Genomic DNA, 71,101 nt, shown 5'->3' with positions numbered 1-71,101 from the left:
GCGCTCTCTGAAATGCTTCATTTCCCGGACCAGTCCAGCTAGGCATGCGGAATGCCAGGGTCTCCATGTGTGGTTGAAAAAAATGGTGCCAAGAAGAAAAGTTTAAGTTGATTAGACACTGGGGAACATTTTTGCTGGCCGGCTCCACCTGCATCAAAATGGAACCAGATGGCTGCCAAATGAATAAACAAGATACCAGAGGAATGTTTAAAGAGAGAGACATGGGAACTGCAGTGGTGCGTGCGCGTGTCCAGGAAAGGGGATGCTGCACATTACAAGCATATAGGCGATGGGGACAGGGAATTTACACAGGTAAGTTCTGCAGAAGGTGGAACCATATGGGGCTCCCAGCAAAGACAGGCACATTTCACCACCCAACAGAGAGGCCCACGGGAGGCTGCTCAGGAATTTGGAGTGTGCGGGCAGAGAGGCGTAGCTAGGTATTGTTTTAGTAGAGGGGTGTGTGTGTGTGTGTTCTTGTTCTGTTCGGCTGTAGAAAAGGAGAAGGAAGTCCACAGATGCCATGCTTGTAATACAGTAAGATAGAGAAGCAGCTAGAGCACCAACAGAATAGCTTTTATAGAAAAGGCATCCAGTAAAGTGGACAGTGCTGAGGAAAGATGGAGTGTCTGAGGATTGACCGACTATAGTGAATGCCCTACGCAGATCACCTAAAAAACAGGGATCTGAGCATGTTCTGGAATGATGAGTCCTTTTGAAATGAAAGGCCAACTATGCCAAGTGTCAGCCCACCATCCACTGCTGTTTATCAGATTGATGGACTGTGTCAGCAGGAAGATCCCAATAGGAAAAGGCGAGAAGCTGCTCTATGCAGATAATACAGCAATAAAGGCATCCTCAAAAGAAGGATGGTAGAAGAAATGGTAAACCAGTGGTTTAAGCAAGAGTGGGATGAAAATGAGCATGACTAAGACTGAGGTCAGTTGGGTCAGTAGAGGTGCGACAGCCATTAAACCAGACTGAGCAGTTCAAGGACCATGGCAGCGGGGTTATGGAAGTTGGCGAGTCTGAATGGGAGACCCAGTCTAGACTAGGGAGTGCTGGAAGAGTGTGGAATAACATTTCAGATGTTGTCTATGAGAAGATTATGCCACCAAGAATGAAAGCATAACTGTACAGAACAATTATGCATCCTCCAATGCAGTATGGTGCAGAAGCTTGAGTGGCAAAGAGATGGCAGGTTCAATACCTACAAATGTTTGAGATTAGATGCCTTCACACCAGACGAGGAGTTCATGAACACAATGAAAGCACTGTGGGGAAAGTCAATGTTCATGATGTGGCTGACAAAATCCAGAAAGTGCAATTTTGCTGGTAGGGACCTATACAGAGGATGAATGAAGGAGACCTGGTGAAGAGAGCATGGAAGGAGAAGGTAGCAGGAAAGAGACCCCAAGGAAAATTGAGGAAGCGATGGATGGATGGCATCAAAGAAGATGGCAAGCAGGTGGACCTTAGTGCCGCCTAGGACAAAAGAAGATGGTAGATGATGGTATTTCAACCAGACCCCAGTCAATGGGGTAATGGAAAGAAGTGTGTGCAGAAGTGACAGAAGCAGCAAGAAACCACAGAAACAGACACAAAGATGAAGCAGAAAAGCCAAGGACACAGCCAAGACAAGCACTAGGAACACGACCCTGAGCAAAGCTAGGAGACAGATTTTGGGCTTAGTGCTGCCTGGAAAGGTGCTGGGAATCGTAAGCAATAACATTGTCTCTCATTGTTTGATTTCTACTGTGTTCAGGGGAACAGGACTTTGTACATTCTTTGTAACTGTAACAGAGTTGGCTGCCTCCCACACACACCCTCAGGGCCAGGGGTAATTCTGCGACACCCTGCCTCAGTTTCCCTTGCTCCTGGGCTCCTCAAACTTCACACACAGGCTTCTTTCTGTGCAAACATCCCTCCTTAGGTTCTGGGTTTATTAATAGTTCAGTTACAAACAAAACTCAAAGTCTCAATATAAAGTCCACACCATCCACCTCAGTTCCCTGCTTTACGCCAGCCACTCCCAGCCCTACTTGGCTGGAGTCTTGTTGTCCTGGTCTCTTAAACTCCTCTGTAGTCATCTGCTCTCTACAACCTGCTGGAGTCTAATTCTCTGCAGCTCCCTCTGCCACAGCTACCCTCCAGCTCTTTATAGAGACCAGCTGCCCTCTCTCAGGCCCCATGGCAAGGCTGCTAATGAGGCACAGATGTGCTGGATCTGTTCCCTCTTAAAGGGACCCCATTCACCCTGTGATAATAAACAAATAAGACTGCATTAAAGAAATGCTTAATTCCATCATCAATTTCTCCTCCTAATTAGAGCAACCCACCAGACCCTAAATGTTTGCCTATTCACCCAGGCTGAAAGGGGGAACTCTCACTCTTGAAAAATACAGCAAACAGCCTAAGGTAAGTTTTCTATAAAATGTTTTCCGGCAGAATTCACATCCTTGGTGTGGCCAGCTCTGGTGATTTTACCACAAGGCTCATGATATTTGATCTTCTTAAACACCTACCTCCTGGAATTATGAGAGTCTCAGATTTAATTTAAGGGGGAAAAAAGTGAATTGTTAGCTTTCGTGGTTGTAGAAAAAAGCTGCAAAATGTGAACTCAAAAGGCTCCAAACCCAGGATATCCATAAAGGAACATAATATAAGTTTGGTTGTTTTTACTCTTGATTGAAAACAATCCCAACAAGCCCAACAAGCCCGATTCACAATTTATGAATGTTTGGAGCTGGCATTAGCTCTCCCTGTTCATAGACTGCTGACATACTACACCATTATAAAAAAACCTAATTAGAGCCGAGCAGCAGCTCTGCCACCGTAGGCAAGAATTGCTTTCTGTTTCAAGTTCTTCTAAGTGCTCTAATATCCACCTGTTATTTGGATTGCCTTGAAACTTCATGTTCCTCCAAACAATGTGGGGTAGGGTGAGTGTTCCCAATTTGGGGTGATTTGACTAACGGGTCCCTGAAATACGTCCCCCTCCAAAAAAGAGCTTTTCTTAAGATTGACAAATTCTTCCAATGTTTTTTTCCCCTAGACCTGGGATCAAACCACAGCTCGGATTGTGGCCCAAATGATCTCAGTCTCCCAGCATTTACTCCAGCCATTGTGCCATGCACACCTCCTATAGAGGAAGCAAAAGTGACAATGGTATTCGACAAAGAATTTCACTGTCCAGCTATCAGAGTAGCAGCCGTGTTAGTCTGTATTTGCAAAAAGAAAAGGAGGACTTGTGACACCTTAGAGACTAACAAATTTATTTGAGCTTAAGCTTTCGTGAGCTACAGCTCACTTCATCCGAAAGCTTATGCTCAAATAAATTTGTTAGTCTCTAAGGTGCCACAAGTGCTCTCCAGCTAGGCACTGACGCTCATGCATCAAATGGATTACACTGTGCATGTTATCTACCTAAACTTGATATCTTTTTTTGGATGAGATTACAAGTTTGGTTGATAAAGGGAATAGTGTTTGATCGCAATGGTCCCTTCTGGCTGGAGTCTACGAACCAGGATTTACATGGGTCCTGCCTCCAGCCCCCAGAGATGCTCTGTACCAACCCAGAATAACACATAAACATCTGCAGTCTTTATACAATGTACTCCACGGTATCTGTCACACACATGCACTTCTCATATCTCTTTTCACAGTCACAACACTGTGGTGCTCTTCAGCTTAGTCCCCAGATCTCATATGGCCATCAGATCACACTGCTGTCAAGGCGCTCCAGCTAATGCCACCACCATTCAATACACCTCCACCTCATAGCGACGGCAGCTGATGTGTTTGCTGATAATGCCATGGGGCTATTGCCAGCTCCAGGGGGGCAGAGTTAAAGTTGGGTTAGTGTGGACCTTACCTCTGCATTTCCTGGTTTCCAAAGGTTTGAGTTTTGCTAAACTGTTCTGGAAGGTGTAACAGGGTGAATTCGCCACCATAGCATCTGCTCATGCCACAGTGCAACTTGGAAACAGCTCTTCTGCTCTAGCACCGCCTGTTGTTCATCATTTGTGGTCTGCAGCTTTCATGGCCCAGCCCTCCGGACAGGTCACCTTCCAGTTCAGTCCCCTTCCAGAGGTAGCAAAAAAGGCCAAACAGAAAACCCAGAGTCTACTGGCCTCTGTGCCAAGCTCTCAGCCCCCATCTGGGACTGATCAGTCTCTATGTCTTTTAGCCCTGAAGCTTGTACCTCCGCTCTTGCTGGGGGGTCAGGAGAGGAACCCACGTCCACCCTCGCCTTTGGGTTCCAGCCCAGGGCCCCTATGTTAGGCAGCCAAGGACAGCACCGTGCAATAACCCCACCACTTCCCTAGGCTGCTCCTACCTTCTCCCTGGTTGTCAGCATCTCTCACAGGCTGCAGACTCCACTGCTCCTGCTCTGGAGCTGTCTCCTCACACAGCTTCTTCCCAGCCAGCTGCTGAGAAGCATCCTCAAGTCCACCCCCAGCCTCTTCAGGCAGTTATTAGCTCTGTCCTTAGATCAAAGCCCTTCCTGCTAGAGCTGGGTTCTCACTGAGGCCAAGTGCAGGCCCTCAGCCAGCTTCTCCTCCACCTGGCCCTTCCATCCGCCCTTTCCCCTTCAGGCTTGCGAGGTCCAGCACAGCACAGCACACCACCCCTCCCCTGCTGAATAAGGGAAGAGGCAGCATACATGTTGGTCCCCTTCCCAAAGCTCATCCCAATTGCCAGGGAGAGAGGGGTGCCATGTCCCACCTACTCTGCAAGGCTCCTGGTCCTGGGCCCTTAAAGAAACAGTAACAAGATTTCCTCGCAAACACAACTTATAACCCAGACCACTTTCCGTCTACCAATATCTCCTATTCCCAAGGTCCTTGGACTTATCAAACCTCTCATAGAAACACAAGGGTGGAAGAGACCTTGAGAAGTCATCAAGTCCAGCCCCCTGTAGTGAGGCAAGACCAAGTAAATCTAGACCATCCCTGACAGATGTTTGCTTCCCATGAGAAAGGAGTGGCTGCACCGCTGTCCTTAAGGGTAAGGGTAAAACACATTCCCCAGCAACCTTAACTCATGAGTCTACATAGATAGACAGGTGCTGATCCTTGTAAATTACACTTCCAGTTCATATTCTCTTTGGTTTTCTTGGTTGTACCAAGCAGCTGCCCAGAAAGCAGCTATTTTGTGTGTGATCATGAGCCACATGGCAGCGCATGATCCAAATGATAAATGAGGCTGTTTATAAAAAGCTTTTGAGGAATGTCCTTGTTGTGTTTTCTGCTGGCAGGCCCTGTGGTCTGAAGTCAACAAGCAGAAGGTGGTGACAGAGGAGCTGTCTGCTGGTCTCTGCTGACAGTGAAGGGAGCTGACTGAGTGAGCCAGCACCTCATTTGCATGTCAGCTGTGGATAGTTTGAGGACATTGGGGTGTAATCTGGCTCGGTTTTGCATTGGGAGCCAATATTTTAGAGATTACTTTATCAGGAACCACCTGGGCATGACCTGGTCACTGACTAGGTTCAAGGGTCACCCTAACAGGAACTAGGGTTTGCTGAGGTTGGGTAAGAATCATAGTTGAACTACATAAAGTCCTTTCCAACCCTGATAGGCTATGTGCTTCCAGGAGTATCAAGCCCCAACTTTTGCCCCAGATCCCTAAATGGCCCCCTCAAGGATTGAACTCAAGCCACTGAGCTATTCCTCCACTCTGGGAGAGACCTGGGAAAGCTACAAACCTAGTGATGAGAGAAATTGTGTGTGCCTAGCTTGCTGTTGTGATTATCTGTTTGTGAGGTAGGGAGTGAGGTGGGTTCCTTATGCCAGTGATTCTCTTATATTTGAAGAGGTGACATTCATAGGGGCCTTCTGTGGGCAGAGTCCAGCAGTAGTTCTGGTTACCTGGTCAGCAGGGGCCAGAAAAGCGATAGGTGAGAGCCGCCGTGCAGGACAACAGCAGACTAAGAGCAGTTGTGTGGACTATGGTAGAGCAGAGGAGTTTATGACAGCCATCATGCCAGCCTGAAGACTCTAGTAAGGCCTTCCTGTCCTAGCTGCTGCACTCATTATGGAAGGACAGGTGGGAGCGCCCTAGAGCTGCCTAAGGAATGGGGACTGTGATTTTTCCTGGCACTTCTGGAGCCACAGATTGTGAGTGAGGAATTTGGGGACTCATTAACTGGGGTGGGGACACAGAGCTGGAAAACCTGCATCAGCCACTCAGGGACTGTGATTCATGCTCCCTAAGGTAGCAGGTGGTAGAAAGTGTTAAATTGCAAAGTTTGTCCAAGTTCACCCTGTCCTGCCCTTTTCCTTCCTCCAGTAAAGTTCTTCTGTTTAAACCTCTGTTGAATGTGCATGCAAGTGGGCATAGATTTGCCTATCAAAAGTGCGCTGAGTGGATCTGGGTTCCTAGATTACTGGGTGGAGGCTAGAACCAAAATTAAGCAAGTTGTAGAGAATCCCCTAGATCAGGGGGTGGGCAAACCTTTTGGCCCGAGGGCCACAGCGGGGTGTGAAACTGTATGGAGGGCCAGATAGGGAAGGCTGTGCCTCCCCAAACAGCCTGGCCCCCTGCCCCCTATCCAACCCCTCCCACTTTCCACCCCCCTCAGAACTCCCCACCCCTCCAACCCACTCTGCTCCTTGTCCCCTAACTGCCCCCTGGGATCCCACCCCCCTATCCAACCGCCCCCTGTTTCCCATACCCTGACCGCCCCAGAACCTCCGCCCCATCCAACCACACCCTGCTCCCTGTCCCCTGACTGCCCCCCGGGACCCCCTGCCCCTTATCTGACCCCCTGGCTCCCTTACCATGCCACTCAAAGCAGCATGTCTGGCCACTGCGCCGCCCAGCCAGAGCCAGACACACTGCCCAGCGGGAGGAGCCGGGGGCTAGCCTCCCTGGGCCAGGAGCTCAGGGGCCGGGCAGGACGGTCCAGCCCGTGGGCTGTAGGTTGCCCACCTCTGCCCTAGATAGAAGGACCCGGCCCCTATTGTTGCCAATGCTGTTGGGAGCAGGTTACATGCTTACATCACTGCAGCTGCTAATGAACCAATTTCTGCCCAAATTGAGACAATCACAATTCTGGGACACCTGTGAAAAATGATTTTTCTGTGACATCACCAGGCGTTAACATGGCCACAAATAAACCCTGTGAAGGAAGACCAGAACTTGAACCCCTGCTTGCGCAATGAGTCAGGATAAGGGCCCTGCACATGGCATGAGCTGCTCCTGGGGGAATGTGAGGCCGTCATGGGTGCATGGGTTCAGTGCTCTGGAACTACTCGGAAAGAAGTAGAGACAGGCCCCTCTTGTAGTGTGACACCGCTGAGGGCACACTCTCACCAGGGCAAGTCTCCTCAGCTTCAGCACCTCCTGTGTCTGACCTCAGAGCATTCAGCACCCCTGCTCCCTGAAATGAGCTCCCTGCAGTGAGTCCACCTAGATGGGACCTGGGGAAACCTTATGCACCCCCACTTCACAGTCAGCAGTGACTCCCAGCCAGCGTGGAAAACAGAAGGGTTTATTAGACATCAGGAACACAGCAAAGAACAGTGCTTGTTAGCACAGAAGGGTAGAAAGATTCAGCCAAGTCCATCTTGGGGAAGCCCTGGGCTATCCCCCTGAGTCCCACACCAGGAGACTGACTCGCTTCCAGCAGCCAACCCTCAGTCATGCCCAGTTGCCCCTCCTCCGCCCTTTGATTCTTTCCAGGCAAACCAGTCACCTGGCCACCACCTCTGGCTTTGTTCTCGAACTCCTCCGCCTAGCTCTTGCAGAGGATGGGCCCTAGTCATCCCTTGCCAGGATACAGCTGTTGTCTGGGCCCAGCAGCTAGATGGCAGTCACACCTGCCTGCTAGGGGTCTCTGCAAATATCACACACCCTTGTCCCGCCACCTAGATACTTGTGCAATACGCAGGGGAAACAGGCACCCACACTCTTCATACAATACATTAAGAAAATTCCCACTTTGTCACAAAGGTCTATTGTGTTTTCTATCTGAGGATTGAGGCTGGGTCTGCCCCATCTACACTAGAAGCTAAACATGTCTGACCCCAGACGAGAGGAGACTGGCAACCGTTGTGAGCCGTGAGTCATTTCCCTAATGTGCACAGGGGGCAGATAGGCACCTGCATCTTGAACCGTGCTCTTATAGCCCTTCAAGGGTCAGCGAGATGTTCTGGTTTGGCAGATGCCCCTTGTTCAGGAACTCCAAGATTGCAGAGCATCCCATATTGCATTCACACACATCCCTCAGTGTCATGGGAATCTGCATAGTGATAGGCAGAGCCATCAAGGAATGCAAAGGTTAAAGCCAGACGCTCATCCTTAAGTCAGTCTCCCACCCCCCTACTGGGTTATCTGCCAGGCCGAAGCCTGCTCTGGAGGCAGTGCAGTGTAGGAGCTGACAACCCCCCGCCCCATAGGTATGCTCCCCTAGCACATCCCAAGGCATTTTGGGTGCCTACCATGATGAAGGCATGGGACCTTCTCCATCTCTGCTAGCAGCTCAAATATTTCCACCACCCATTCAGAGGGAGCCAGGGCAACAAAGGCACAGAGAGAAGCCCTATAGTGAGGCAGGCAGCTGCCCCATTTCTGGAGAAGAGAGCTTAAAAGCAGCCCTAGAGAGGGCTGCAGCTGGGAAAAGCCAGGCTGATTGGGGAAGCAGCCACAGCTGGGGCCAGCCCAAGCAGGGCCCAGGTGACCCTGCTTAAAGGGCTGTAGGCCAGGAGCTGTGGAAGTCTCTTTCCAGCTCTGAAGAGAGAAAGGCTAGCTGCCTGAGAGGAGGGTACCTGAACTGAAGCAGGGTTGGGGAGCTCCAGCCTGGTAACTCCCCAGGTTGAAGGCCTACAGAGGTACTGGGGCTGCAGAGATACAGCCTGGGAATAGGCAGAGGCAGCAGGTCCAATGATGAGTGGCTATTGTAGACTGCAGTCTGCCCCAGTGAGAGGGGGCTAGATGAGGATGGGCAGTAGCCATTGAGGCATGGTGGGTTTAGAGGGTTGGGGGTTCCCCTGGGAGGGGAAACCCAGAGCATAGGGGTACTGCTGGGGCAGAACTCTGAGGTAAAGGGCACCAGGGTCCAGGAGGGACACAGGGCCAGTGTCAGGTGAGACACTGGCCTGCAGAGGGCTCTCAATATGCTGGAAAATAGCTAATTCCCAGAAGGAGGTGCTGTGCTGATGAGTCTTTGCTCTGCTACAGCCCCCCCATTCTGTCTATCCTCCTCACCCTATAGCACAAGGGTTGGTGGACATTTGCCCCCAGGCTCCACTCTGGCAGAGGCCCTATGTTCCCATTTGCCCTGTGTGCTGAACCTTTTCCATATGCCACAGAGTCCCACATCCAGGTGATGAGGGGCCCAGTAGCTTCCATGGGGCAGCTCTGATGGGGCATAGGGTGAGGCCTCTGGGGCATGCTCTGTGAGCTGGGGATGGGGGGCAGATGGCAAGAAGCAGTCCCCATGACTGGCACAGATGGGCCTTCCACCCAGATGCAATGAGGAATGAGTGGGCACTGGGTAGCTGGGGCTGGTGCCCTCAGCAGCAGCTGCAATGCCAATCAGACCTGCCCCACCCCCTCTCTGGGAGAAGCCAGGATGGGCTGAGAGTGGGCGTGGGAAGAGCGGACCCAGCCGCAGACCGAGGGAAAGGGACAGTGGCTGGATGGAGAGAGGGTGAGATGTGGGAGGGAAATCCCCATCCCAACCCCTCCTGCTCTGGCTCAGGAAGGTGCCTCCTTACCCTCCTCCCCTGCCCCTACACCCACATGGAGGCGTGGGAGAGGTGAACTCTGAGGATGAACCTCTGAACTCTGGGGCTGCACTGGCTAAGGACAGCAACCGTGAGTAGGGTACAGAGAAGGGATGGGCACATCAAAGGGACTTTTGGGTTGCAGGACTGTTAATGAGCATGACAGGCAAATCATAGATTGCGCATCCAGTCCTATTATTTTCGCCCCACAATTCAGTTACCAAGAAACATCCACTGTGGGATATTGGTCTCTCCCTGCCATCCTCTCATACACACGCTTGTTAGCAGAGAGCAGGTGACTCAGACATGGCCAGTGATGTGTTTCACGGATCATTCCAGCCCCTCCCGAGCCTCATAGAATCATAGAGCTATAGAGGGAGAAGGGAACATGAGGGTCATCTAGTCTAACTCCCTGCCAAGGGATTTGGCCTGGAACAGCCAGATCCCAAGGAGTGGGAGTGAAAAATATCCAGAGATAGTGCCCATGAGGTTTGCTAGGGTCAGAGAGAGCCATGGAGAAAGGTTGATGGGTGCGGACCAGCTTGGACACAGAGAGAGAGAATCATAGAATATAAGGGTTGGAAGGGACCCCAGAAGGTCATCTAGTCCAACCCCCTGCTCGAAGCAGGACCAATTCCCAGTTAAATCATCCCAGCCAGGGCTTTGTCAAGCCTGACCTTAAAAACCTCTAAGGAAGGAGATTCTACCACCTCCCTAGGTAACGCATTCCAGTGTTTCACCACCCTCTTAGTGAAAAAGTTTTTCGTAATATCCAATCTAAACCTCCCCCACTGCAGCTTGAGACCATTACTCCTCGTTCTGTCATCTGATACCATTGAGAACAGTCTAGAGCCATCCTCTTTGGAACCCCCTTTCAGGTAGTTGAAAGCAGCTATCAAATCCCCCCTCATTCTTCTCTTCTGCAGGCTAAACAATCCCAGCTCCCTCAGCCTCTCCTCATAACTCATGTGTTCCAGACCCCTAATCATTTTTGTTGCCCTTCGCTGGACTCTCTCCAATTTATCCACATCCTTCTTGAAGTGTGGGGCCCAAAACTGGACACAGTACTCCAGATGAGGCCTCACCAATGTCGAATAGAGGGGAACGATCACGTCCCTCGATCTGCTCGCTATGCCCCTACTTATACATCCCAAAATGTATAAATGTCTTCCCTCCTGCACCTGCTGGGGAGAGCAGGGGACACAGTTCACAGTATCAGGAGGTCTGGTGATCACTGGGTGGTAACATCAGGCAGTAACAGGACTCTGCACATTGCTTCTGAGCTTCTAAATGTAAAGGAAATGGCTTGCCCAAGATTAGGCTTCCTGGGACAGATATCCTAGAAAGCTACATTTATCATTAAAGGTTCCTAATGTATTGAGGCTGTAACCCGGCTATGTTAACTAGCATGGAACTTAGTACCTTCATAATTACTCCATTTTCCTCTCATTTTTCCAGTTAATATATTTCTGTGATGTTTCAATCATGTGACATCATACAGACTCCTATATGGGTCATTGGTACAGCTGGAACCTTTAGTTCCACCACACTGACCTCTGCCCCTTGAGCTAATGCAATAACTGATAGCAGTAGTAGGTTATGCTCTATGTGGGCCAGCAGTAGAAGGGGATGAGACACGCACTTTGCCATTGGACTTCACAGCTGTTTGCTGGCGGCAGAGGAATGGCAAGACTCAGGAATGGTGGGTTCCATTCCAGGCTCTGCAGGGGAGTGTGCTCTTGTGGGCACAGACTCTCCTGCCTTTGTCTCCTCCCTCAGCAAGTTGTCCCAAGCTCCTTGCCCCATCCTCCTTGTTCAGCCAATCCCAGGCTCCATAGGCACCGACTCCAGGGGTGTTCTGGGGTTGGAGCACCCCTGAAAAAAAAATAGTAGGTGCTCAGCACCCGCCGGTCAGCTTCTCCCCCAGCACTTCCGCGGTGGAAAGAAGTTAAATAGTGGGAAAAGTGTGTGTAAGACAGGGTGCTCTCTGCTGCCCTTTCTTTTTTTTGGGGGGGAGGATTAAAAATGGGGGAAAAAGCAGGATATTTCCCACCAAAATTAAATTTGAGGCTGGAACTGCTGTGTTTCTAGGAAATTAGTGGCTTCCCCCCAACCCCACCCAAAAAGTCAATGTTTTCTCATTCAGATTTCACTGTACATATTGGTAAGGCCAGTGAATGCTGGCCTAAAAGCGGTGACACACCAAGGAAGTGAAGGCAATTCGAGACTCAGGACTTTTTCCTAAATGCACACTTCAATCCCACACAAACTTCCTCCTTCTAGTGAAATGCAGTTTGCAGGCTCGTCTTACAGTTCAGCCTCTAGATCAGGGTGCTGAACATATGGCCTGCAGGCCAGATCCACTCCCTCCCCCACCCATGGAACCGTTTCATCCAGCTCACAGACTTCCTGTGAATTGTCAGGCTTGTCTACATGACCCCGCACTACATGCTATGGGGGTGTTATTTGTAGAGCACACCAGTGTGTTGAGCTCTAACACCCTCGTGTATGTCCTGCTAGTGTGCATTGATGTAGTCCTATTTCAAATGCACACTAATAAACATTTAGTGCACCTGAGCAGGGTCCACCTGGAGGAGTTAGGGTGCAATACAGATCACTGCTGTAGTCCAGACTCCAGGGCCATGTAGACATGCCATTCATTTCTTTATGAGTATGATGGTGGCCAGCTCATCGTGGGACCCTGATGTCTACCTGAGGGTGGGTTCAAATCCTGGTGAGTAGCATTAGTTTGTACTTTAAGACCAACCAGGACTGCTGCACAACAATCCAGCAAAACCTCACAAACGGGTGTAGAACCACTTGGTCATACTGAAGAGTCATAAGTCTAGTGGAAGCTGGTATGTGTCCAGAAATAGCACTGAAGAGTGTTACCTGCTGGCTGGAGAGTAGATACCCCAAGTGGCAAATCAAAGAAAAGAAAGCTTCAGATAAGTCAAAGGGCAGATGCCTCTTTGCCAATGATAAACCAGCACACTCCCAGTTTACACTTTTTAAATAAAAAGAAAAGATCTACCTTTACCTTTCCTCATTTCTTTATTTAGCCAAGAAGAGACAAGTAGATCAAGAGTGTTGTGCATTTCAAGAGAAATTGCATTTCTTTGTGGGCATGAATGGAAAGCCCATATGCTTGATTTGTCAGCAACATGTAGCTGTGCTAAAAGAATACCATATTCGAAGACCCTGTGATGCAAACACTGGTAGAAAATGTAATAAGTACATAGGAAAGTTACCTGAAGATAAATAGTGTGAATTAGCACAGGCATTGAAAAAGCAGCAGTCACTGTTTACTAATGGTCATCACGTAAATGGTGCTGCTTTTAAGGGGTCATGTGACTGCCCATGAAATAGCTGTCATCAAGACCACTTTCTGGGAGAATTTTTGAGGAAGTGTATGCTAAAAGCTGCAGAAATAGTGCGCCCAGAGAAGCAGCAAGCGTTTGCAAATATCCACCTCTCAAGAAACACAATTGCTGAGAGAAGCAATGATTTAGCTGAGAATTTGAACAGTCAGCTCTGGGACAAGGCTTCACCGCCTCCTGGGACTGAACCTTGGAGCCTCCAGCATGGGTCTGGTGCTCTGACAGCTGTGGAACAGCCCCTGGAACATGATTCCAGGCCTTGACATGCCAGGAAAGACCAATTGTTGAAAGGGCTCTAGGCGATGCTCCAGGCGATGCTCCAGCCACGCACTGCACTAGAAGTGCCATGCATGAAGGAGAGGTCTACACTAGACAAATGTCACAGCAGTAGGTCTCACATGGGAGAGTTAAGGTTGTGGTGGTTGTTTGGGTGGAACTCTGTGGTGTGGAATTGCAAACTTCACTGTGTACATTCTAGGCTTGTTACCTCATTTTTTAATTCTAATGTGCTCAGAAGGTGAATTTAGAAGACGGGTGTCAAACTCATTTCATATGGCAGGCCTGGTCTCTGCCACTTGGCACAGACCACCTTCAGCACAAGTTATTAAAATAGAAATAGCTAAAGACAAACCATGTTGGCAATTACCTACATTTATTTTAGATTTTGACTGCTACCGTTGCTCCCAGATACCTGGCATCTCTTAGCTTGAACCACTGCATCATCATTTAAAGCATCTGTTTGGGCTGAGGCTATCTTGAGTATCGAGATCAGGTGCGTGTGACTTAGTTGAGAACGGCATTTAAATTTGTAGATGATGATGGAGAATACTTGTTCACACACGTACGTGCTCCCGAACATGGAAAGAAGTCTTGAAGCAAAGGACTTCCGTTTGGGATAATTAGATCCCAGATATCGATAAAACTCAGGCACACCAATAGCGTAAAGCTTGCCCTTCCACCGAGGGACACACACAAGTTCCATTTGAAGCTCCTCAGGTACATGATGCACAATGACTGGAAATAGTGTGCTGAAAATTGCACTCTCCTTCATGGTTCCTGAATCAGAGAATCATTCTTGTCTCAGTTCAGCAATTTTGCCCATGTACCTTTCTGTGGCCTCATCACATTGAGTCCCAACAGTGTCAGGTAGTGATTTCAAGGCAGGGAAAATGTGCTACATAATGCTGCTGAAGCATAATTTCAAAGGCGTGAATGGTAGCACCCCTGCATTCTTATGTTGAGTGGGTTAAGCTGCTGTGTAAAATTCGCCATGAAAACTATGCCTTGAAGCCGTTCATTGTCCTCTAATTCAGTGACGCTTTTCACTTCCTGATCCATGAAAAATTGGATTTCACCATGCAATTCAAAAAGTTACTTCAGCCCAGCGTACTGGCTTAGCCAATGACTTCAGTGTGATACAGCAGTCCATGATGACTGTCCCATTCTTTCAAAAGCTGGTGGGAGACCTGAAGCTCAAATAAAATTTTCAGTTCTAACAATCACATCCATCACATGATTCAATTTCAGCACTTTTACTACCCAGAGCTTCTTGATGTGAAATGCAGCGAAAAACTGTTGGTTATGATTGATTTGCAATTTGACCTTCAATTTTCTCACAACTCCAGCTTTCTTGCGCATCACTGAGGGTGCTCTGTCTGTGTCCGGACCCACAGCTCTTGTCCAGTCCTCATCCAGTTTGTTCAGAGCTTCCGCCAAGTTGCTGAAAAGGTCATTTGTTGTTAGTGGGTCTCTAACAGGAATCAATTCTGAGATAATACAATAGAATCCCACAGTAAAGCTGTTAAAGAAGAAAGATTTTTTTTTTCCCCGTGGATGATTTGGACAAATAAAAAGTTGTTTCTGAATACATTTTTCCATGGAAAGATTCAAGTTTTGAGTGAAAAATTAAAAACCAAAATATTTCAATTCTGAAATGTCACTATTGTTGCTTATGGGAGATGTAGTTCAAGTGCCTCTAATTCCCATTTTCCTCTATAGACTTAGCTCCCAGGTCAGACTACATCTGCCATGATGCACCACAGTTTTCCCTCTTGGTGAGAGGGGGCAGTTCATTACGGTAGTCACATGGACACAGTGCATAGTGGGAGATTTAGTTTAGCAGGATAGCCTGGCCCATAGAGAACGGGAGCATGAGGTAAAAACCAATTACAACTCCCACGAGGCACCACAGAGGATAAAAATATTGTTGTTTATGCTTAAAATATTTCCATCTGTGGTGTTTAGTTGTCTAACAAAAAAATAAAAAAATACAAGGAAATTGGACATTTTTTGCAAAAAATTTGATACAAAAACCTAATTTCTCAACAACAAATAATGTAGATTGGAAATTTTGGCCCTCCCCCACCTCCCATATTTCTCTACACCATAAACTCAGCTTTCTACAACATCTAACTCAAGCAATTTAATCTTGGGCAAGTCATTTCCTTTATGTTTATGAGAGCAGGAGCAATGTGCAAAGCCCTGTCGCTACCTGATGTTATCGAACCACTCAATACTCATAAGACCTCCTGACGCTGTGATCTCTGTGTCCCACCGTGCAGAGTGGGCCAGACATTTCTCTGCCTACACTTGGCAGGTGCTGGGTGTCAGATACTCCATAGGGACTGGCAGGGACATTCTCCATGTCTGGATAACAAATTATTACTTGGAAAACTTTCCCAAGAAGATCCAATTTGGAGAATTGCAGTTAGTGACTGTGAAGTGGATCTGGCCCAGCCCGGCTCCTGTAAACACTCAGTTCAGGCCCCAGGGAGGAAAGAAGGTAAGGAACTGCTGGATGGATTCAATGCTCTTTACCACCATTAATTAAACATGATTGTTCTCTCTCTCTCCGGCTATCCACTTCCCCCGGCCCCACCCCATCCCCAGTGCTCTTCCTTGTCTCTACATGGCCAACATCCTGTCCAGTTTCTGTTTCTCTGTCCTTGTCTGTCTGTCCAGCTCAGCCCCTGTGTTTAATTCTGTCTCTGTCACTTGCTGTCAGTCCAAGATGCTCCCCACCCATCAGCCTTTCTCCAGGTCTCTCTCTGTCCCTAGCATCCCCCATGGCCATTATCTCTCTCGATATTTCTGACTCCCACTCGTTGGGATCTGGCTTTTCCCGGCCAGGGGGCTGGGGAGGGGCTGGGATGACCGGTGAAACAGCGCTGGGGATGTCCGAGTCACTGACCCGCCTTTGTCTGTTCTCTGCTAACAGGTGTGTGTGAGAGGGGGAGAGGGAGAGACCGGCATCCTGCAGCAGAGGTTTCATGATGGCCGAGTTGAGCACAGTGTCCCTTCCCCCAACATTGTTTGGCCTAGATTATGAAGTGGAATATAACGAGACTGGATGCCTACTGGCTGATGCACCACCAGGAACCATCTACGGCATCACTGTGCTCATCTGCCTGTTCGGGCTGGTGGGGAACGGGATCGTGCTCTGGTTCCACAGCTTCCACATTAAGAGTGTCGAGGACTTGAACCCCAGACAGCACGGTTCGTTGTTTGACCAGAGAGAGACAGGCAACACCAGCAAGGTCTGAACTCAAAGCTCCTTATTGAAGAGTGCACACAACAATAGAGAGCAGCCCATCTCCAAAGAGAACCAGCCAGCCTCTAAGTAAAACTAATAGGTTTTTATAGACAGTTCCGTCGCGTCACAGATTTATTCATAAAGCAGCCCACCCCTCCCCTATGTTAGTTAAAATCCTCTTTCTGTATTATGCATGCACTTCTACCCCCTTATTGTAGATAACTTTTAGCAAATCGCAATGCTTCACTAATTTTCTTATCGGTATGGGTGTCAACCAGGAGACAAGGAGTTAAGAACAGACATAACACAAAAACAAGGAGTGGAAAACAGTGCCTCCTATCTCAACAAACTGTTCCCAGAACATTTGGTACAAAAACGTAGGAATGCAGGCCTCCCCTTTTTTCTTACTCCCTGCAACTTAAACAAGTATTCTTTCATTCTACTTATATTTTTTTAGGGACTTTTCCAGCAACCTTTATTGGCCTGACTTTGGTTCGGTTGGTATAACTGCTTCATATTTAATTTTTTTTTACCTAATAGTCCCCCCTTTGTCCCTAGAGTGCCATAGGGGAACTCTTGGGACATACTGGTCTCTGTGTGGAGTGACTTAGAAATATTTACTGGTTGGTAGGGCACAGCTTGGTACCCATTTAACAGCCACATCTTAACATAACATACAAAACTATTAGGCCACAAATAATTACAACGGCACTGCGAAGCTAGCCACCTATGTTTGGAACCCAATTGAACAAATTGCTCCACCATGAGTGGATTCGCTTTTTTTTATGTTTTTTTTGCAACTTGCATAAGGTAGTTTGCTCTTTCCCAGGTGGTGTTATAAACGTCCGGAACATACACACAGCATTCTTGCCCAATTAACGCACATGTTTCTTTTTGAGGCTAGCAAATATTTAATGCCAAGCGGTTTTGGAGAACCATCTGCCTTAGTTTTTTTTGATTGGTTGCCAAATTTACCAAGGCATTGGCAGTAGTATTTGCCATTATTTTTAACATTTTTTGAAGTCTTATGACTCCTTCCCCAATACGCCAGGTGGCACCTCCCCAGGTGAAGACAAATCCTGCACAAGCACCCGTCCAATCATTTAGGGCGCGCCAAGTAAGGGGGCGTGAGTCATTCGCATTTTTTTAGCCCTTTTTACATTTTTGATTTTTTGTTTTAGGGAGACGTGTGCGGTATACTACAGGTGGTTCTAACCAAGCCAAGTAGCAGGATCCTCTCCGTGAAGGAGGGAGGGCTAGGTATGTCTTGTTACCACACACCCAGTATACTCCAAAAAGGGAAGGAGTGACTTTGGACCAGGTATTATTAATAAGTTTGTACCATTCGGTCCAAGATGGGAGGAGGGAGAATTTAGCCATGGAGATCGTTAGAGGAACATAAACACATAGTATGAGTTGGCAGGTTATACCCAAGCGTACAATTTATAACCTAATGCTTAATTAACTTATGTCCTTTATATAAAATATTTTTTATGCAGATTGCACTTGTTACCCACGAATTTATACCACGCGGAGGTGCAAGAGGTTGCCCCATTCAGGAGAGAGATATTAGGACCTCTTTTACTTCCAAAATGAGTGCCATTAAAGTAGGCTGCACACTCACTATTACCCAAAGCTATTTTCCCTTCTTTTAATAGGCACCATTGACCAACTTGTTTTTAAACTATTAGATACTTGTTTTTAGAGATGCCGGTATCAGCCCAGGTAATATTTTAATTGCCTGAAGAATTTTTTTAGGACGGGGTCCAGGTCATATTCATTGCACTAAGGGGAATAGGAACCATGGGAAGACCTTTGTGGCTATCAGCTGGCATTAATGAACAACCAGCATGAGGTGTTTTGTAGGGCTGGCATACAAGATTTCATTTCATGGGCAAGACGAATAAATGTATTAGAGCTGTGTGATTCTATAGTTTTAACTTTTTGTACCACCAAAAAAGAAAAATAACAAACAAGTTAAAAACACAAGAACCCAGCTTAAAGAGCGGGGCCAATTTTTTTTAAGAGGACACTACCAACTTAAGGTTTTTCTTAGCTGCAGCCAGAGCTTCAGGTCACCCAAAGGAGTGGTAGTCCATTTGTCTTGAGCACAGATGTCGTCTGCTTCTGATTCACCCGGTTTACGGTGGGGTGAATGTGCATAGCTCCCTCGAAGTCCAACGCCATCTGCTTCTGGGGAACCTTTTTCCAGGTCAGGTTCCCTAGAGGTGCAATACAGGTTAGCTCCATCAGTGGACAAGGGAGAGGTTACTAGCACTTTACTTTGTCCTTTCCCCTGCTGTCCAAAAGGAGGAAAGGAAAAAACCCAGAAGAAGGGACAGGGTGATCAGTAGTCGAAGTGAAGTCATCTTGATGTGGAGGGGTCTTTTTGCAGTAAGAAGCATGGGTCCAGGCAGTCAGTCCTTGGCATTTTACAGCGGTGTTGGTAGTTAGCAGGACTTAATAAGGGCCTTTCCAGCATGGGGCCAGAGTAGTCTTTTGTTGATGGACCTTTCTGTAGACCCAGTCACCTGGTTTTAACAAATGGCAGGTTTGCTCAGGATTCTTGGAGCAGGACTTCTTTCACCTGTAAATGCAGAGACCTAACACATTTCATTAATGTCTGGCAGTGTTTTACAGATCTCACAGCTGCTTGGCACATTCAAGCCCCCCTCTTTCTTGGCTGTCAGCCAAATCCTAGCTGTGAGTAGTGTCCTTGGGCAGGCCAGCGTCTTATTTTTTGGACCGAGCCTACCAGCTGCAGCGATGAATTAGCTCGCCCTTTTGTTCTTTTTTTTTTTTTTTTTTTTTGGCTTTTATTAACCTGCCAAGGAAACTTTTTATTTACATACCTTTGTTTAAAAATGAACACATATACATTGCCCATTATACAGCACTTTAGTCTTATTGTTCAATGTATGCCACATACACCCTTTTAGGAAAATGACTTTATTACGGAGCTTTGGAGCAACAAGCCAGGACAAGCACACCCACTTTTGAGGAGTCCACTTGGTACAACCTCTGGTGTCCAAAGCTTTTTTTCTTTCCCAACCCTTTGGCTAGAAATTTGAGGTAGCCAGAAGGATCCCATGTATAATATGGGGAGTGGGTTAACCTTTCATGTCCTTGCTTCCAAAGACTGTTGGTGTGTGAATTTTAACAATTTTTTTTTTTAATTAAAAGATCTGGACAATGAAATTTTTTTTTTTACTTAAGCAAATGTATTAAACTTTAGTATATCACATTTTCCTGATATTATTCAAACACTTTGTATTCCAAGTTGAATAAAACAAGTACCTGTATTTTGATTTAACCCTTCTATTTAATTTTAAACTAAACTGTCCTATGAAAAATTAAACACAGCAATTCTGGCCACAAGACAAACACCACAAGACAGGACATAGAACACAGAACATAATTCCTATTGTGCCAGTAAATTCATGAGATGTTGAATTGCTTTTCAGCTGGCATTAGTTTTCTCTGATTTTTGAAAGACAAAAAGAACATAGATCTACCCCTTCTGGGCAGTCAGTCATTACTTAAAATATTTCCTTTTTATACAAATACCTTTGTTAAATGCAGGCAAAACAGAGGAATTACCCATATTTTCTTGTATTTGTTTTATAGGCAGCCCATCAGTTAGGTAATTTACATGAAAACAAATTTTTTTCGGCTTGCTTTTGGATTCACAGCTTAAAGATTCTTACTTTAAAAAGGGCACAATAAACTTTACCAGACTTTTGATTGCCTTTTACTTTTAACTCCTGTTTTTACAACACAACTCTAAAAAGGAAAACACCAACTATTGTAGCCCCTTACAGTCTAATAGGATCTTAATTAAGTAGCATTATATATTTACATTTCTTATACATTTGGGCGGTTAAATTTTAATAAAACCCCATATGTTCTTTTAGCTAATTTGACTAAATTTTTTATAGCCAAATGATTTCAATCACATAGTTTCTTTGCCTGGATTTATTTACAGACATTTCTTTTAAAAAAAGGCCCATTTTCCTTTCAGAATGGCTGCAAAGAAACCAAAAATTCTTTTTCTTTAGCATTTTTACAAATTTCAACTGATAATTCCCTCCAGCAACTACAGAGTTAACTTTTCACTTCAACTGTCTACATCCTCAACCTGGCTGTCTCCGACACCTGCTTCCTCCTCTGCTCGACTACTTATCTCATAGCTTATGTGGTGGAATATCCATTTTGTGTGAAGGTTGTTTTTATTTTCATAATGTTGCTATTTAGCATGCTGGCTCTGTCGACGTACAGCACCAGCCTGTACCTCCTGATGGCCATCAGCACTGAGAGGTGTCTCTCCGTCCTCTACCCCATCTGGCACTGATGCTGCCGGGCAAAACGCTTGTCTGCCCTTGTCTCTGCCCTGCTCTGGGCTCTCTCCATGCTGGTGTCCTGTCCAGTGGGTGTTTTTTGTATTGTTCTTTTAGATGAAAACTGTGTCAAATCCTTCCTACCCATCTTTGTTCTGAATGTCCTGATATTCACTCCCATCATGGTTCTGTCCAGTTTGACCCTGTTAATCAAGGTCCAATATAGCTCACAGCAACGTCAGCCAGGAAAGCTCTATGCTGTTATCCTGCTCGCCGTCCTCTTCTTCCTCCTCTTCACTGTCCCTCAGAGTGTTCAGATCTTCCTCTCTTATCGTAACACACACAATCCCAGTGAGATATTTCATGTGCTGGCCTCTGCAAGCAGCAGCACCATCCCATTTATTTACTTTCTAGTCGGGAGCTATGGGAAGTGGCGATTCTATGGCTCCATCAAGATCTCACTCCAGAGGGTTTCTGAAGAGAAGACAGATTCCAGAGAAGATGGAGAGACCACGAGTGCAGAGCCAGTGGAGGCGGTCACTTAAATCCATACAGCACCCAGCCTGGGAGACCCTGTTCTGAGGATGGAAATTTCTCTAGATCCCAGAATCAAAGAACTCAGAATGGGAAAGGACTTGGTAGGTCACTTGCTAATTCTTCCCCATGCCCACCCAGAGCAGAGTCCTTCCCTAGAGGAGAGCCCCAGGGTTCTGTGCAGTTGTAAAGAACAACAATGGGTCACATGGGGCCCAACCTGCTCCCAGTGGAATCAGTTTGGAAAGTCCTATTGACTTGAATGGGATCAGGGTCTATTATGGTCTGATCTGCTTTGTTCTAAAAATGCCTCTGACATGTAATTTCAGTTTTGGTGGCAAGTTTTCCGTGGTATCACCTGGTGAGTGTTATCTCTTCTGTAAAGAATTAGTGTTGGGAACATCTCGCAGCCTCCCCACTTTCCCTGTAAATATGCTGAGTAAAAATTCAATGGCCTGGAGAAATGGTGGGGGGGGGGGAATAATAGTAGCATGACTAGGACTGTCCCCATGTAACTCATTCCCCAGCCAGCTCCCTGCGCAGGCACACTCCCATGAAAGGCAGGGGATCGTTCCGTGCAGCTCTGGACTCCCGCTGATCCCAGCTGATATTTGAATAGTTCACCTTTATTCCAATGGAAATAATACAAACTAACAATCTACTAATCAAATTCAAACTCCTCTACTAATATTGCCAGGCACCAGCGCTCCAAAATGACCAGGCTAACTGTAAGGTATTGCTCTCTAACTCCTCTTTCTCTGTATTCACCCCAGCCTTGGTGATTTGGGGAATGTGAGACAATCTGGGGAATTGATTTACAGGGTATAAAGTTGTTGTGAGATGAACTCTCTGCATGTATCCGTATCTGGCTGCAAACATCATTTTGATTCTACAGCTGTTTTATTGCCTTGCTACTGCCTCTGTACCTCCATCTTGGACTAAATCCCAAGGGTTGGGGGCCCAGGGATACTCTTGTCTAACTTTGATGGTCGTCCGTTCAAACGGAATCCCCCTGGAAACGGAGATGGCTGATGCCCAGGGCACACCCATGTTTCAAGTATGACTTCCATGGGGAGGTCACTAAGCAATAGATCACCTGGTGAGGGACTCTGAGCACCAAGGTTTCACCTGGCAAAGGAGATGGGAGGTTGTAAAAGAGAGGGTTTGTCAGTGGCCATTTTAGAGACCGAGATGAGGGCACTGACTGCAGGAGAAAGAGAGAGTGCCTGGCTCAGAAGATGAGCCATGTGCAGGATTGGGGACCCAGGACTCCCTGAGGGACTCTGACCTTCACCCAAAGCATACACCAGCATGGTGAGGAAAGCGAGGCAGGGAAATGTGCCTAGATTTCTTATTGCTTTGTCTAGATATGTATATTTCTTGCACTAGCTACCATAAAGAGTGATTGGTTTGAAACCCTTTTGCAAAGCTCGTGTGTCTGTTTGTTTCACTATCACGACCCCCTGAAGAGGTGAACTGTAAACCCAGAGTGCTCAAAAGTTTGGCAATCTGGGAAAGGGTGTGTCTAAGCTACTGGGGAGTCTGGGGCGGGGTCAGCACTGGTGCTGGGGGTGAGGGCTGCTGGGCCATCTGGTCCCATTTCTGTGAAGGGCTAACAGAAAGAGAGCCCAGGCCCAGGAAATGTGCCAGACAGGCCAAGGGGAGGGAAATGCTGCAGCCTACTCAGACTGAGGGACGCTTGAGAGCACAAGGGGCCCGTGGGGTGGGACCCAAACCCAGCAGCCTGGTGAGCGTCCAGCCAGGGGAGCTTTGCTAGGGCTGGATGGGACAATGTGAATAAACACTGTGTCACAGTCACTTTGCTCAGCCTGTGGCTGCTCCTTGTCTCTTGCCTGAATGGGAGCCTTTTGCAAAGGCCCCAATGTCCAGAAGGACCAGACCAAATGAGTTTTTATTCCTGTGGGTGCTCGTGGCATTTCCAGAAAGGTTCTTCTCTTCCTCCCAAAAGAACTGAAAACAAAAATTTCAGCAGCATCAAAACGTTTGGACGTTTTCCAATGAAAGAGTTTTGACATTTCATTTTGAGGCGACATTTCCTGAGCGAAACATTGATTGGAATCGAAAGGCCATTTCAAAATGACATGGGAAAAGCTGCCTTTGATGTGACTGAATTGGCTTTTTGATGCACCACTTCAGCAAGAGATTCAAAAAAACCTTCAGTTTGGGTTAGAAACAAACTGATTTTCTTTTCCCTGGTTTCTCGGTTTGACCACACAGAGTGGCTACACGGACGCTCTTACAGCAGCGTAGCTGCAGCAGCATAGCTGTGCCGCTATAAGCTCTCCACTCGAGACATGGCCTAAGGATGTAGAGAAATTGTATGAGGTTCAACCACACTGTCTGAGGATCAGCAGGCACTTCTACTATTACAGGCTATGTCAGAATCATAGAATATCAGGGTTGGAAGGGACCTCAGGAGGTCAGCTATTCCAACCTCCTGCTCAAAGCAGGACCAGTCCCCAATTAAATCATCCCAGCCAGGGCTTTGTCAAGCCTGACCTTAAAAACCTCTAAGGAAGGAGATTCCACCACCTCCCTAGGTAACCCATTCCAGTGCTTCCCCACTCTCCTAGTGAAAAAGTTTTTTCCTAATATCCAACCTAAACCTCCCCCACTGCAACTTGAGACCATTACTCCTTGTTCTGTCATCTGCTACCACGGAGAACAGTCTAGATCCATCTTCTTTGGAACCCCCTTTCAGGTAGTTGAAAGCAGCTATCAAATCCCCCCTCATTCTTCTCTTCCGCAGACTAAACAATCCCAGTTCCCTCAGCCTCTCCTCATAAGTCATGTGTTCCAGACCCCTAATCATTTTTGTTGCCCTCCGCTGGACGCTTTCCAATTTTTCCACATCCTTCTTGTAGTGTGGGGCCCAAAACTGGACACAGTACTCCAGATGAGGCCTCACCATTGCTGACTTTCTGGGGATGGAGTGACATTCAGCTGCAATGGGACACATCTGGAGCTCGCTTGACACAGAGAGTGACAGCCTCACACTAATACCGTTTCCTGCTGCAAAACAAAATCAGCCCCTGAAAACGGCAGTACAAGGTTTGCCGGATTTTATAAACATTGTCACTCACACAAGTAGCTGCTGGTGCTCAAACCCAGGACTGTCTGTGTGTAAAGCAGATGTGATAACCATTGCACTGCATATCCATTTCAGCAAAAATGGGTCAGCCATTTCTGAGCACGAGATCAGGGGAAAATACATTCATTTGCTCATGTTAAAAGGGTTCCTAACTCTGTTTTGTCACAAGCCTCTAGCACCCTCTGTGGAGATAGAGGTGGTTAGGGACTTTTTAGAAAAGCTGGATGTGCACAAGTCCATGGGGCCGGACGAGTTGCATCCGAGAGTGCTGAAGGAACTGGCGGCTGTGATTGCAGAGCCATTGGCCATTATCTTTGAAAACTCGTGGCGAACCGGGGAAGTCCCGGATGACTGGAAAAAGGCTAATGTAGTGCCAATCTTTAAAAAAGGGAAGAAGGAGGATCCTGGGAACTACAGGCCAGTCAGCCTCACTTCAGTCCCTGGAAAAATCATGGAGCAGGTCCTCAAAGAATCAATCCTGAAGCACTTGCATGAGAGGAAAGTGATCAGGAACAGCCAGCATGGATTCACCAAGGGAAGGTCATGCCTGACTAATCTAATCGCCTTCTATGATGAGATTACTGGTTCTGTGGATGAAGGGAAAGCAGTGGATGTATTGTTTCTTGACTTTAGCAAAGCTTTTGACACGGTCTCCCACAGTATTCTTGTCAGCAAGTTAAGGAAGTATGGGCTGGATGAATGCACTACAAGGTGGGTAGAAAGCTGGCTAGATTGTCGGGCTCAACGGGTAGTGATCAATGGCTCCATGTCTAGTTGGCAGCCGGTATCAAGTGGAGTGCCCCAAGGGTCGGTCCTGGGGCCGGTTTTGTTCAATATCTTCATAAATGATCTGGAGGATGGTGTGGATTGCACTCTCAGCAAATTTGCAGATGATACTAAACTGGGAGGAGTGGTAGATACGCTGGAGGGGAGGGATAGGATACAGAAGGACCTAGACAAATTGGAGGATTGGGCCAAAAGAAATCTGATGAGGTTCAATAAGGATAAGTGCAGGGTCCTGCACTTAGGATGGAAGAACCCAATGCACAGCTACAGACTAGGGACCGAATGGCTAGGCAGCAGTTCTGCGGAAAAGGACCTAGGGGTGACAGTGGACGAGAAGCTGGATATGAGTCAGCAGTGTGCCCTTGTTGCCAAGAAGGCCAATGGCATTTTGGGATGTATAAGTAGGGGCATAGCGAGCAGATCGAGGGACGTGATCGTTCCCCTCTATTCGACATTGGTGAGGCCTCATCTGGAGTACTGTGTCCAGTTTTGGGCCCCACACTTCAAGAAGGATGTGGATAAATTGGAGAGAGTCCAGCGAAGGGCAACAAAAATGATTAGGGGTCTGGAACACATGAGTTATGAGGAGAGGCTGAGGGAGCTGGGATTGTTTAGCCTGCAGAAGAGAAGAATGAGGGGGGATTTGATAGCTGTTTTCAACTACCTGAAAGGGGGTTCCAAAGAGGATGGCTCTAGACTGTTCTCAATGGTATCAGATGACAGAACGAGGAGTAATGGTCTCAAGCTGCAGTGGGGGAGGTTTAGATTGGATATTAGGAAAAACTTTTTCACTATGAGGGTGGTGAAACACTGGAATGCGTTACCTAGGGAGGTGGTAGAATCTCCTTCCTTAGATGTTTTTAAGGTCAGGCTTGACAAAGCCCTGGCTGGGATGATTTAACTGGGAATTGGTCCTGCTTTGAGCAGGGGGTTGGACTAGATGACCTTCTGGGGTCCCTTCCAACCCTTATATTCTATGATTCTATGATTCTATGATTCATGCTTTAGAGAAGAGACTTGAAATGTTGCCAGAGGGTAGGAGGGGGGATTGCTCTGGTGTCAGGGATGTCCCGGACGACTGGAAAAAAGGCTAATGTAGTGCCCATCTTTAAAAAAGGGAAGAATGAGGATCCTGAGAACTACAGGCCAGTCAGCCTCACCTCAGTCCCTGGAAAAATAATGGACAGGTCCTCAAGGAATCAATTCTGAAGCACTTAGAGGATAGGAAAGTGATCAGGAACAGTCAGCATGGATTCACCAAGGGCAAGTCATGCCTGACTAATCTAATTGCCTTCTATGACAAGATAACTGGCTCTGTGGATGAGGGGAAAGCAGTGGACGTCTTGTTCCTTGACTTTAGCAAAGCTTTTGACACGGTCTCCCACAGTATTCTTGCCAGCAAGTTAAAGAAGTATGGATTGGATGAATGGACTACAAGATGGATAGAAAGTTGGCTAGATTGTCGGGGTCAACGGGTAGTGATCAATGGCTCCATGTCTAGTTGGCAGCCGGTATCAAGTGGAGTGCCCCAAGGGTCGGTCCTGGGACCGGTTTTGTTCAATATCTTCATAAATGATCTGGAGGATGGTGTGGATTGCACCCTCAGCAAGTTTGCAGATGACACTAAACTGGGAGGAGTGGTAGATACGCTGGAGGGTAGGGATAGGATACAGAGGGACCTAGACAAATTAGAGGATTGGACCAAAAGAAATCTGATGAGGTTCAACAAGGACAAGTGCAGAGTCCTGCACTTAGGACAGAAGAATCCCATGCACCGCTACAGACTAGGGACCGAATGGTTCGGCAGCAGTTCTGCAGAAAAGGACCTAGGGGGGTTACAGTGGACAAGAAGTTGGATATGAGTCAACAATGTGCCCTTGTTGCCAAGAAGGCCAATGGCATTTTGGGATGTATAAGTAGGGGCATTGCCAGCAGATCGAGGGACGCAATCGTTTCCCTCTGTTCGACATTGGTGAGACCTCATCTGGAGTACTGTGTCCAGTTTTGGGCCCCACACTACAAGAAGGATATGGTAAAATTGGAAAAAGTCCAGCGGAGGGCAACAAAAATGATTAGGGGACTGGAACACATGAGTTATGAGGAGAGGCTGAGGGAACTGGGATTGTTTAGTCTGCGGAAGAGCAGAATGAGGGGGGATTTGATAGCTGCTTTCAACTACCTGAAAGGGGGTTCCAAAGAGGATGGCTCTAGACTTTTCTCAGTGGTAGCAGATGACAGAACAAGGAGTAATGGTCTCAAGTTGCAGAGGGGGAGATTTAGATTGGATATTAGGAAAAACTTTTTCATTCGGAGGGTGGTGAAACACTGGAATGCGTTACCTAGGGTGGTGGTGGCATCTCCTTCCCTAGAAGTTTTTAAGGTCAGGCTTGACAAAGCCCTGGCTGGGATGATTTAGTCAGGGATTGGTCCTGTTTTGAGCAGGGGGTTGGACTAGATGACCTCCTGAGGTCCCTTCCAACCCTGATATTCTATGATTCTATGAAAAACTCTCCAAGAACAGAGAGGCAGTTCACACCTTATAGAGCATGTATCGGACAAACCCAGCCCAGCCTCAAAAGAACAAAGGATGCTGGTCTAGGCAACAACAAAAGGATCTGTTAGACCCTTGAGGGAGTCACCTCTTTCCTTTGGTCAGTTTGGAACTGCAATGAGGTAATGCTCACCTGACTTTGAAGGGAGGATAGGGGGCAAAACCAAGAGGGAAGAAAGGACATGATAAAAGGGAGACACATCTGTCATGCTCTCTCTCCCACCTACATCTACAGACACCACCAAGTGACTGAAGTACTGATCAAAGGGGAGAGCCTGGCTGAAGAGCAAGCTTAAGCTGCTTAAGGTTGTTTCTGTGCTTTATGATTGGCTATGTGAATAACAAGTTATAATCAAAACCGCAAGCCAGGGCATATATGGAAACGGTTAAGAGGAACACTATTCACCTTGCAGGTGCATAACCGCAATATGACGTTAACATAAGATTGGACAATGTATTAAATGTTCCAAACCGCAAAGGACAAAATGAAATGATGGGTTACAGGTTTGTTTAAAGTCTTGCAAAGCTTTATTGTTAAGTAAGTTAAAGTTATTATGATGGAACGCAATATTTGATAATGATTGGATGGTATGCAGCTAAGCACAAAATGTTGAATGAGATAAACCAGGAGTCTATAAAGACCTAGAGATTGCAAACCATCTCAGGCCAGGGTGAGCTGGTGGGTGCCTGATTGGTAAGCGATTGCCTTTTTGTTTGTGGCCATTATTTCTAGACGTCTAATCTTTGATTAAACCAGTTGAGCTTGCCTATTTGATGTCTCATCGATCAATCAATCAAACCAAACCCATATATTACACTCTCCAATCTGCTAGGCAGGCTAGGGGTCAGCCTGATCCTGGGGCAGCTGGCCTGTGGGGTCTCATTTCTATGAAGGGGTAACAGACCGACAGGCTGGGCCCAGGAATGTGTCAGAAAGACCAAAACTAAGAGACGCGTGGGCACCTTGAGGGATCCAACATGCGTCACTTTAGTGCTGAGTTGTGTAGGTTGTAGGACACAGGGGTCTTCTTGCCATGGAGTTGTCAACAATGAGGTGAGAGGTGAGAACAATCTTGTGTTTAATGATGGGTGAGTGAGAGTATAATGTTAGATGGAAACCTGTGAGTAGGGATGAGGGGGATTGTAAAAGGATGTGAAGGGGTTTTAAAATGTAGCAAACATTGGGTTGTCCCTCAGGAGCAGGCTCAGGGTTTGAGTATATGGAACAGGTGTGGGTAGCTTCTGTTCAGTACAGCTCCCCTAAACACAAAGTCTTCCCTAGCAAAGAGAAGGCCTTAGACTCTGTGCTACAATTGTCATGTGCCCCGTTCCCTAAGTGATGTGTACTATCTGCAAGGCAGAGTGCAAGAACAGGTGTTCTAGGCATATTAGGTCATCGCTTACAGAGGGCAGAGTTCAAGTTGCTTTGATGTGTACCTTACCGCTGAATTTTCTGGGTTGTCAAAGTTGGAGTTTGAAATACCTTAACACTGTGTTTCCTGGTTTTCAGAAGTTGAGTTTTGTGGAACTCAATATTCTTCTAGGGCACAAAATACCTCTGGGCAACCTTAACTCTGCATTAACAAAGTTTTTTGTCAGTGAATTTCCTCGTTCTTTTAACAGGAAGAGAAATGTTTGGTGTAGGAGTTAATGGTAATTTAGGTGGTTGTGGTTCTTACCTGGGTTTGCAGTTGATACTCTGCTTTGACTAGGTAATAACAACAAAAAGACTTCACTCTGGTAAAGTGCTTTTCACTAATAGATGTCAAAGAACTTCATGTCATCCCCTTTATACAGATTGGAAACTGAAGCCCAGAAAGGGGAAGTGACTTACATAAGGGCACTAAGTAGGGCAGTGGCAAAGTCAGGATTACTCCCAGTCCAACAGTCTATCCTAGGCCCCACAGTTGCTATGTGGTGCCTCAGTGCTCCTTCCCACTCCTGTACATTTTGCTATAGTAGAATGGGGCTAATGGTCATGCTTTGAAATGTTTGCAAAGTGTAGCTGCTGAGAGGGCCTGTGAGAGCAGTCTCAGGCATCGTCTATGTCCCAAAATCTTGACAGTTCTATTACACATGACAGTAACTTGAAGCACATAAGAGAAATCTGGGGTGTCTCATTCCTTCTCCACACTCCTCCCCCATCATTCCCCGCAACATGTCCCAACACACACCCCAACATTTCCAGCTCCATCCCATTAAGCCATTAGCTGACACTATAGAAGCCACTAGAGAGAAGTTGCTTCTTGCTGCACTGCGTTGGTGGATACACAGGCAGCAGTTTGGGCCTGGGCTGCACTCTGAGCTGGGCCCCTCACCCGCACTACCACCCCTGCTTCAGCCAGCCTTGCCCAGCCATGCCTCAGACCCTCCCAAAGAGCCCAGCTCCAAACCAGCCTGCCCACCCACCCCAGAGAGAAGTGAGATGCACTTTAATCATTTCCTGGTTTTCAGGTGTTTAAATGTGTTACCTTCATCCCGCCCCCTCCAATCCTGGCTCACATGGGGGGGGGCAGGAGAAGAAGAGGGTCAGAGTACAAAAGAATAGTACAAGCACGTAGGGACAAAATCAGAAAGGTTAAGGCACAAAATGAGTTATCCCTGGCAAGGGACATAAAAGACAGTAGGGAGAGTTTTTATAAATATATTAGGAGCAAGAAAAAGATAAAGGAGAGTGTAAGTCCACTACTTAGTGAGAGAGGAGAGCTAATAACAGATGAAGGCTGAGATATTTTGCTTTGGTCTTCACTAAAAAGGTTAATGGTTACCAGATACTTAATAGAATTAACATTAATTACAAGGGGGAAGGAACACAAGCCAGAATAGGGAAAGAACAGGTTATTTATATTTAGATAACTTAGATTCATTCAGACAGAAGGAGCTAATTAAATTCATCCTAGGGTACTTAAGAAACTAGCTGAAGCAACTGTTAGCAATTATCTTCAAGAACTCAAGGAGCATGGGGGAGGTCCAAGAGGACTGGAGAAGGGAATAAAAAGGACCTAGGGAATTATAGACCAGTCAGCCTAACTTCAGTGCCTGGAAAGATACTGGAACAAATTATTAAACAATCAATTTTAAGCACTTGGAGGATAGTAGGGTAATAAGGAATAGCCAACATGGATTTGTCAAGAACAAATCATGCCAAACTAACCTAATTTCCTTCTTTGATGGGATTACTGGCCTAGTGGATAGGGGTGAGCTATAGATGTGAGAGATCTTGTTTTTAGTAAGGTTTCAACACAGTCCTGCACGATATTCTCATAAGCAAACTAGGGAAATGTGGTCTAGACAAATTGCTGAAAAGCGGGTGCACAACTGGTTGAAAGACTATACTCAAAGAGTAGTTATCAATGGTTTGCTGTCAGATTAGGAAGACATAGTGGAGGTCCCATGTCTAGTGTCCTGAGACCAATAATATTCAATATTTTCATTAATGACTTGGGTAATTGAGTGATGGGTATGCTAGTAAAATTTGCAAAGGATACCAAGGTGGGAAGGGTTAGAAGCACTTTGGAGAACAGGTTTAGAATTCAAAATGACCTTGACAAATTGGAGAATTGGTCTGAAATTAGCAAGATGAAATTCAATAAAGACAAGTGTAAAGCAGGGCCGGATTAATTCTCCTGTGGGTCCGAGGCTATTAGATTTTGTGGGGCCCCTGTATACAAGTCTTTTTCCTGGGAGGGAGTTTGGTGCAGGAGGGGGCTCCCATTGGTTCCCAGCCAATGGGAGCTGCAGGGACAGTGCTGGGGGCTGCCTTCCCCCACCCCCGACAGAGGCCGCAGAGACGTGCTAGCAGCCGGCTGCTTCCGGGAGCAGCATAGGGCCAAGGCATGCAGGCAGCCTACCTGAGTGCCCTTCTGCACCGTGGGACTTTTAGCAGCCCAGAGTTGGAGATCGCTGTCTGTGATTTATTTTTGTGGGGCCCCCCTTGAGCTGGGGCTTTGGGCTGCAGCCCCTAAATCCCCTGCCTTAATCTGGCCCTGGTGTAAAGTACTGCACTTAGAAGGAAATATCAAATGCACCACTACAAAATGAGGAATAACCGACTAGGTGTAGTGCTGCTGAAAAGGACCTGGAAGTTATAGTGGATTGAAAGTGAGCTAACAATGTGATGCAGTTGTGAAAAAGGCTAATATCATTCTGGGGTGTATTAACAGAAGTGTTGTACATAAGAAATGGGAGGTAATTGTCCCACTTGGTACGGTTGAGATCTCAGCTGGAGTATTGTGTCCAATTTTGGGTGCCACATCTTAGGAAGGATATGGACAAATAGAAGAGAACCCAGAGGAGAGCAACAAAAATGATCAAAGGATTAGAAAACCTGACCTAGAGGAAAGGATACAAAAAATGGGCATATTTAGTTATAATAAAAGAAGACTGAAGGGGATCCTGATAAATCTTCAAATACACTGAGGGCTGTTCTAAAGAGGATGGGGATCAATTGTTCTCCATGTCCACTGGAGGTAGGACAAGAAGTAATAAGTTTAATCTGCTGCCCAGAACCTAGCACATACATAGAGGGGAGAAATACAGGGCTGATAGCCCCTCCCCACCCCTAACTCCCCCACTTCCTCTACCCCCACCTCATGTCACCCCTCATATTGTCCAACCACTTCTGTCTTCTGCTCCCCCCAGCCCCCACTACTCCCCTGTACCTCAGCCCCCCAACTCCTCTTCCCTCCCCTACCACCCATTAACATTTATCTCCCCATAATCCCCCATCCCTCACTCCAGACCCAAACCCCTCACTCCTATTCCTGCCTCCTCTGCCACCCCTAATCACCCCTCCCTTCCCAGTAAGCATTCACATGTGTAATTTATTTTCTTTTCAAAAACAGCTTGAGTGCCTTCTGAATCATTTCCTTTCCTCAGATTACATTTCTCCAAAATAATCACATAAAAAAACCTTGACAGAGACAGATTTTAGCCAAATGTTTACAATCCAGTGTCAGGTTTCTGCCCTGGGTGGGTTTCAAACACCAAAGTTGCTAGAATCTGTGAACTTTCAGAATTGCTATTTTTATGTTTTTCAGGGTGGGTAGGGAGTTGTATCTCAGGAACCCCTTAGTCAAATTACCCCAAATTTGGATCGCTGAACCTACTCCACACCCCTATGAGGCACAGCAAATTTCAAGACAACCCATGTAAGTACGGGGATTTTCAAGCACTTAGGAGAATCATCCGTTAAACAGGAAAAGCTTTCCAATCTTAATCATAGCAGAGCTGGTGCTCCACTGTAATATTGCATGAAATAAATCATCATCAGTTGCTTTGCTGTCCCCAAATCCGCAGCACAGGGGAATGCTGAAAGGAGGAGTTTTAGGAAGGAGAGAGGAAAGGGGCTCTGCACATCCATCTGCAGTATAGGCAGCTCCAAAAGATGTGAGGGGGCCCATTGATCTCAGTGTGATGGTTTACGCAGAAGGACAGCGCCAAGGGGGAGATGATACAGCCTGAGACAATAGCTCCATTCATCTCAGTGGGTGTTCTCAGCCCCCCCCCCCCCCGTGCTCCCCCCAGTTAGTGCTTGGGAGCCTGTGCTAGGCACCAAGCCTGCCCATTCTCAATTCCTCACCCCCAATCTCAGCACTGTGTACTCGGTGCATGCTCCTAGCATGCCTGTACTCAGCTCTCCCCCAAGAGGGCAGGGCTTCCTCAGCTGCTGGCTTGCATGGGGGGGCTAGGGAGCAGGGGCTCAGACCCTTTCAGAGTAATAGGGCCCCCAAGATCTTGGCTCCACATGGGGGGCATGGCAGAAGAGAAGGCAGAGACACCCACAGAGGGGGAGCCCTCCCAGATCCCAGCTCACAAGCACTCAGTCCAGGGGATTAAAAGAGAACTTTATTGGGAGTTGCGGGGGGAGAAGCAGGAAAACTAGAATAAACTTGGGAAAGCAAGTGATTAATTACCAGTTCCTATTAGATAAGATTTCCACCCCACCCCTTTGGTGTCTTACTCGTCCACATCTCAGTCCTCCTCTGGCAGATGTGAGTGGCTTCCCTCCCCAGCTCTCTGTGTTGCAGTTTGTTGTCCAGAAATGGAGGAATCCAACAATTCCGTCAGGTCAGTGTTTCCCGTGGTGCTACTGGGAGCTGATGAGATTTGTGAAATAATTGTGGGTTTTATGATAAAAGCATGAAACTTGCCAGAGTCTTAGGGCATGACCTAATCAAGATTCTCAGATCTGGGGGCATCACCAGCTCATGCCACATTGGCTCTGGCAGTCATATGCAATTCTAAGATGCATTTTTTCTACTGATGTTTTTTCTGATACTGATTGTTTATGGTATTAAACCACCCAGTGGGTTTTCATTTTTGTACATTTAGATTCCTATTGTCTTAGGTGTCCTAAAAACTAAAGCAATGAATTATTATGGCTTGAGACAGGGGTAGTCGATAGGTGGACCACAGGCCAAATCTAGACCTCCAGACTCTTTTAAATGGATCCCAAATATTTTTATTTATTATTATTATCATTATTGTTATTATTTTGTCTGGAGTCCAGACCTTGACTATACATTGAACAAGAAATTTGGACCTTGACAAAAAGGAATTGACTACCCCTGACTTGAGATCATACAAATATATTAAGAATGTACATGCTTAGTAGCATGCCACTAGGGAGTATTCATTAAAAAGTGAATGCTATAGAAAAGTAACTAACTCAATCCGTTAAAAAGGTTCTGTCCATGACCAGAAAGTTACATTTCTATTTGCTAAGAATGATATTTCAGATTGATCTAGACATAAAAGATGTTGCTGAGTCACAAAAAGATTGAATTAAAAAACAAGGAAGTTATTCACAGGCCTCAGTGTATTGAAACATCGCATTCCCTGCCATTTTTCAAGGAGGAGAGCTGTACTTGGGCCTTGGAGACCTCCCTTGCCGGAGGTCTGTGGAACAAGGAGTTTGTTTTGGTTGGTGGGCTCCGTTAATGGCTTGGTTCTGACTTGGTTTGTCTGTTACAAATGTGGTGTGCTGCTGCTGCCCAATCTTCTCAGCCTCCCTAACAGAGACAGTCGCAGAAGGATTGGGAACGGGTTTTGGTGTCCAGTTTAGCTAAGTCTGCACTCTCTCCTGAGAAGGGGTTGCCCGTGTCTTCTATGATGTCAACAAGTGCCTTGGCATGTGGCGACAAAGAAGACTTAATATGTTTCGCCTGTTCACAGTGCTTTGTGTTAGACGCTTTTCAGTTGGCTCATCTCTCTAGTGAGGCTTCAAATCCTCCTCTCAGCCTGGCCACCTCTTGGCCCACTGTCATCGAGGCCAAGGGGCCTCTGGACTTTGTGTCGACCAAGAGCTCCACCATCCCCTTTGATTATGGCATTATTTTGCTCATGAGCTTGGCCGAGTGCTATTGTAGAGCAAACATGTGGCTTGTGAACTGTGAAGGTCGCCTTTAGGAAGGCTCTAGCTGTGTCTGTATGAAGGGTAACCATATCTTGGAGGTGAACAGGCACCCAACAAGTATAATTACTGTGATCTAATGCAAAGAACCAAGGTGGCAGCTTTCCAAGGTGTTCAATGTATGGAGCAAAGTTTGCCTGGTGGATTGACAGCACATAGGTCAATACAAGAAGCTCCTGATTAAGTGTGGCATGCCAGAAGTGGAATACTGGATTTTCTAGTTTTTGCTTGTCACACCATTTACCCTACCCCATGGGGGCCTCATCTTCCCTGAGATGTTGGGTAGACTACGTGTGTGCATTCTGCAGCAAGATGTACAGACCGCTGGCGGTTACTTCATGGGTGCGCCTAGTATGTGTGACATGAGACACTTTCAAGAAGTCAGCTGTTCCTGGGGAGTCCACTTTGGCTGCCATCTCTCCACTATCTTCTAGCCAATCACCAGTCTCCAATGAGCTTTAGACTTGTCATATTCAGTTCTAGCTTAATGACAAATTTGTCCTCTCCATCCCCAAGGGGCCAGGTCCGCTGTATCTGTTCGGTTATGGTGAAAAGGGGCTGATCCACAGAGAGTGTATTTTCTCTGCAGTTCTTCAGGGTGACCCACAGCTTTCTCGGTTCTTTTTTGTTAGTTTGTTTGTTTATGTGTAGTCCTGTTAAACTTGATGTAGCAGGGCTGGAGCCAATGTCCATTGTTCTTGTTTAAAGTCTTTGCAATTCCATCACCATCATCTAATCTGCAAATGCCTGTGGCTTCTGGAGGCAGACGGGACAAGGGGTAATGAGAAATGGGTGGGGGGTCCTGGGAGGCAGAGGGGTCCAGAGGTGATACAGAGGTGGGGGGGAGCCTGGAGAAGCAGTGGGGGTCAAGGGAGATGGGAGACTGGTTGGAGAAGCAGTGGCGGTCAGGGGGGCTGGGTGGGGGAGCTGGGGGAGGTGGGGGGGACAAGGGGGATGGGGAACCAGCAGGGGTCGGGGGGACAGGGGAGGCAGAGGGGGTCTGGGCAATAGGGGGATGAGTGGGGACCAGGGAAGGCAGCGAGGCCAGGGATGCCAAAATACAAGTTCACCCAGGGCACCATTTGCCATAAGGCTGGTCCTAATCTAGCTACTGCCTCTCAGAGAGGTGGATTACTACAGCGATAGAAGAACCCCTCCTGTGGCCATAGTGAGCATCTACATTAGAGCACAGCAGCGTTTTAAGGGTTGATGTAGCCAGAAAGTTCTGGTCGTTCCACTGGAGCACAAACCCAGGACCTTCTGCAGGTAAAGCAGCTGTGACAAACATTACATTAAAAAGAAGAGGAGGACTTGTGGCACCTTAGAGACTAACACATTTATTTGAGCATAAGCTTTCGTGAGCTACAGCTCACTTCATCGGATGCATGCAGTGGAAAATACAGTGGGGAGATTTTATATACACAGAGAACATGAAACAGTGGGTGTTACCATACACACTGTAATGAGAGTGATCAGGTAAGGTGAGCTATTACCAGCAGGAGAGAAAAAAACCTTTTATAGTGATAATCAAGGTGGGCCATTTCCAGCAGTTGACAAGAACGTCTGAGGAATGGGGGGGAGGGGGGGCAATAAACATGGGGAAATAGTTTTACTTTGTGCAATGACACATCCATTCCCAGTCTCTATTCAAGCCTAAGTTAATGGTGTCCAATTTGCAAATTAATTCCAATTCAGCAGTCTCTCATTGGAGTCTGTTTCTGAAGTTTTTTTGTTGAAGAATTGCAACTTTTAGGTCTGTAATCGAGTGACCAGAGAGATTGAAGTGTTCTCCAACTGGTTTTTGAATGTTATAATTCTTGACATCTGATTTGTGTCCATTTATTCTTTTACGTAGAGACTGTCCAGTTTGGTCAATGTACATGGCAGAGGGGCATTGCTGGCACATGATGGCATATATCACATTTCCCCATATTTATTTCCTCCCCCTTTTCCCCCCCACTGTTCCTCACACATTCTTGTCAACTGTTGGAAATGGCCCACCTTGATTATCACTACAAAAGGTTTTTTTTCTCTCCTGCTGGTAATAGCTCACCTTACCTGATCACTCTCATTACAGTGTGTATGGTAACACCCATTGTTTCATGTTCTCTGTGTATATAAAATCTCCCCACTGTATTTTCCACTGCATGCATCCGATGAAGTGAGCTGTAGCTCAGGAAAGCTTATGCTCAAATAAATTTGTTAGTCTCTAAGGTTCCACAAGTACTCCTTTTCTTTTTGTGGCTACAGACTAACACGGCTGCTACTCTGAAACCAAACATTACATTGTGGCATCTCACAAGAAGACCCCGAGCATCTGGTTCTATGGTAAAGAAGAGAGGAGTTCCTCTCCCCGACCAGGAGAAGTGACACATGAGAAATGGCCTCCCACAAAATCTAGCAAAAAACCTCCACATTAAAATCAACAGAGCTACATCTACAGACTCCAACCTTCCTCTAGGAATACCACCATTTCACAGCAGCCCAGGGAGGTAACTAGGTAACTAAAGCTAGAGGCACTCAATAATCTCTCATTTCATCAATGGTCTTAATTAGAGCCAAGCAAATGATTGATGTTTCGGTTCAGGGTCCAAACCAAAAAATCAAGAACAAAAATGTGGTTTGATTTGAAGCTAAATTGATTTTTTTCATCTTGTTTCAGATGGTTTGGGGTGTTTTTCCATGCCTTTTTGAGGTATTTTTTAATTAGCTAAATTTCTAAACAAACTACCCTTCCGAAATGAGATGATCAAAATAAACCGTTTGACTTTAAAAAATTGCTCTTCCCTGCCCCCTTTTGTTTTTTGGCCAAAACTATTCATTGAATTCAACCCAAATTTGCAAGTAGTTTCAGTGGCCTATACAATATATTTTTGGTGAATTTACTATTCACCAAAATTTTTTTAAAAACACCCAGCTCTAGTCTTAATTGCAAAATTCTGGATCGTTCTCTGATTATTTCCCCTGCTTCTCTCCCCTTCCGCGCCCCCCCCATTTTGTCATGATGACTCAGGGACCTTCAAATCTTCTGTCTGATGCTATGTCTACCCAGGAACAAGTAGGGAAGTTAAGGAGAGCTAACTAAAGGTATGATAGTGCACATAGGTTATAGCAGGGGTTCTCAAACTGAGGGTCAGGACCCCTCAGGGGGTCAAGAGGTTATTACATGGGGGGTTGCGAGCTGTCAGCCTCCACCCCAAGCCCTGCTTCACCTCCAGCATTTATAATGGTGTTAAATATAAAAAAGTGTTTTTAATTTATAAGGGGGGGGTCACACTCAGAGGCTTGCTATATGAAAGGGGTCACTAGTACAAAAGGTTGAGAACCACTGGATTATAGTGTGTTCTGGAGCAAAGTAGCCTTTGTTCTATGTAATTTAATCCTCTGTTGGCCAGAAGCTGGGAATGGGCAACAGGGGTGGATCACTTGATGATTACCTGTTCTCTTCGTTCCCTCTGAAGCACCTGGCCTTGACCACTGTCAGCAGACAGGATACTGGGCTGGATGAACCATTGGTCTGACCCAGGATGGCCATTCTTATGTTCTTTTTGCCTCCACGCTCTGTGATCATAGAATCATAGATGTGTAACCCATCACTCCTTCCATGCCTTGTTTGTGCTGATAGACAAGCTGGGGCTTGAGTCCCTCAAACTTCAAAAGCCCAGTAATTACGCAAATTATGCTGGATAATGGCAGTGCCCCAGATGTGGTGTGGAGTCAGCCTCTGGTAGGTGTCTGTGTACAGTACTAGCAGGGAGCACTTCTGCACCACCTAGAATGGCTGAGTCATTAAGGTGTGGGACTTAAACTCCTGTGGATGTGTGCCCCATGTGGGTTTGAGTCCCACTTTTAGTACAGCTGTTCTTTTATCCCTCTCAAGAGCAGGGTCTCCTCTATTTAACAACAAGGATGCAAGTTTCAGGGAGGGCAGGTCACTTCTCAGGTCTTTCTCTGCCTACTAATCACCTGGGCAGATCTTTGGAATGATTGATTAGAACCATTTTCCTATTCCCCAGTTCTTAAGGTAATGGCTAAGCAATTAATGTTATGTTAAAACTCCATAGTAAGGCAGGTGAAGGTGGCTGATTGACCAGATCTTTTTAGGGGTGGAGCTAACATGCTGTACAGTCTGCTCCATGGATCTAGCAGTCATTTCAGTCTGACAGTTCAGACTAGCCAATGGTGCTTCCAGGCTGAGGTCTGGGTACTTCATTCTGGGTATTTCATTCTGTGTGTGTGATTTCTTGCCTGAAATAATTACACCAATACAATCTCTGGGAGTAAACTATGCTGGTACAAGCAGCACTTAATCTGTGCCAGGGTTGAGCCTGGCACCTCTAGTCTTGGCAGTTCATAGCCCGGGCACCTCTGGGCTTCCTGTATCAGTTAAGAATGTAAAAAAACCTGCTTGAGCCCCAGCACCCCATTCATTACAAATTAAGCACTGGATAAAAGGCACCTTTATACTGATATAATTGCATCCCTACCTCTATAGCTATCCTGGGATACTATCCTTTTTTTCCAGACAAGCCCTTAAGGAGCATCAGTTTAGCTCTGGAATGTGACTTTAGGGGTGAGAGATTGTAATGCGAGCTGGAATTCAAAGCTCATCTCCGATTCATGGGGGATTTTGCAAAGGGGCATTTCTCGTTAAGCTGTTGTTGGAACATCAGTGACTGAAATTCTCTTAATTCCAAAGAGACATAAATGAAAAAAATCATGGATCTCACTCTGATTATTTTGTGCTGTTTATTTTCTTCTTTGCCCTGGTCTAGATTTAAAATTTAGATCGATCTATCTACGTTGTTCAGAGGTGTGAAAAATTCATACTCCTGTGTACCGCAGGTAAGCCAAACTAACCCCAGTGTAGATGCAGCCACGTCAGTGGAGGAATTCTTCCAGCAACCTAGCTACCACTGCTCAGGGAGGTGGGTTACCTACATCAATGGAAAAGCCCCTTCTGTTGATGTAGGAAGAGTCTATACTACATTTGCAGAGCTACCGATATAATGCCCATAGTGTAGACATGGTCTTGGTCTTGCTGGGTTGCGGAGGCAGCATCTGCAGCTGATGAGTATGGTGTGACCGTAATCAAGGAGAAATATAAAGGTAGAAGTCAGGTGTACCTCTGAGGCATTTTTCAGTTGATTGAAACAGGTGAGTTAGAAAAGTGTTAGAATAAAGATCTTAAGGGGCCCCTTGTTCAAGTTCTGCTCTTGGTAGCTGTCTGGGGCTGATTTCCTTTTTAAAAATAAAGAGAAAATAGTCAGTGGCACCAAACATTGTCATTGCTGACAACTCTTGCTGTGTTCTCTCAAGCCTTATGATCTTAGGGGTTTCCTTAAAGCCCAAGCTCCTGAAGCCCTGTGATTATGGGAGAATCACTTTAAAAAAAATACGGAAGCAGAAAGTCGCCAGCCCCCCGGGTGCAGAGAAAAGCTTGGAAATGTGACCGAAGTGAGCCCAAAAGGCTCAGAAAACAGAAGGCGAAAAAATAAAAAATAACACCATTTTAAAAATGCTCATTGATTTCAAACACTTGGCAACCCCACACTGGGCTTTTCACAGCTACAGCTTGAGCTAGAGAGCCAGGTTTTATAGGTGGGGCTGTAACAGGACCCCATCCTGTTTATCAGGCACAGAGGGGGCTATATGATGCACGCTAACAGTGGGTTATACCCAGTCACTGACTACACGGCTCTGCCATGGAGAGGAGGCTCCCAGCTAGGGAATGGTGGGAGAGGCTGACCCACAGGGAATGTTGGAAGTGGATGTTAATTTGGGTATTTCTCTCTGAAATATTCCTGTTTGTGAATCCCCTTTTTGTGAGGGACTCACCTCTCTCCTCTAGACCCAGCCAGTCAGGTTTCTTTTCATGAGGTTCCACAGAAGCACCTAATGGCAGCTGGTTCTGTAGCCTGATGGCTATTGTGCCTGCTTTACAGACAGCTGGGCTGTAGTTTGCACCTCACTAGAACCACCAGCTCCTTATGAAAGCCCAGAAATGTAGGACTCTCCAACATCTTCCAGTGCTGTGCTGAGACAGGCCCAAGTAAACCTAGACCACTGGTGACATGTGAGAGAAAGGGGAGTAGGAGGGTTAACCTTCCCCTCCTCCTTTTTGGGAAGAAGAACAAGAGAAAGTGGTAGGGTTACTCTCCAAAAGTAAATTTTGAGTTTAAAAATGCGAAAACATTTTTCCTAAGAAAACAAAAAATCTTTTCTTTTTTTTTTTTTTTGGTCATTAGGATTTGTGTTTGTTTTATTTATGGTCAGAAGACTTCCCAGATTTCAGCCCGCTCTAGTCCAAGCTAAGCAGCCTCCACCTCCATGTACATCTGGTCTGATCCAATATGACAATTCCTGTGGTTCCTATGTCCCATTTGGTTCTTTCACCTCCTTCTGAGGAAAGGTGTCTGTGAATGTTGTTACAGAACAGAAATTCCCTTTCCCCCGGGGCTGCTTTCGCTCTCTCCCCATTGTGACCAGGTGCCTGGGATGGGCTACACTGAGAATGCCACACACAGGGCAGACTGCAAGAAACAGGGCAGACAGTCCCCCAAAATGGTGATTTATTCTATAATTAGTTCACCAAACCAGTAACAAAGGAACTTCTGCAGTACCACCCTGGTTAACAAGAAGCCAAACAGAGTCCCCTTTACGCATTCCAGTCCCTGACTCCCAGCCAGACAAATAGGTGTAATATAGTGAGAGGTACTGAAAACCCAATTCACCATATGTGAGGTTCTACCAGTCCCAAGGGATCAAGCACTTACCCCCATATCAATATATATCTCAGATCTTACCCAAATATCATGCTGTCAGCCAATCCTAAGTAAGCTAACTAAAGAATTATTAATAGAAGAAAAGAATAGAGTTATAAATTGTTATAAGATCGTATACATACAAATGATTGCAAAGTCCTTAGATCAGGTTTGTAGCATTAATGGAGTAGACTGCTGGTTTCCAAAAGTTACTCTGGTAACTTCTGTGACGTTCTGTACCTTGGGGGAGCACCCTGTAACCCGCATATTCCTCATTTATATATGATTGTGATCTTACATATAAAACATGCCTTGTAAGGTATCAGGGGAAAGGTTATGATCTGCTGAAAGTCATTTCTCTATCCATATATGTGTATCATTAATGCATATGAAGTTATGAGAATTGTGTTGTATGGTGGTCACTACAACATGCTGTAAATTGAGGAATCAGCCAGATATTAGCTCCCCAGAGGCAACAGCAAGGAAAGTAACCAAAGCCCAGGTGGGGTGTGAAAAAACCCATCAACAGCAATTGTCCAACAAGGGAGCTACAATTCAATGACTCACCTGCGTGAGGCCACACTAGGGGGATTGCTCAACCTTGCCTGGAGACTCAGCAATACCCACCAGACATGCCTGGACTTGTGTTTTCCAAGCACATGGACTGAGGGTATAAAAACAAACATAGGAGGCCATGCTTGGCCTTTCTCCTTCACCCAACTATGCTGCAAGCAATAGGACACTCTGAAGACTCCAACTAAGGGGACTGGCCCAGATTTCAAGGGTGAAATCTGTATACTATGGACTGCAGTATAAAGTGGGGTGAGAAAAATTGCTTAATCTAGATGTTGCCCAGTCTAATAGGGTTAAGAGTTTAGACTGCGTGGTTGTATTTTCTTTTCTTTTGGTAACTAACTCTGACTTTTTGCCTATCACTTATAATCACTTAAAATCTATCTTTTGTAGTCAATAAACTTCCTTTACTGGTTATATTTGCCAGGGAGTTTGTATGAAGTGTGTGGCAAATCTGCTCAGGTTTTGCAAAGGCTGGTGCATATCCACTTTCCATTGATGAAGTGGTGAACCAATTAATAAATTTGCACTGCCCACCTTGAGCAGTGCAAGACGGTATATTCCTGAGGTGCAGTGCTGGGAGCTGGGGGTATTTCGCTGGTGCCTTTCCCTGTGTGATTCATGAGTGGATCTGTGAGCATTCATGCAATTAGCTGGGTGTGGAGTCTCCGCTTGCGGTTGTGCTGAGTGATAACAGCACCTGGAGGGGTTTGCTGCTGCTCACTAGAAAGGCATTGTGAGAGACAGCCCAGGCTGGAGAGAGTTCAGGGGGATCAGTGGTCCCACAGTCCCAGACTGCACTCTGGGGAATGTGTCACAACTTCCAAAAGATTGGAAGGTCCTTAGTCCATTTTTCAAAATACTCCTTTTATTTGTAAATCCACAGTCCAGAAAATTGAAGCAGGAATGAGGCAAAATGGGGATGTCTCAGGAGTCTTTTATATCCTCTGCCATTTGCATGGAAATTTAGTGTCCCAAACAAAGCCCGCAGCCCCTCTATATGGAAAGTTACTGACAAAGATACAGTCCAAGGTCGCATGTCTATATCACATGCCATTACGTGTTTTGCTGAATCACAGGGCGTGACCATTGCCTCCAGGACTGGATTTAGGGGCAGACAACCCAAGTGACCACCTGCATTCGGAGTGCTGTTTTTGGTGTTAACAAGTTAGCAACAAAAGAGAAAATAGAATGTATGAAGTAAAATGTTTCAGATATTTCATTTGTGGATTCATTTTTCACTAACCTCCTAGAACGTTCTGAACCTTTGTAGAATATCATGGAACCTTCCAGACTTTCTGAGAACTACATTTTCCTCAAACCTCTTAGAATGTTGTAAGCCATGCCCTTGCGGGTATTTTAGGGATGGGGTATCGCCAGTCAATCAATGAGATATAAGAACGAAGTGAAGTGAGAGCCCAGTGGCTATATTGTGAACCTTGTTTTATTGTGTACTTATGGAAGTGTACTTGTGTTTTAAGACTTGAAGAGTGTAAGTAGCAACTAACAAAGCATATATTTATTGAGACGCCAAAGATATCTATGAAACCCCTATCTGTGCAACAATATAAAAGAAATACTGTTATTTCTTTTGCCATGTTTAACATGTAATGTTTGATGACTTTCTAAGACTGCAGAACATTAGGGTGACCAGATGTCCCAATTTTATAGGGACAGTTCCGATATTTGGGGCTTTTTCTTATATAGGCACTTATTACCTCCCACCCCGTCCCGATTTTTCACACTTGCTATCTAGTCACCCTAGCGGAACATAGACTTTTGCTCTCCCTAATACTATCTGTTCTCCCCCAGTAGAAAATAAAAGATGACCCCCGAAGAAGCCTTCAGGAGCTCAGTATAGGAAGTATATTCCAGTTATTCTTAGATACATTTCAGTTATTCTTAACGTTAAAAAGTTTCTATAAGCTTATGGTCTCTCTGAACAGACCACTTCAGAGGGCAACATGATACAAGAGGGAAAGATAGCACCATGACACTTGTGAGAGGGAGGGGAGCTGGGAGACCTAAAGGTCAATACTTCATTTATGTCCTGATGTCTTCAAATCCAGTCTGGAGTCTGTCTGGAAGATGCTTTAGCCAAACATAAGTTAGTGGGCTCAACACAGAGGTAACTGAGTGACATACTCTGCCCTGTATTATATAAGAGGTCAGCCTAGAATCTGATCTAATGGTACCTTCTGGCCTTGAACTCTAAATCTATGGACTTCACTTGATTGAAACCAGCTTGGAGAGTATTAAATCATCTGTGAACATTTGAAACTTGGCAGCCTCTTTTCCTTGCAGTTTGAGGGCTGCAGGTATTGCTCAGGATGGATGGGGATGGAAACAGCTGTGTTTCTAAAGTGTCCAGGGCTTGCTTTTTGAGAACAAACCCAGGCCTTGGACTCTGCATCCTCAAATTAAATGCCTGAGACTCTACCCAATAAGCTACCCACAGTGCAGTTTATTGGATTGCATTGTACATACTGTGGAATGTAGGTCAATGCACTTCAGCCTAGAAAACAGCAACACACCAAAGAAGAGAAGGAGATTCCCAGGGATCTTCTTCTGTGGAGCATTTCTCTACTGAAGTTTTTCTGAGTCTGACTGCATATGGTATTAAACCACCTGCTAGGTTTTCATCATTGTAAACTGAAAACTTATATTCCTATTGCCTTAGGTATCCTAAAAACTAAAGCAATTATAGTGGATTGAGATCATACAAAAACATTAAGCATTAACATGCCCTAGCATATCACTGGGGAGCATTTTAATTTTATAGAAAAATAACACAAGTTTACAAGTTTCTGTTGGTGACCCAAACATTACATTTCTCTTTGCTAATAACATTTTTTCAGATTGATCTATGCATAACAGGATATTGCTGTGGCTTAAAAAGATACTGTCTATAATTGCAAAGTGCCCACTATTCTCCAGGCAATACAGCAGAATCTCATGCAGTTTCTCTGCACCCATAGATACACGTGTGTACAGTCTTCTATTGCTGAGCACTCACTACTGCCAACCCCAAGAGTTCAGTGTTCTCTTGTAAGCCCCATGACCTGAAGCTCTACAGAATGGGACACTCACTACTGACTCCTGTTGGTGAACAAGGAGAAGAACAGCCCAGATCTGCATAGGAATTCCAGATGGGCAGGGGCTCCATGAGGGACCGAATTCTCTGCTGCCATCTGTTGAGCATGGGGAAATGACTGGGTGTTCCATGTCTCATTTGCATTTCAGTTCTGTGACTGTTTGGAGCATTTGGTTAAAATATAGTTAAGTTTTGAGTTTGGGGGCAATAAAATGACACTGACCCTGTTGGGCAATGAAAGGACAAGAAAACTGCAATAAATGTGCTGGGGTGAGGGGTCACCATGACTGAAATAAGTTCTGGAACAGCTGAGTGGGGTCACCATGACTGCAAAAAGTTCTGGAACAGTCGAGCCTGGAGATGGCTTTGAAATGAGACAGGTTTTTTAATCTGTTGCCAGAATGTGTTTGTGAGAAAAAAATAAATCTGTTATGAGTTCTTTATGCCACTTATTCTTCTCTGGAGACCCAGCACACAGGTAGTTTCAAGTAGGTGATTGGGCTTGAGGTACTCTGTAGAGCTGAGTTGATGTGGTTGTGAGGCACTATATAGCACTGAGTTAAAACAGCTTTGAGGAAGTAAATGGAGCTAAATTGGGGCAGATTTGAGGCTGTGGATTGAGCAGAAGCTGCAGTAAACAGCAGCCTTCCTGAAGGACTCAGCTATGGTTTCTCCACCCAACAATCACAGCTCTAATCACCTGAGGTGGTAGAGCTTGTACAGCAGCCAATACAACATTTCCCTTGAGGCTGGAGACAGAGCTGTCAGAATTCTTGGACTCCACCCGTCATGCACAATAAACTGTGAGTGAGCGAGCCAGGAAAGAGGGAATTAATTAAATAAGTTCATGGAGGAGATAGGTCCATCAATGGCTATTAGACAAGATGGCTACACCTCTGACCGCCAGAGGCTGGGACTGGATGACAGGGGATAGGTCACTCAATAATTGCCCTGTTCTGTTCATTCCCTCTGAAGCATCTGGCACTGGCCACTATCAGAAGACTGGATACTGGGCTAGAAGGACCCTGGGTCTGACCCAGTATGGCCGTTCTTATGTGGTAGCTAGAATGAATCAGCCACTCACAACTGGAAGAGAAAGACTGAGGTTGGGACTATTGTTAAGACACCCTTGATTGGGAAGAAGTCTTAGCTCATAAATATTAATTGATGAATTGCTGGCTTTCCCAAGTTTATTCTGTTTTTTCCTTTCCCCACGGTAAAGGTCTTTGTTTTAAACCTCAGAACTCAGTGCTTGTTCATCATAGAATCATAGAACTGGAAGGGACCTTGAGAGGTCATCTAGTCCAGTCCCCTGCACTCAAGGCAGGACTAAATATTATCTAGACCATTCCTGACAGATGTTTGTCCAACCTGCTCTTAAAAATCCCCAATGATGGAGATAACACAAACTCCCGAGGCAATTTATTCCAGTGCTTAACCACTTTGACAGTGAGGAAGTTTTTCCTAATGTCCAACCTAAACCTCCCTTGCTGCAATTTAAGCCCATTGCTTCTTGTCCTATCCTCAGAGGTTAAGAAGAACAATTTTTCTCCCTCCTCCTTGTAACAACCTTTTCTGTACTTGAAAACTGCTATCATGTCCTCTCTCAGTCTTCTCTTCTCCAGACTAAACAAACCTAATTTTTTCAATCTTCCCTCATAGGTCATGTTTTCTAGACCTTTAATCATTTCTGTTGCTCTTCTCCGGACTTTCTCCAGTTTGTCCACATCTTTCTTGAAATGTGGCACCCAGAACTGGACACAATGTTCCAGTTGAGGCCTAATCAGTGCAGAGTAGAGAGGAAGAATTACTTCTTGTGTCTTGCTTACAATACTCCTGTTAATGCATCCAAGAATTATGTTTGCTTTTTTTTGCAACAGCGTTACATTGTTGACTCATATTTAGCTTGTGATCCACTGTGACTCCAGATCCCTTTTTGCAGTACTCCTTCCTAAGCAGTCATTTCCCATTTTGTATGTGTGCAGCTGATTGTTCCTTCCCAAGTGGAGTACTTAGCATTTGTCCTTATTGAATTTCATCCTATTTACTTCAGACCATTTCTCCAGTTTGTCCAGATCATTTTGAATTTTAATCCTATCCTCCAAAGCACTTGCAACCCCTCCCATCTTGGTATCATCCACAAACTTTATAAGTGTACCCCCATGTCATTATCTAAATCATTGATGAAGATATTGAACAGAACCGGACCCAGAACTGATCCCTGCAGGACCCCACTTGTTATGCCCTTCCAGCATGACTGTGAACCACTGATAACTACTCTCTGGGAACAATTTTCCAACCAGATATGCACCCACCTTGTAGTAGCTCCATTTAGGTTGTATTTCCCTAGTTTGTTTATGAGAAGGTCATGCAAGACAGCATCAAAAGCCTTACTAAAGTCAAGATATACCACATCTACTGCTTCCCCCTTATCCACAAGGCTTGTTGCCCTTTTAAACTTCATGGGGAAGTGTTGCCCATTGGGTGTTCCCAGGGTGGTATATATAGTTTCCCAGATTTCTAGGTGGGGAGGTGGAGACAATGTTGCTGGAGTTTTTGGTAGGAACCCCTAGAAAATTGAGCCTGTCCCTTTTTCCTGCTGCCAACATCTGCCAGAAGGATTATATGTTACAATGAGTGCTATTGAAAAAGCTGAACCAGACTAAATGAGTTAGGAAGGCACTAAATTGGGAATTTACTTTTGTGTTGGTTGATTGATGATTGAAAATCAAGAGAATTCATCTTTATCCACTAAATGAAAAACTGTGGGAAGGAAAATAGTTTTATTTATGGTGTTAAACAGTGGGTGCTTGAGAGGCAAGAAAATGTTTTTTACCAGAAGTGGGGTTCGAACCCACGCAGACACATGTCCATTGGATCTTAAGTCCAACGCCTTAACCACTCGGCCATTCTGGTGATTCCCATATATCACCTGTTGCTAAAGTGAGCTTTGATCCCCAGAGCATAGCTTTACCTACTGCTGGTTTCCATGGCTCTTTAACAGCTCCAGGGGGGAAGCTGTGAGGTTGAGGATTCTCTCATCTCTCCCTTTTGTTTCCTAAGAGTGGTTGCTTCATACAGTTTCTCACATGGCTCACTAGTGAAACTGTGCTTAACAGATGCCTTTGGGCTTCCAGCTTACTATGAAAGAAGCAGGTGTTCTTGCAACACCTGCCTTGGAACCTAGTATAAGGTGAATCGTAGCCACAGCTGACACTTGTCCCAGCATCTTCAACTTTTTCCTGATGCTTGATGTACTTCTTGTCCAGCCTTGCCAAATTCAGTTTCTGGGTGCACTTCTTAAAGCATGGTAGGTGCCACCAAGCATTGTGTTTGACTAGGTCCTCCATGGTGGTAGTCCCCAAAGATTCAGCTACTAGGTGATACTCTGTCTCCCCACTAATGTGTAAAAATCATCAAGACCAAAGTAAAATCAAGGATTTATGTAATAAATTACTTTGGGATTGTAATTAATTATGTTATGTAACTCTGTTCATACTGCTTGCTGATGGACTCTGGTAATTTCTGGCTGGATGCTGACATCACAACCCTTCTGGCATAATAAACAAAGCGTATAATTAATACCACTGAACTGCTTCTTTTTTGCCAATGACGGCAATCAACTTGAAGCCTTCCTTCCATTTATAGTCATCTGTAATATAAAAAAAAATTAATTAGGTGTCAGCATTAACTAATAATGCAGTACTGTCAGTCAAGGGCCATCCTTTAACTTTCTGAGGGCTGCATAGTTGACATGCCTGTGTTAACGTATCTTTTTTTTTTAATTGATTTTTAACCATTTTCTCAAATACATATCTGTATAAGGAAGGAGTTCTGCGGAAAGGGATCTGGGGGTCACAGTGGATCACAAGCTAAATATGAGTCAACAGTGTAACACTGCTGCAAAAAAAGCAAACATCTTTCTGGGATGTATGAGCAGGAATGTTGTAAGCAAGACACGAGAAATAATTCTTCCGCTTTACTCCACGCTGATTAGGCCTCAACTGGAGCATTGTGTCCAGTTCTGGGTGCCACATTTCAGGAAAGATGTGGACAAACTGGAGAAAGTCCGGAGAAGAGCAACAGAAATGATTAAAGGTCTAGAAAACATGACCTATGAGGGAAGATTGAAAAAATTAGGTTTGTTTAGTCTGGAGAAGAGAAGACTAAGAGAGGACATGATAGCAGTTTTCAAGTACAGAAAAGGTTGTTACAAGGAGGAGGGAGAAAAATTGTTCTTCTTAACCTCTGAGGATAGGACAAGAAGCAATGGGCTTAAATTGCAGCAAGGGAGGTTTAGGTCTGACATTAGGAAAAACTTCCTCACTGTCAAAGTGGTTAAGCACTGGAATAAATTGCCTCGGGAGTTTGTGTTATTTCCATCATTGGGGATTTTTAAGAGCAGGTTGGACAAATATCTGTCAGGGATGGTCGATAATACTTAGTCCTGCCTTGAGTGCAGGGGACTGGACTAGATGACCTCTCAAGGTCCCTTCCAGTCCTGTGATTCTATAATTGTTCTAGGTTTGTCATCTTTGGTACCATTGTGTTTGCAGGAGAAAGGGCTTTCAAATTATACCCAGCTCGACCCATTTCTACCAACACTGTGTCATCAACATCTTTCCTCTTCCTGTGAACTTCTGAAATTAGAATGTTTAAAAAAATGTTGGACATTTTTTGTTTGGAAATGGAGGGGAAACTCCCCTCTTTCACCCTTTTAAAAACCCAACAACAACTTTTCACCCGAAAAATGTGAAAAAGGAGGGTATGGATGAGAGGGTTTAACCCTCCACATCCCCCTTTTTTTGAGGCAGGGAATGAAAAATAAGAGAAAGTGCCTGGGGGTTCCCACTGACATGAAATTTTGAGTTGAAAAATGAAAAATGTTCTGAAAAACAAGTGAAACAAAAAACCTTCACTCTTATTTTTAATCAAGATTTTTTTTTTCTTTTTGTGAGATTTATTTCCTAGGTTTAGAATCATAGAATATCAGGGTTGGAAGGGACCTCAGGAGGTCATTTAGTCCAACCCCCTGCTCAAAGCAGGACCAATCCCCAACTAAATCATCCCAGCCAGGGCTTTGTCAAGCCTGACCTTAAAAATATCTAAGGAAGAAGATTCCACCACTTCCTAGGTAACGCATTCCAGTGTTTCACCACACTCCAAGTAAAAAAGTTTTTCCTAATATCCAACCTAAACCTCCCCCGCTGCAACTTGAGACCATTACTCCTTGTTCTGTGATCAGCTACCACTGAGAACAATCTAGAGCCATCCTCTTTGGAACCCCCTTTCAGGTAGTTGAAAGCAGCTATCAAATCCCCCCTCATTCTTCTCTTCCGCAGACTAAACAATCCCAGTTCCCTCAGCTTCTCCTCATAAGTCATGTGTTCCAGTCCCCTAATCATTTTTGTTGCCCTCTGCTGGACTCTTTCCAATTTTTCCACATCCTTCTTGTAGCGTGGGGCCCAAAACTGGACACAGTACTCCAGATGAGGCCTCACCAATGTCGAATAGAGGGGAATGATTACGTTCCTCGATCTGCTGGCAATGCCCCTACTTATACAGCCCAAAATGCCATTGGCCTTCTTGGCAACAAAGGCACACTGTTGACTCATATCCAACTTCTCATCTAATGTAACCTCTAGGTCCTTTTCTGCAGAACTGCTGCCTAGCCATTCGGTCCCTAGTCTGTAGCGGTGCATGGGATTCTTCCGTCCTAAGTGCAGGACTATGCACTTGGCCTTGTTGAACCTCATCAGATTTCTTTTGGTCCAATCCTCTAATTTGTCTAGGGCCCACTGTATCCTATCCTACCCTCCAGCGTATCTACCTCTCCTCCCGGTTTAGTGTCATCAGCAAACTTGCTGAGGGTGCAATCCACACCATCCTCCAGATCATTTATGAAGATATTGAACAAAACCGGCCCCAGGACCGACCCTTAGGGCACTCCACTTGATACCGGCTGCCAGCTAGACATGGAGCCATTAATCACTACCCGTTGAGCCTCACAGTCTAGCCAGGTTTCTATCCACCTTATAGTCCATTCATCCAGCCCATACTTCTTTAACTTGCTGGCAAGAATACTGTGGGAGACCGTGTCAAAAGCTTTGCTAAAGTCAAGGAACAACACGTCCACCGCTTTTCTCTCATCCACAGAGCCAGTTATCTTGTCATAGAAGGCAATTAGATTAGTCAGGCATGACTTGCCCTTGGTGAATCCATGCTGACTGTTCCTGATCACTTTCCTCTCCTCTAAGTGCTTCAGAATTGATTCCTGGAGTACCTGCTCCATGATTTTTCCAGGGACTGAGGTGAGGCTGACTGGCCTGTAGTTCCCAGGATCCTCCTTCTTCCCTTTTTTAAAGATGGGCACTACATTAGCCTTTTTCCAGTCGTCCGGGACCTCCGCCGATCACCATAAGTTTTCAAAGATAATGGCCAATGGCTCTGCAATCACATCCGCCAACTCCTTTAGCACTTTCGGACGCAGCGCATCCAGACCCATGGACTTGTGCTCGTCCAGCTTTTCTAAATAGTCCCGAAACACTTCTTTCTCCACAGAGGGCTGGTCACCTCCTCCCCATGCTGTGCTGCCCAGTGCAGTAGTCTGGGAGCTGACCTTGTTCATGAAGACAGAGGCAAAAAAAGCATTGAGTACATTAGCTTTTTCCACATCTTCTGTCACTAGGTTGCCTCCCTCATTCAGTAAGGGGCCCACACTTTCCTTGACTTCCTTCTTGTTGCTAAACATCTCTTGCTAGCTGCAACTCCAGGTGTGATTTCACTCCTGCATGTCCGAGCAATATTTTTATACTCTTCCCTGGTCATTTGTCCAATCTTCCACTTCTTGTAAGCTTCTTTTTTGTGTTTAAGATCAGCAAGGATTTCACTGTTAAGCCAAGCTGGTCGCCTGCCATATTTACTATTCTTTCTACACATCGGGATGAGGTCCCGGTAACCTCAATAAGGATTCTTTAAAATACAGCCAACTCTCCTGGACTCCTTTCCCCCTCATGTTATTCTCCCAGGGGATCCTGCCCATCAGTTCCCTGAGGGAATCAAAGTCTGCTTTTCTGAAGTCCAGGGTCCGTATTCTGCTGCTCTCCTTTCTTCCCCGTGTCAGGATCCTGAACTCGACCATCTCATGGTCACTGCCTCCCAGGTTCCCATCCACTTTTGCTTCCCCTACTAATTCTTCCCGGTTTGTGAGCAGCAGGTCAAGAAGACTTCTGCCCCGAGTTGGTTTCCTCCAGCTCTAGGCCAGGCTGGGAAGCCCCACACCACCATGCTTGTTCTGATCTATGGCAATTCCTATTTCCATGTGGTTCTTTCATCTCCCCCTGAGGAAAAGTGGGTGTGAATGTTGGTCCAGGAGAGAACTCCCTTCCCCTCCTTCCCCCGTGCTGCTTTCACCTCATCCCGATCCTGACTGGGGACCCTCCAAAACTAGAGCAGAGACAGTCTGCAAGGTACTGTCCCCTCAGGATCAGGAATAGGCCCCACTGCAGAAGAGGTCGGTCTACCTAGAGGTAAATTTGATGAGTGGGAGAGCCAGCAGCATGAGCCTTGGTAGAGGGAGAGGAGCTAGGAGACCTGCAGGTCAGTGCTTCCTATATCTCCTTGATGTCTTCCCATCCCACCTGGATGCCCTTCTAAGATCAGCATTAGTCAAACACAAGTAATTGGCTTCAATACAGAGCTGAGTGAGTCAGTTTTTCTGCCCTGTGGATATCAATCTAGTAATGTTGATTTAATGGCCCTGTCCGGTCTTAAAATCTGTAAATTTCACACTTGATTGAGACTAGCTTAGAGGGACTAAGGGTTGTACTGGTGTAATTATTTCATGAAAGGAATCAACACCCCTCATTGAAATAGTTATGCCAGTACAAAATCTGAACATAGCCCAGACTTCAGCCTGGAAGCACCATTGGCTAGGCTGAGCTAGCAGACTGGAATGACTGCTAGGTCCATAGAGCAGACTTTAAAAACATCAGAATGGCCATACCAGGCCAGACCACAATGGTCTGCCTAGCCCAGTAGCCTGTCTTCTGACAGTGGCTAATGCCAGGTGCTTCAAACAGAATGAACAGAACAGGGAAATAATCAAAGTGATCTGTCATCCAGTCCCAACATTTGGCAGCCAGAGGCTTAGGGACACCCAGAGCATGAGGTCACATCCCTGACCATCCTGGCTAATAGCTATTGACAGACCTATCCTCCATGAACTTATCTAGTTCTTTTTTTAACCCAGTTATACCTTTGGCCATTACAACATCCCCTGGCAACGAGTTCCACAGGTTTGACTGTGTTGTGTGAGCACTTCCCTTTGTTTGTTTTAAACCTGCTGCCTACTTAATAGCACATTCGCCCCACCCCCTATCAGCTCCCTCCACCTGCCTCACAGTACAGTTTTAATGCAACTCACCATTAATGTAGCCCATTTTTAGGCCAGCTCCTGTCCCACCTCCCCGCCCATGCTCTTTGTGCGGGACCCATCCCCTCACACCTTTCATGTCCTATTTGTGCTGATAGACAAGCTAGGGCTTGAGTTCCTTGAACTTCAAAAGCCATGTAATTACCCAGTTAATCCCAAGGGCTGCTGGATAATGGCAATGTCTTGAATGTGGTGTGGTCAGGCTTTAGTAATAATCTCTATGGTGCAATGGAAATTTCATTATGTATTCACCAGAATGGCCGAGTGGTTAAGGCGTTGGACTTAAGATCCAATGGACATGTGTCTGCGTGGGTTCGAACCCCACTTCTGGTAGTAATGTTCTTTTCTCCCTTTCAAAGCCCAGTGTAGCCTCTATTTGACCATATCCTGCAAATAAAGACCCACAGCTGTCCTGAGCCAGGGGCTAAGGAGCTGTTTAATTACTGTACATAGTCCTTCAGGCTTGGGCTAGAGCCCAGGATCTAGGACCCAGCAAGGTGGGAGGGTCCCAGAGTTTGGGCTTCAGCCTGAGCCTACACAGCAAGTAAACAGCCCCTTAGGCCAGCTGTGAGTTTTTAATTGCAGCGTAGATATACCCATGGATGCAGGACTGTCTGTGCCTGCCAGTCCCCTGAGCGAATCTTTGGAATGATTCATTGAAACCATTTTCCTGTTCCCCAGTTCTTAATGTAATAGATTAGCCAATGATCCACCTCATTTTCAGTCTTCATCTGAACAGCACAGAGGTGAGTGATTAACTTCGGCCCCTCATTGACTCACTGGGTCTGGCTTAGCTTTTCTCTATCTCTTCCCTCAGACTAGCTCCCGGCAGTGAATTCCAGGTGCTGGCTGGGAAAGCTGAGATTTGAGTTACTTGGATGAAAGATGAAACCAGCCGCTGCAAATCCCACCTTGTCTCCTGTCAGCCCCTTCCACCTGCCCCACCGTGGACATTTAACACCACTAACCCCTGTAGCCCATTCACAGCCCAGCTTCTGGATTCCCTTGCTCTCTGTGAGGGACCCATCCTATCCCATTTTCCCTCTCCTATCCATGCTGACAGCCAAGCTATGGCCTGAGTCCCTCTAATGTCAAAGAAGCCCTGGAATTACTCAGTTAATGCCTGGGGATGTGTATTTTCCCTAAGTGAAGGGTTAAAGCAGCATGTTCTAGGTGGCTCTGTGGCAGACTGGATAGCATGTTGGCCTTCTAGGGCAGCACAGTGATTCAAAGGTTGTAGGCTTGAGTTAAGTCTTGTTCTAAATTAATTGATTCCTGTAGCTATCCCTTAGAAAATACAATCCATTAGGGAAATATGTCCAATACTTTCCCAACTTTGCTTCCCATCGGGGCTCCAGTTCATCTCTCCTGGTATTGCTGATGTCCCATGATGTGTTCTCGATAGATATCCCTCGACCACCTGATGGAGTCCAACACCATGAGTTGCCGCATCAGCTCAGCGTTGCGTTGATTAATTGCGCATTCTCACAACACTCATTTGTTACTGGGGTCCCATGCGCCCCAATGATCAGCATGGGCAAATGACTTACAAGGAGAGGCTGAGGAACTTGTCTTATTTAGTCTGCAGAAGAGAAGAGTGAGGGGGGATTTGATAGCAGTCTACAGTTACCTGAAGGGGGGTTCCAAAGAGAATGGAACTCGGCTGTTCTCGGTGGTGGCAGATGGCAGAACAAGGAGCAATGGTCTCAAGTTGCAGTGGGGGAGGTCTAGGTTGGACATTAGGAAACACTATTTCACTAGGAGGGTGGTGAAGCACTGGAATGGGTTCCCTAGAGAGGTGGTGGAATCTCCATCCTTAGAGGTTTTTAAGGCCCAGGATGATTAAGCTGGGGTTGGTCCTGCATTGAGCAGGGGGTTGGACTAGATGACCCCAACTCCTTAGGGTTGGTCTCTTCCAACCCTAATCTTCTATGATTCTATGCTGGCACTCATGAACCACAGAGGGAATTCATGAATGTCAGCATGGGCTGCACTGGAACCTGGTGGCTGAACTTTGTGATTTTGTCCTCACCCATAACTATTTCACATTTGGGGACAATGTATACCTTCAAATCAGCGGCACTGCTATGGGTACCCGCACGGCCCCACAGTATGCCAACATTTTTATGGCTGACTTAGAACAACGCTTCCTCAGCTCTCGTCCCCTAGTGCCCCTACTCCACTTGCACTACATTGATGACATCTTCATCATCTGGACCCATGGAAAAGAAGCCCTTGAGGAATTCCACCATGATGTCTACAATTTCCATCCCACCATCAACCTCAGCCTGGACCAGTCCACACAAGAGATCCACTTCCCAGACACTACAGTGCTAATAAGTGATGGTCACATAAACACCACCCTATACCGGAAACCTACTGACCGTTATAGTTACCTACATGCCTCCATCTTTCATCCAGATCACACCACACAATCCATTGTCTACAGCCAAGCTCTACGCTACAACCGCATTTGCTCCAACCCCTCATATAGAGAGACAAACACCTACAAGATCTCTATCAAGCATTCTTACAACTACAATACCCACCTGCAGAAGTGAAGAAACAGATTGATAGAGCCAGAAGAGTTCCCAGAAGTCACCTACTACAGGACAGGCCTAACAAAGAAAATAACAGAAGTCCACTAGCCGTCACCTTCAGCCCCCAACTAAAACCCCTCCAACGCATTATTAAGGATCTACAACCTATCCTGAAGGATGATCCAACACTCTCACAAATCTTGGGAGACAGGCCAGTCCTTGCCTACAGGCAGCCCCCCAACTCACCAGCAACCACATACTGCACAACAGAACCACTAACCCAGGAACCTATCCTTGCAACAAAGCCCGTTGCCAACTGTGCCCACATATCTATTCAGGGGACACCATCACAGGGCCTAATCACATCAGCCACACTATCAGAGGCTCATTCACCTGCACATCTACCAATGTGATATATGCCATCATGGGCCAGCAATGCCCCTCTGCCACATACATTGGCCAAACCGGACAGTCTCTACATAAAAGAATAAATGGACACAAATCAGACGTCAGGAATTATAACATTCAAAAACCAGTCGGAGAACACTTCAATCTCTCTGGTCACTCGATTACAGACCTAAAAGTTGCAATTCTTCAACAAAAAAACTTCAGAAACAGACTCCAATGAGAGACTGCTGAATTGGAATTAATTTGCAAACTGGACACCATTAACTTAGGCTTGAATAAAGACTGGGAGTGGATGTGTCATTACACAAAGTAAAACCATTTCCCCATGTTTATTCCCCCCCCCACACACACACACACACACACCGTTCCTCAGACGTTCTTGTCAACTGCTGGAAGTAGCCCACATTGATTATCACTACAAAAGGTGTTTTTTTTTTCTCTCCTGCTGGTAATAACTCACCTTACCTGATCACTCTCATTACAGTGTGTATGGTAACACCCATTGTTTCATGTTCTCTGTGTATATAAAATCTCCCCACTGTATTTTCCACTGAATGCATCCGATGAAATGAGCTGTAGCTCACGAAAGCTTATGCTCAAATAAATTGGTTAGTCTGTAAGGTGCCACAAGTCCTCCTCTTCTTTTTGCAGATACAGACTAATATAGCTGCTACTCTGAAACGTGCATTGGAAAAGTTCATGATGCCGAGATTTTTCACTGAGCGGCAATCTATATTCAGAGATAGGCTGGGACACTATTCCCACCAATGGACTTTGTTTTAAATGGAATTACTGGCCCCGCCGTTATTCTGGGGGACCCAGTATATCCCGTTTTGCCTTATGAATCCTGATATCAGAGGCCCTGGCAGATTACACTCTCAGCCGGTGCAGAATGATTGTTGAATGTGCTTTTGGAGGTGTGAAGTCCTGTTGGAGATGTCTATAAACCCCTTGCCAGGTGGGCCCACTGCCATTACCACACCAAACCACCAGTAACAACACAACCTTGCCAAAAGAAAAGGTGCATGAACAAGTGCAAACAGTGAAACCATGCAAAAGAGAGAAACTGTCTACCGTTGCATGGCCCCTGCCGCCCCCACTTCCTCTTTCCCTTCCTTCCCCATTTGCCATGCAGGTTGGTATTCCCTGGGTCAGCCTTTCATATGGCTGGCTTTCTTCCCTGGGTCCTCCAGCTGGTGAGCTAATTACGTCCTTAGCTCATCAGGCTCCCTACAGTTCTAAGTGATCTTCTACCCTGCTACAGCCAATCAAGCCACCCAACTCCCTCCTACTCTCACCACACCTGGTGTCCTGGGTGATCTAAGTGACCAGGGCACCGGCCTCCAGGCGGCTCCATTTGTAGCTGCTCACAGCCCCCTGTCCCTGTTACAGGGCTGACCCAGTGAAACACACGACAGGGGTGGGAGCATAGAAGCAGATACAGTATACTCCCATGGAGCCAAACTCTATTAGCTGAACCTCTGCATTATCTGAAGCCCTTCCTAGCCCCCTGGCATGAGTTACATGGCATGCCCTCTGCTGCATGTAGCTCCTGGTGGGGGACAAGGAGAGGACTTGGATAATGGAGCAGAGACCAGCCAGGATTGCAAGGAAGAGGAGCCCTGGGCCGTGGGGGAGACCATCCTGCTGCTGAAAGGCTCCTGAACTCTTGATTATCTGAACTCCCGATCATCCGAATAAAATCCGTGTTAGCCCTGCTATTAGGAGAATCAGCAGTGTACTGGAGATAGTACCGTGGCTCTCACCCTGTGTTTTCACTGGTCCCAGGCCAGAAGAGACCATTGTGATCATAGAACTTCCCCCAAATCATTGCTAGAGCAGAGCTGTTAGTCAAACATCCCATCCCGAGTTAAACATTGCCAGTGACAGAGAATCCACCACGGCTTCTTGGTAAATCATTCTAGTGCTTAACTGCTCTCACCCTTAAAAATATACACCCTCTGGATCTGTCTAGCTTCAATGTCCAGCTATTGGGTGGTGGTAGACCTTTGTCTGCTAGACTGAAAAGCCCATTGTTAAACATTTGTTCCCCATGTAGGTACTTATAAACTGTGATCAAGTCACCCTTAGCCTTCCCTTTATTCAGCTAAATAGGAGTCTAGCACTATAATGTTTTCCAGGCTGTCCCACCATGGGAGACCAGGGACCCAATTCTGATAGGAAGACTAATGGGTAGGGCCGCATGGTGCGGGACTCAGGAGACTGGGGTTTCATTCCTCGCTCTACCCAGATTTCCGGTATGAAATTGGGCAAGTCACTTTGCTGCCCCGTGCCTCAGTTTAAAAAGGGGACACTGCTGCCCTACCTCAAGGGGGGGCGGGGCAGGGATTGTGAGGACAAAATCTATGACTGATTTGTAGATTTTTAAGGCCAGAGGGGTTCGTTGGAATGTCTGGCCTCTCCCCCTGGATAACCCAGGCCGTAGGACTGCGCTGATTCGCGCCTGGCTGTGATGTGCCACGGGGTGAGGGACATACAGGCACCTAGACAGCCCCATGTCAGTGCACAGTGATTCCCCGACAGCAAAGGAGGCAGAGCAGTGCTCGACTCATGGCCTCGCTGCCTCGCTATAGCATTGCTCTCTCCTTTACATGCCAGCCGAGACCGAGCACCCAAGTCTGGACTAGATGGGCCCCCAGGGTGTGCGGGGCAGCCAGGCCTGAGCCTCCTGTGCTAATAATACTCATCCCTAGTTCTTCTCTGCCATAGATCTCAAAGTGCTTTTCAAAGGAGGGCAGTATTATTATCACCCTTTTACCAATGCGGAAACTGAGGCACAGAGTGGTGCGGTGACATACCCATGTCATCCAGCAGCCGAGCCAGGAATAGAATCCAGGTCTCCATCCACTAGGCCACGCTGGGTGAAGGGGAAATTTGGGGTGAGTGGCCTAAATTCTAGGTCCCACCTCCCAGGTGGCATCTGAGGGAATGCTGAGAGGATCCTGGCCTCGGGCAGGGTTTGTACTCAGACACCCACCCCGGCCTTAATGGGTGTTTCACACCCACACAGCAGCGAGCTGGAGTGGCCCACTGGTTAAGGTCGGGACTCTGGAGATGTTGGTTTGACTCCCAGGTCTGCCACAAACTCCCTGTGTGACATGTGCCTGTGCCTCAGTTTCCCCTCTGTACAATGGGGATAATGGCACTGCCTTATCTCCCAGGGGTGCAGTGGGTATAAATACATTAATGATTGTGAGGCAGCAGGCCTACAGGGGCCAGTTAACTGTGTGCAGAGCTCCCCAGAGTGAGTGCAAATGTATGTCACTGCATCACCTCCCCAGAATCCTCCCAGCCTATGGCTGTGTGAGCTGAGTCTGTGGCTATAAAGTGACAGCCCCGGGGCACACTCAAAGCAAGGACTCCTCTCAGCTTGGACTGAGGCCCTGGGGGATGGGGAGGCATGGCACGGACTGGCATCGGTCTGACTCCCGAGCTCAGGACTTTCACTTCCATGCTGCAGTTTCCTGACTTCCATCCACTACAACAATAAATGGGGAACCGAGAAATCTCTTCTGCTGGGAGAGGATGGGGGGAAGGTGCAGCTGGGGAATACTGCTGCCTTCACAAAACTAAATCTGCTGATTTTAAAAAATAGCCCGTCTCGTGCTTTGAGCCTGTCACGCAGCTCACTATAGAGCCAGTGAGCTGAAGGTCATCAGACCATCCAGTGTGATCTCCTGCATAGCACAGGCCAGAGAATGTGGCCCATTTACCCCTGCACTGAGTCCCATCGCTTACGTTTGGCTAAAGCATCTTCCAGGAAGGCCTCCAGGCTGGTTTTGATGCCACCAAGAAAAAGAGAATCCACCAGCAGTCTGTTCTGATGGTTAACCACCCTCGCTGTTAAAGCCGTGTCTTGTTTCTAGTCAGAAGTGTCTGCCTTCAGCGCCAAGCCTTTGGTTGTCATGCCTATTCTCTGCTCAGAGAGCAGCTGGTGTTTTCTCCCAGGGAGGTACTGAGACACTGTCACCAGAACCCCACCCTGCTGGATCTTCTCCTCCATAAGCGAAACACATGGAGCTCTTTCAGTCTCTCATTGTCAGGCATTTTTTCCCACCATCAAAGCCTTTTCCCAATTCTTCCCGGCACCCTCTCCAATTTTGCAGCATCCTGGGTGCTCTCATTACTGGTGAAACAGGGCCAGAGAGACTGAGATGAGAGTGAGGAAGCCCAGGTGGCAAGGAAAGGCAGGCCCTGCAGTAGCCCTCAGTGGCTATGGGGCCCGAGGTCACAGGGCCGGGAAGCTGGAAGAGGTTCCCTGCAGCACATTTGGTGCGGGGCGCTGGGGTACAGGAGGCACAGGGTGGGAAGGTGACTGGTTCAGGGGCTGTGCGTGCCAGGAACTGAGCAATGGCCCCTGGTGAAGGAGCCCAGAATGGGAAGGTGACACCAATTCACTGGCCCAAAGGATACCCACAGCCCCAGGGACTAGCAGGAAGGGAGAGCGCAGCAGCGATCCCGCTTTCTTTGTGAGGGAAGCTCCAGTGAGGAGGCCGCATGGAGATCCCTGGGGACTGACAGCCTCTGTGTAGCTGCTGACTGGCTACGCAGCCGACCAGTTTGCCCACACCACACTACACACTGCCCCTCCCGCTCCCCTGCCTCCGGGACAAAATGTTTGACTTCTGCCATGGAGAAATGCCCCCTGCAGGCATGTGAAGGAAATACAGTCTCTATCCCACCCATAAGGCCAGATCCCCAGCTGGTGTCAATCAGCCGTAGCATCATTGGAGCCAGTTGGCCGGATCCCCAGCTGGGGTAAATCAGCTGTCACTCCATGGGAGTCAATGAAGCAATGTCAATTTCCACCAGCTGAGGATCTTACCCTTTCAGTCTCTCTGCCGCCTTAGCGCCAAGGATAGTGGCTGTTTTGTGGCACTGCAGCCTGGGCAAGCTAACTCCCCACGTGGGGAGGAAGACAGTCACAACGCAGCCACCAAAGTGGGTGACTGTGCCTCATCTTCCCAGGGAGCATGGGCACCATTGGCGGGAGGGGGAGAAGGGACTGTAGGCGCTGACCACCGGGTCCCTCTCAGCCAGACACCTCTGGTGTTCTTGTCTATGTGTTAACTACGTAGCTCACACCGAAGGGCATTAAGTTACTAGCAATGACTTACTGTTAAGACTAGTGGATTACCTGAATATAAACAACACGACTCCAGGGGCTGGAATAGAGTGAGGGGCTGCTCAAAGAAGAGCTGGACACCACCAGGGTCTTAGTACAAGGGAGCAGGTTCCTTCAAGAGGAGACAGGGCCCAATCTACCCAAGGCTGGCTTCTTTAGAGAGAACGAGCCCAACTCAGCCCACCTGTAGTGATTAACCATCTAGGTGGCTGGTTGGCAGCTCATTGAATGAGGAGCACCTGAGCCTGCAAAGCTACCAGAGCGCAGTTAAAAGAGAGTGGGTCTAGGCGGAGGGATTCCCCAAGCACCTATCCTGGCCCTGCCCTGCCCCGCCCCGCCCCGCCCCGCCCCACTCGATCCGATCCGATCCGATCCGATCCTATCCTATCCTATCCCATGACAGGAACCTGCCTGGTTTGTACCAACCCAGCTCCAGGGGCAGGGCTGGTGATTCCAGAAAGAGGCCAAACTGAGCCTCTATAGGGACCCGAATGAAGAGGGGTTTAGACTCTCTCAAAGAGCTAATACATCAGACCTCCCTCTGCTTGAGGTACCCTGCGGTCAGTAACTGATTGATAGAAGGGAGGGAGCTGAGGGCAATGCACCCTCAGGGCCACCAGGGGGCAGGCACCTCAACACTTGTACTTTCCCAGGGAGTCAAGGCCATAGCAGTGGGTCTGGCTATAGACACCCCCAGCTCCCATCAAGCTCATGGATGGAGTTTCCCTCCGGCTTTCTCCTGTTCTCCCTCCCACCCCCAGCAGCCCTTAGGGTCTTCCATGCCCTCGGAACCAGAGGCGGCCTTGGGGCCCTTAGAGCTGCTGTGTCATGCTTTCTCTGGACGGCTGCAGCTGCATGCCCAGGCGGAAGGGAACACGCCCTGCCCCTCCCAACGAGCTTAGTGCCGCTCCCACCTGGCAAAGAGATCGAGGGGGAGAGGCTGTGGGTCAGGATGGAGGGGCTTCAGCAGGTGGGGGAGCCCAAGGCTAGGGTAACGGGGGGCCGTGAGTCAGGATTGAAGGGCATTGGCACAGCTGCAGGGGGCAGGGCTTGGATAGCGGGGCAGCTGCGGGGCGGGCCTAAGCTGCATTAGAGGACCTGGCTGTGGCTACTTCACCCAGAGTCGTGAGGGACAAGAGCAGACCAGCAAGGGGGCCTGGGGACAGTGGAGGGGCAGGAGGCGCCAGGGCAGGAACAGCAGGGGGATGGAATCAAGCTTGCAGGGACTTCCTGTCTATTCTACCAGCTCCCACCACCAGCTGCTGCTCATTCCCTCCTCCCCCCCCCCCCGCCCCAATCTCCCTGTGTGGGGCAGGCTGGGAGAGCATGCGGGGCACAGGGGGGCACTGAGAGATCTGGGCAGGCTTTAGATAAGCATGTGGGGCCTGATGCTCAACGGGTGTAAATGAGCAGACTCCAATGTAGCGACACCAGTGTACACCTGCTGGGGCCCTGTCCCTTGGACGCTGGGATATGGAGCCAGAGGAATCCAGTCACTGCTCCCCAAACCTCTCAGGGTTCCCCCAACCCTTTCCAAGGCCTGGAGTTCACTTTCATTTCCTGGGGACTGTACATCCAGCATCTGGCCCCTTGAGACGCCTGTGATCTGGGTTAGGGTCACCAGGTGCAGCAGGTCTCCTGGCTGGAGGCCATGAGGGAAGCCTCAGAGAAGAGGTCGCTGCCAGCCCTGGGGTATAATTCACCCAAGTTCCAACAGTGGGAGGTAAACATTAAACACAGAGGGCATGGCTTGGACCTGGAGCAGCTTCTCACATATGGGAGGCCCGAGGAGATTGTTATTGACGGCCCTTGACTGGCAGTGGACAGAATCAAAGCTGGGGGGTCTGTCTTGACATACACCCACAACCAGCAGGTGGGCTGGGACCTTTATCGGCTGCCTGAGAGGTGAGTGTTCAGCACTCCAGGATACGCCTTTGGCTGGACCATTTCTAGCCTGTTTCATTCACTGTCCCGTCGCCCCCGCGCAACAAAAAGAAGGGGACGTGCCGTGGAATGGAGCCAAACTGATCAGAGGAAACGCCTTTCTACCCCACACCCAATCGGCCTGCGGCACTCATTGCCACAAGGTATTGTTGGTGCTTAGCAGGATTTCTAAAAGAGGCAGTCATTTTGATGGAAAAAAAGACCGTGCAGAGTTAGGATACATGTTCAAGGAATAAACTAGGGCTATGTAAGGACTTTAAACCCTCATGCTTCGAGGCACAACCCTGCAGCCTCTAACAACTGGGGGCTAGAGTGACCATTGTCTGCGGGGCAGGTGATCCTGCAACTGCAGCATTTCTTTCATGTGAAGCAGCTGGGGCTGGCTATTGTACGAATCAGGATGCTGGGCTAGATGAGGCGTGGGTTGGATCCAGTCTGGTGGTTCCTCAGCCCTGTGCTCCCAGGGGAAGGAGGCACAGGAGGGAATGATGGAGGGCCAATCTCTGTGCTCGCTTGGTCTCAGTGCCTGGAAACTCCTCCCCATCCTTGTGGGTTTTTCTTTTTTGTGACGTTGGCAGATTTGGCTTCCTGCCAGTGGCTTTCATGTTCCTCTTATAACCCCTTGGCCCCAGCATCCTGCTGAGGATTCTGTCCCCATCTGGACCGCCCTGAGGCTCTTCCACACCAGCCTGTGGGTAAGTGTGGCTGCCTGGATATCACGGGGTGACTGGCCCTTTAAGAGGGGCAGGGATCCCCCTGGGCATCAGGGAAGCCATTGCAGGTACTCCTAAACTCCACTCCCTCTTAAAGGGCCAGTTGCCCTGTGTCATAGGTTCCAGCCTTTGGAGAACCTGCTGTGGCCAGTGCACCTGCTGAAAGCCAGGGAGGCCAGCCCCAGGACCCCTGCCATGCAGTGTGAAGCCTGGCATGGGCACTGCCAGAGCAGATTCCCAAGAAGAGCAGGGCACTGTCTGTGGGCTGAGTAAGGGGAAGCCCATATAACGCCTACACCGCTGAAAGGAAGCTGTTCACAGAGGCATAGAGACAGGGGTGGGCTCCACACTCCTCTGGCTGAGGAACACTTCGCTGTCAGGGGGATTGAAGCCCCAGTAAATACTGATGGGGGAAAATACCGGCAGGGCCTCCAGCTGGAGGGTGACTGTAGCAGCTGGCTTCTGGGCATCAGGCCCCTACAGTTACCCCTCACACACAGGCCAGGCCAGGCCAGTGGAGATGATATCAGAGTAGCAGAAGAGCCACTGGATGGGGAAGATCCCATGTGGGCTCTCACCTGGGCAGCATCCTCTGTTCTTCCCCCTCCCACAGGAGCAGAGCAGCCGCAGGAATGGCAGCCTCTTGCCGTCTCAAGCCCTTGAGCCGTGTGGCCGTGAGTGGGGGCACCCATGGCAATGAGATGTCGGGCGTCTACCTGGCCAAGCACTGGCTGCGGGACCCCATGGAGCTGCGGCGTGACAGCTTTGCCGTCACACCCTTCCTGGGCAACCCGTGTGCCATTGAGAAGTGTGTGCGGTACGTGGGGCGGGATCTGAACCGCACCTTCACCACCGAGTTCCTCAGGTGAGCTGCCCCAGCACGCACCACTCTGCACTGGTCCCCGGGGCGGTGGGGAGAGCTGTCCCAGCATGCAGCGCTGCACTGGTTCTCGGGGAGTGGGTGGGAAACTTATCCCATGATGCATCACTGTGGAGAGGCTTCCAGTGACGGGTAAGGTATCCCATGATGCATCATTCTGCAACAGTTCCCAGGGCTGGGATGAGTTATCCTAGCATTCAACACTCTGTACTGCTATCCCAGGGGGTGGTGGGAAGCCCAGGGATCTTCCATGAGCTGGGGCTTCATAGCCCATGAGAGAGCACCATGTGGGGTGACTGATCACATGCCCCACATAAGTGGATAGGGTTTCCCTCACACTGCACCCCCCATGGGACCCCTCTTCCCTCACACTACTCCCCCCAGGGATCCTGCCCCAGAGGGATCCTCCACCCCTCACACTGACACCCCCGCCCCCCCCCGGAACCTTTCCCACACCATGATTGGGGCCACCAACGTGAACTGAAGTGGAGAAGGCTCCCAGCAGCTGGGGGGAGGGTGAGCCCTACTTGGAGCCATCCCCTGGCTCCGGGGGCCCTGGTGGCTCCATGTGACTCATCTCTCCCTATCCCAGCTCTGCAGAGGCAGAGGACGAGCCCTATGAGGTGGTCCGGGCCCGCAAGATCAACCAGACCTACGGCCCCAAGGGCTCAGCCCAGGCCTTTGACTTCATGTTTGACCTGCACAACACCACGGCCAACATGGGCGCCTGCCTTATCGTGGACTCAGAGGAGAGCCTGCTGCCCATGCACATGTGCCACTACATCCAGGTGGGGCCAGCCTCCAATCTCTCCACTCGCCCTGCACTAGGCCAGGGTCCCCCATCCTAACCCCTCTCCTCTCTCCCCCAGACGCACTACACACGGAGCCCCTGTCCCATCTACCTGTACAAGTTGCCAGGCGAGGAGACTTACTCTATCAACTCGGTGGCCAAAGCCGGGCTAGGTAGGGAGCAGGCACTGCCAGGGGGTAGGGAGAGCCCTGTGGAGTGAGCGAATCTGTCCCAGGGCAGGGAATGGCATTGCTCAGGTACCCCCCCAGAGCCCACCCTCCCATGCCCCTCTGGCACCAAGCACTGCTGCCCCCCACCACGTCCTTGGTTATGTCACCTCCTCCCCACCCCATCACCATTCCAGCAGCTTCACACCCCTGCCCCCTGTGCCCCATGTCCAGTGCCCACTGCCCCTTCAAGCCCCACCTCCCCATCCCCAAGTTCTGCCCCCACTCCTAACCCTTGCCCTTTTTTCCCCAGCCCTCAAGCCCTGTCCCTTAGTCACTTATCCCCAAGGCTTCTCTCCTCCCATTCCCAGTGCCCTCTCTTCCCCTCATTCCCATGGCTCCCCATCTCCTTCTCCTGGGAGACACACCCCCTCCCACTGCTGCTCCCAGCTAAGCCCCACCATGACCTCCTCCCTCATAGGGCGCTGCCTGCCCCAGCTCTGAGACTGGCTCCTTCGGGGCTCCCATGGCAAATGGGGTGAATTGGGGTGGCTCGACAGAGTGCAGTAATGCTGTGTGGGGCTCTGTCACCCTCCAGTGTCCCGATCACAAGTACAGATTTCTGAGGCTGCTGCCTCCTGCAGTTCACACCGTAGTGGCTTCTGGCTGTGACTATAGAGGCCAAGGGTTCAATCCCCATGCTGAGGATTATTGCATAGGTGCTCTGTCAGCAGATAGTAGCCATCCTTTCTCCAGTCATTCTCAGATCATTGAATCCACATCCCTGCTGATGCTCACAAACTTACTGAGCTCCATCTTAACCCTAATTAGTTATCACACTGCTTTTCTAAGCAAGCACATTTATTCCTAAAGTGAAAGCATGACAGAGAAAAGCTGCTAAAACAAAAGACTCGACACTACTGCTAATAAGCTTCCCGACTCCTGCCACGGCTCTGCCCAGTGATCAGTCCTTCAGACCCCACCCATGGATGTTTCTGTGGTCACCAGTTCATCACACCAGGGGACTCAGAACAAGCATCCCCATGAATTAATGTGTCCCTCTTTCCTACAGTTTGGCCCTCTGCTCTTGTCCTCATGTAACCAGTGATCAGCAGACAAAGTTCCCATTCTCAGGGCGAAGCTTCTTGCATAGCAGAGGAGTTACATTTGCATCCTCCTCCCCCTCAAGATTTCCTAGGGAATCACTTCACTTGAAATGCCCAGTCTTGCCTGGCCCATTGCTCCAAGTAGTCCTTTGAAGCTCCTAACTTGCCCCAGGATTTACCTTAGTCCTGCCCCGCCGAGAGACGTTCCATGCCATCCCCCAATAACACACAAACATCTGCATTTTCAATACAACCAATGCCTAAGGTGCTTAAACATACCAAATTAAGTTAAACTTCCTTGAAAGAAGGTTTGTGCAGGATATTTCAGGGAATTGCCCTACACAACCCCCCTACCCCACTGGGAGGCTCATCTGGACCCTTGCTGATCTGATGGGTAGACCCCACCTTTCATTTCTAGCCTGCATTTATGCATGGCTGGGTGATCCCCCTTCGTTCTTGTGCCGATGCTGCCCCTTTAGCTTGGCTAGCTCACCCCCCTCCCTGGTGTTTTCCCCCCGAGGTGGTTAAAGTTTTTCCAAAACCTGGGATTGAGCCAGGCTTAGAGTGCCAGGCCTTCAGAGAGGGATGGGTTGGAGGTCACACCTGAGGTTGGTGGCAGAGGCAGGGATGAACCCCACGGCTTCTGCATCCCCATCCAGAGCCTTTTCCGCTGTCTCATGCATGGCAGGTCTTGAGAGCAGTGAGGGCCAGGTGTGTGAGGTCGGGGTTGGGGGTGAGTGGGATGAAAGGACACGGGTAGTATTTTAGCAGGCACCTGGGGCATAGCTGTGATTGAGGGAGGGGGTGGGTGATGCTCTCCCCTGGGGCAGGGCCCCGGGGGTAGCAATGGGCATTGGGGCATGTTTGGGGGACTCCTTGCAGCATGCTCTGGGGAGAAGTGCTGGGGAGGGCGCGGTAGCCAAGCTGTAACTGGGTCTCTGTGGTCTCCCTGCAGTGCTGGAGCTGGGGCCACAGCCCCAGAGGGTGGTGAGAGCTGACCTGTTTGCTCAGATGAGAGCCCTCATGGCCTGCGCACTGGACTTCATCGAACTCTTTAACAAGGGTGAGTTATCCCAGAGGAGCCATGAGCTATCCCACCTGGCATCACCCTGGAGATGAATTGAGCTATCCCATCACACATTGCTCTGCAGTGCCCTAGGGGTGGGTGAAAAAAAGCCTCAAATATCAGGACTGTCCCTATAAAATCGGGACATCTGGTCACCCTAGGTGAGGCCCTCCTCCCATATCAATACTTTGAGGAGGTCACCTTCCTCACCAGCCACAGCGGTGGGAGCCTGTGATTAACTGGGGGGGGCGGGGGGGAGAGCAGCCTTCCTTTGCAGTGCCCCCCCATTCTGAGCCCTCTGCTGCTCCCTTTGCCCCATAGGCACAGTGTTCCCTGCCTTTGAGATTGAAGCCTACAAGATCACCGGGCTCATGGACTATCCCCGCTACCCTGATGGGGAGATCTCAGCCATGGTGCATCCCAAGCTGCAGGTGGGTGTGGGCTTGGAATAGGGTAGTCCCAGCACCCTGCATTGTTGTTCTCTCTGGGAGAGACGGATCACAGCTGTAGCTCCAGCGTGTGCGCAAAGCCAGCCTGGCAACGACAAGGCCTGGTTCACTAGCCCGGATTCTCTCTCAGCCCTTCTCTGAGCTCTGGGTAGAGCTGGGGGGGGGGCAGGGGGGGGCTTTAAACCACCTCTGTGCTCCCTGCATTGTGGGTTGTGCGCCTGGCCGCTGGTGTGGGTTAAAGCAGCCTAAGGGCTGCTGTGAGCTACCCTCTGCTCTCCGTGGTCCCAGGGTGGCAGAGAATATCCAGAGCATAATGCACCCCACCCCCACCCAGTCTAGCCCATAGTGGGGGCTGGGAGCAGGGCTCTTACACCAGCTCTAGAGCAGCTGGGATGTCTCTGCTCTTGTTTCTACTTCTGAGCGGCACAAAGGGACCTTAGTGCAACTGAGGCCTGTACCCCAAAGGCTCCGCCATGGCAAGGCAGTGCCAGAGTTAGCCCCAAGCTCAGCGGGGTGAAGCTGGGTTTATTCCGGGGCACGGGGCGAGTGAAGTTGATTCCATGTTCTTGGTTATGCAGCCCTCAGGCTCAAGGGAGCTGTACACTGTAGCAATACAGCATCAGGCTGGGTGACACTGGACAGCCGGGAGATGAGTTGGGGTGGGCTTAGTTCACAAGGCACTGTGACCTGCATGGGGTCTTGCCACATATCTAATGAAATGTTTGGTTACCAGAGAGTACTGCCAGGACAGTGGGGATCCTGGCCTCAACCAGCAGGGGGTGCTGTAGAGAGCAAGGCAAGAGCACTGGCTGTGGGGGAGGAGTTCCTGGCTACTCCAGCCCCAGCCAATCACCAACCTGTTCCACCCTTAGGATAAGGATTTCCTCCCCTTGAATCCCGGGGACCCAATCTTCCAGACCTTCAGTGGGGAGGAGATCCTGTACAAGGACGACACAACCATCTACCCAGCCTTCATCAACGAGGCTGCCTACTATGAGAAGAAGGTGGCCTTTGCCAAGATGGAGAAGCACACATTCTCCATGCCCGGCCTGCAGCGAGAATGAGCCAGGTGGGCCATGGGCTAAGAGGGAATAAACAGAGTCTGAATGGATATGACGGTGTGTGCCATGAGGGATGGGATGGGTGTTACCAGGCGGACATCACCCTTGTGTTGTGATGGAGGGGCTGGGCTGGGTGTTGGATGCACTATCTGGTAGCACCACCTATTATCCAGGTTCCCCAGCACTTCCCAGTGCACGTCTTTTCTTTCTTTCTTATAACTTTGAAAAACTGACCATTCAGGCTGAAACTTTCCAGGCCAGCCTGGTGTCTGCCTCAGGCAGAAATTTTTTTGGAACATTTCAGCCATTCAGCCTTTTCCCAAGAACAAGGCTAGGGCAAAGGTGTTGTTTCGCCAGGTTAATTTCTACAACAGTTTCTTTGCAAGGTTCTAGCGCCCCCAAGCAGCAGGGTGGCCTTGGAGGGGGAAGGATAGCTCAGTGGTTTGAGCATTGGCCTGCTAAACCCAGGTTTGTGAGTTCAATCCTTCAGGGGGCCATTTAGGGATCTAGGGCAAAAATTGGGGATTGGTCCTGCTTTGAGCAGGGGGTTGGACTAGATGACCTCCTGAGGTCCCTTCCAACCCTGATA

The 71,101-nt window shown here is 47.7% G+C and overlaps 2 protein-coding genes and 2 non-coding genes across 7 annotated transcripts; 3 read left to right on the top strand and 1 right to left on the bottom strand.

Moving 5' to 3' along the window:
- The first annotated feature begins 20,669 nt into the window (after positions 1-20,669).
- LOC125637886 (proto-oncogene Mas-like) lies at positions 20,670-22,842 on the top strand. The gene is given in 1 exon segment (XM_048852937.2): positions 20,670-22,842. A coding segment is annotated over 1 exon segment (642 nt). The 5' UTR covers positions 20,670-20,883; the 3' UTR covers positions 21,526-22,842.
- A 10,855-nt stretch (positions 22,843-33,697) lies between these two features.
- On the top strand, positions 33,698-70,562 carry ACY3 (aminoacylase 3). Of its 4 annotated transcripts, XM_048855789.2 has the most exons (8): positions 64,108-64,241; positions 64,859-64,975; positions 65,607-65,858; positions 66,466-66,661; positions 66,743-66,836; positions 68,892-68,999; positions 69,324-69,433; positions 70,324-70,562. In XM_048855789.2, the coding sequence occupies exons 3-8, from the start codon at positions 65,626-65,628 to the stop codon at positions 70,513-70,515; spliced, it is 933 nt and encodes a 310-aa protein (XP_048711746.2). In that variant the 5' UTR covers positions 64,108-64,241; positions 64,859-64,975; positions 65,607-65,625; the 3' UTR covers positions 70,516-70,562. The 4 variants fall into 4 exon arrangements, with proteins under 4 accessions (XP_048711743.2, XP_048711748.2, XP_048711746.2 ...); XM_048855786.2 differs by lacking the exons at positions 64,108-64,241; positions 64,859-64,975 and adding an exon at positions 33,698-34,032; XM_048855791.2 differs by lacking the exon at positions 64,859-64,975 and having other exon boundaries at positions 64,107-64,241.
- On the bottom strand, positions 48,642-48,724 carry TRNAL-UAA (transfer RNA leucine (anticodon UAA)). The gene has a single exon. It is a non-coding gene; the product is annotated as a tRNA-Leu (tRNA).
- On the top strand, positions 54,493-54,575 carry TRNAL-UAA (transfer RNA leucine (anticodon UAA)). The gene has a single exon. It is a non-coding gene; the product is annotated as a tRNA-Leu (tRNA).
- Positions 70,563-71,101: the final 539 nt, after the last annotated feature.

Source organism: Caretta caretta, chromosome 6 (genome assembly GCF_965140235.1).
Source record: "Caretta caretta isolate rCarCar2 chromosome 6, rCarCar1.hap1, whole genome shotgun sequence".
Taxonomy (NCBI): Eukaryota; Metazoa; Chordata; order Testudines; family Cheloniidae; genus Caretta; species Caretta caretta.
The sequence above is the reverse complement of the archived record's forward strand: the minus strand, read 5'-3'. Positions and strand labels throughout refer to the sequence as shown.

What these genes read in the sequence shown, in the direction of transcription:
- ACY3 (XM_048855786.2), top strand. Translation starts at nt 34,007, where the DNA reads ATGGAGGAATCCAACAATTCCGTCAG. An exon ending in ACATGTGCCACTACATCCAG is followed by an intron (nt 66,662 to 66,742) that starts GTGGGGCCAGCC and finishes TCTCTCCCCCAG; the next exon opens with ACGCACTACACACGGAGCCC. An exon ending in CATCGAACTCTTTAACAAGG is followed by an intron (nt 69,000 to 69,323) that starts GTGAGTTATCCC and finishes TTTGCCCCATAG; the next exon opens with GCACAGTGTTCCCTGCCTTT.